The 57,822-nt window shown below is 39.4% G+C and overlaps 1 protein-coding gene across 1 annotated transcript; it reads left to right on the forward strand.

Moving 5' to 3' along the window:
• Positions 1-18,360: 18,360 nt before the first annotated feature.
• LOC137273886 (V-type proton ATPase 21 kDa proteolipid subunit c''-like) lies at positions 18,361-29,036 on the forward strand. The gene is made up of 7 exons (XM_067806785.1): positions 18,361-18,525; positions 21,078-21,126; positions 21,322-21,405; positions 23,149-23,296; positions 24,865-24,922; positions 25,623-25,813; positions 26,463-29,036. Exons 1-7 carry the CDS (start codon positions 18,423-18,425, stop codon positions 26,493-26,495), a joined length of 666 nt encoding a protein of 221 aa, XP_067662886.1. The 5' UTR covers positions 18,361-18,422; the 3' UTR covers positions 26,496-29,036.
• Positions 29,037-57,822: the final 28,786 nt, after the last annotated feature.

Raw genomic sequence — 57,822 nt, forward strand, 5'->3', positions numbered from 1 at the left:
TTTCGTGTGTCCATATAACATGAGACAATAAATGATACTTAATATCCATTTCTGCATTGCTAAGAAGGGGTAACATTTTTCAAGTCAATGTAATACCTGCACCATCAAAACAATATGTTTTCATGGTCAGTTATTATTTTATATGGAAATTTGTTTTGAAGTGTAGCTTATTAACTTTAATATAAAATTAAATTAGATGTTCTGTTTAACATTCTTCAATATTCTTGTCCCATGTTTAACCCATCCTGCGACAGGTTATGATATATTTGCATGACTGAAAACATTAACTTATTGGGATTTTATTTTGAGAGTGAAAAGTTTTTCGCCTCATCACAGCAGGGGATTAGACGACTTTCATTTACACAAGGGGGAATCAAACCTGAGGGTAAAGTGACAACGCTTTAACCACTTGGCTACCCCAAATTCTCGATATCATCAGGTAATTGGCATCTGTAACTCAGAGGCCAGTATTCCATTTATTAAATGCATGAGGTCACATGATCTACTATACACATAAAGAATGTTAATAATTATTTATTCTGCTTATTAGTAATAGCAAGTTATTCCAACAACCTTGAACCACGTTTCTTGGCTATAGTCCATAAACACCTACACGTTATTCCGAGAAATTGCGAGTCCTGCAATTCTGTGAATTATTTACTGTGAATGTGGTATTCCTTAAAAATTGATCGACATTCAGCCGTGCTGTGTAGCTTGGTTAATCTATTTCAAGTAGCTGTGACCACCAGGAAGGATTTTAGTTTCGCTCTCATTTACAATGCTGGGTGAATAGTTGCCTGTAAGTATTAAAATGGGTGTACGTATTATAAACACTGCATCGGTCGTGAAAATACCTGCGACTTTGTCAGGTGTCTGAGGAGAAGAAACTGAATATCTGAATGTATCTGCGACAGTGTATCAGTTTGATGCCAAAAAGTATCTCCACCCTTAGGCCCTAGTAAGTGACATGCTCACTCATTCTCAGTCACACACTCATTCACTCACATTCATTTGCTCTCTTTCTCTCTGCCCCATCCCTGCCTTTCCCTGTGTGTGTGTGTGTGTGTGTGTGTGTGTGTGTGTGTGTGTGTGTGTTTACAGTTAGTGTTGCTAGCGACTAGTGTTGCTATGGAAGTTTTGAGGTAATGATTAATAGCCTGAAAACATACATATTATATATATTCAGGCTATTAATCGTTACCTTAAAAACTTCCTTAGCAACACTAGTTAGTAAATGTGTTCAGAACCAGTCAGGCGGGTTCACTAAGTACGACGTGAACGAGAATAGAGATCTTATTGTCCTCTTCCACGAATGACGATGTTATCTCTTCCGAGAAAAAGGGCTTTGTGGGGAAATATGCCCTATGTCATCAAACACACCCGGTCAATGTGAGTGTGTGTGTGCGTGCGTGCACGTGCGTGCGCGTGCGTGTGCGTGTGTATGTATGTAGGGGAGGGGGTGCGTGCGTGTGGTGAGTGCATGGTGCGTGAATAGAAACGATACTGTGGTGTGAAAGTCACATTCAGATGTTAGTCCATGTGTTAAACACGTGTTCTTTTTCACTTAGAAATGTAATCTACAATTTAGAAAATTACCGAAAAGTACCTTGCACAAAGGACACAAAGCTCCTAGACTTTCATATACATTCATTCATGTTTCCAAATAAGAATTTCCTAGGATGAATTTGTTAGACAACGATGTTTGCTCTTGAGGTTATAATGCATGTCTTCGTTGACGGTATATGTGTGAAAGAGTTAACTTGAAACTGTATATACATAGAACAAGTAATATTGATGTAAAGCGTTCAAGTTTTGAGAATGAATGGTCGGTACTTCCTTCGGAGAGTGACAACGTCCGTGATTCTGTCAACACACCACACTTACAGAAGTAATGTAAAGGGAAAAGGGAAGTTTTATAAAGCCATATATTTACATCTAGTCAGAGTTGGGTCACTGTCTATAGTTCACTGTCTAGAGATACAGCAGTGATCGCAGGCTCCAGGAGCTTATGTCACGTGATACACGTCCTATGAATTCAGCCCAAGTGTCAACGCCCATGTTCTCTACAATAGGGATTATACCACCTGGTATTGCCACAATTTTGACTTCTTCGGCTGCATGGTCTTTTATACACATGTACTGTTCCAGGCTTAATGTGCCAAACAGCTGCTCATAACAAAATATTTCTTGCATCAGCTAAAGCTGAAAATATACTAGTTGGTGTTTTATTTTATCATTGCACTCTTCATTACACGTTAAACACTGGTATTGGTGGCATTCCTATTTTCACAAGTGCATACACATGTTGGGATGTTGCATAGAATTCACACATTCCAAGGTCTTTGTGGAACAGGTTTACGTTGGATTCTATAGAATCTGTTCAGTTCAGGCCGATGTTGCAGGCATGTTCTGTTATCACGGTCTGTATCGTTTTGTTCCATGCCTCCTTGGATGGAAACTGCTTAGATTTCATAAAGTGATCAACTGAAGTCCATAGTTCATATTTCTTTGCTACACTGAAAAAGATCGTGCGTTACAGATTCGCATTGGTAACTGGCTGTTTTATACTGAGCACACTTATAATAGAATAACAGAATATTTTAAAGACCCATCTGTGGTTGCTTCGGCTTAACTTTCCAAGGAACATCAGCTTCGTTTTGTTGATAGTAGCTGTCCCAGTCCACAGGGGTCGGAGATTTCTGATGAAAATTTTACACAGTTCATGAAAAATGGCACATTCTGTGTACAACACATTTCTGTCGTCACCTCTCCGTGATCTGCTTGCCACAGAAGAGGAAGAGCATACAACTCACTGTCAGAAGAATCGCGATGCCCAATCAAAGAACTAGTTGCCGCACAATAGAGTATATATCCGTGAGAAAACAAACAGGATATTACAAAATCATCCCAATATGTTTTTGTCTTAGTGTATTATGACCATACAGTATTTCTGGTATATTTTCTATGAAAGTAGATAGTGTGTGCTTTCCCTGCTCTTTTTTTGATTAATTATAACCACCCAGCCTACTCATATTTAAGGGTAAAAATGTTTATGTGTGATGAAATTTCCAATCAATAGTTTTTGAATAAAAATGAAAATAAATTGAATGTTGTATAACTTTGTTTTCCTTGTAGGAAAGTCATACTTCTAATTCACAAACATATTTCAGGGATTCACGTTCCATTTTTTGTCATCCATGGCAGACCCTGGGTTTGCTGTGTTTGAGATGAAGTGTGCGTTCTGTATGGTACCCTAGTGGTTAAAGCGTCCGCCTGTCACGCCGAAGACCGGGGTTCGATTCCCACATGGGTACAGTGTGTGAAGCCCATTTCTGGTGTCACCGCAATGATAACAGTGATATTGTTGGAATATTGCTAAAAACGGCGTAAAACCAAACTCACTCTCTGTCCAGTGTGTACACGGCAACCCCTTATCTCTCACTTCCGCCCAGCGCGTTCTGCTAAGTAAGCGTTTAAATATCCATCTAACAAAAACACTGGAGCTCCTTTTCAGTTTGAATGGAATTATCTGTTTCTGTCAAAATTCGCATTTAGAGATCATTATTCAGAGATTGTTATTCGTCTTTCGTCAGTCTGGCGAGTGAAGAATGTTTTTGAATTTTCCACCATGTACTGGCAGCCGGAAAGCGTAGCCCTGTACGTAACGATCTGAGACATAACCAGTCACCAATCGTGTCTTATTACGAAATGTTACCTTTTGCAAGGGAAATATTGGTTCGATATTGGTTTGCTCAGATTTTAACTACAGAATGAATTGTTTAGCGATGTAGATGTCAATTGTCTTAATTGGAATGGTATTTTGCTGAAAGGAATTTGATTTCCATTCAGAAACGATCATAATTAACAGTCAGTATAATATGACAGCGTTTAGAGGAAAACGCGGAGGTCTAAGGACGAGACCCATGTGGCCAGACAAGGGAGATGACTCTTATGAAACTCTAGGAGATGGGTAAAGAGTCTGCGTGTTGGTGAAGCGAAGAAATGACGATGTCACATGTTTGTCTGATTGAGTGCAACATCCTCAAGCTAGGTGACACTAGTCTGAAATGAGATCATTAATTTTATATACCTGTGATAATATTGAGGCATAACACGCTCATATCACTCACTCGCTCAAGTTCCAAAAACCATGTGACGGTGTTTTCGTCTGTTTTAATGAAGTTAAACTGACGTTTATGGAATGTACACACCTGGGTTTTGGTAACACATCTCCTTGTAAACAGCATTGTAAATAAGATAGCGTTTTGATCCTGCCTTCTCACAATTATTGTGAAAGTGTTTCCCAAATATCACAGACATCGTACTCTGTTACAACATAATTAGAAATCATTTATGTAGTTTTGGTGTATATTTTCACAGATGAATGTTATACATCACAAATACAAACAACAGAAATTATTTTCCACATGAAGTCCAATGGCGAATCAGCCTCTATCATTAAAACGTGCACAGGAATCACTTTCAAATAGTGATGATGCGAGGTGTTCACGGAGGCTGCGTGTATCCTACATGCTCGGTAGTACCTGGCACAAACATATGCATATAAGTATATTGTTTGCTCAAAAACAGTTGGTACAAGTAAAAACAAGAAAGCACTTGCAAAAACACCTTCTCATGTCTCTAGTTACAAGGGAGACTTGCGTGACTTTTTTTAGATCAATGTTCAAATTACACACCACATTTAACAAGACAGTCCTCAAATTCACCCGTCTTGTGATGATATCCTTCTTTGAGAGGCAATTCTAAATGTATAGGTGAAGAAAAAGCTTGTTATATGGAGAGTCAGCCTCTTTAGACAGTAACACCTTTATAAAGCATGTGATACAAAGAGTAGTAACAAGGATAATATATATATAGCTGCATAGTGAGTATATACAACTGACAAGGTTGATATACATTGGGTTGCTAATTAGTTATTTGAGCAGAGTAGGTTGATGTACTGCCTCTCTGTACACCAACCTACAATGTTTAATCACTAATTAGCAACCCAATGCATATCAACATTGTCAGTTGTATATACTCACTATGCAGTAATAGATATATACTATGCTTGTTACTACCTACACTAAAACGTACACAATCACATGTCACGGGATGGCAGCTTGATGTTCGAGGAAAGCAAAAATATCAATCCTTGTACAATGTCGTGAATTGATATGGTTATAACAGACCTACACACACTGTATGCTTGTATTTGGACTATCCAGTCAACAAATTTCCAAAAGACCTGCTTTTCTCTGACGTGAAGGTCGAGTTGGTCGATTTTCAGTACAAGTTAGGTTGAGCCAGGTCAACTTCAAGTCTATCCATTTCTTTTTAATTTCCTCCAGTGTTCAGTGGACCCCACTGCTGGCATTTATTCCGTATAAAAAGAATAAAAAAATCACTAGAGGCACAAAGGCTTTGGGTGTAAGTTCTTTCGATCAGTAGGAGCTAATAGCGCTTTGAAAATCTGGGTCCAAATCTCGTAGCTGTGAATGGCTGGTTGTCTGATGCTGGTCTCTCGGGTCCCTTGACCCACAAGAAACTGTAGATAGCATCTGCAAATGCCAACAAGACGATAGGGAAGAAGTTTTTGTAGTTGTAGAAGAAGGACCCGCTTTTGGGTCTCACTGAGGCAATGTGAAAATTGTCATCTTTTCTCAAAAGCACGGGCCACAGCAACCCATTTGCTTTGATCTTACTCACCTGCCAGATACTCAGCTTTGAAAGTGCCAAGGATCAGACTGATGCTTACGGCTGAGGCTCTGGCTGTTGAAGAGTGAAGACTTTCTCCACTTCATGCACCATTTCAAGCAGTTGCTTAGAAGTCTGCACCCAAAGTGTAAGCAGTCTTCTCTAATCGGGGAGCACCAGGTTTACATCAAGGTTCAACATGGTGAAGTTACTTCTTTGCAGACCTCAAATTGAATGAACACCTGGTGAACATTGCGCCAATGATTTAAATAATTTGGAAACCAAGGGTATACTCAGGAGAAGAAAAAAAATCAAATTTCCATCGAGAACCAGTCACCCTAGTCATGCACAGTTTGAGTAGAGGTTGGGTCGGTCGACTTGGGACGAGATTAACTTCAGATGTGGTCGAAATTAGGTAGATCTGCAGGTCGTGCTGGTCGAGTACAGGTCTAGCTGATCGAGTTTAGGTCATGTATACTGAGTCAAAAAAGAAACTTCACAAAATGTAATTTTTAAAAAATAATGAATATTTTTTACTTTGATGATACATCTTTGTATCCGAAATGGGATCCCTATCTTTCGACTCTAGAAAACGTTAGCAAAACCCGCTCAAACCCATCCATTTGTCGTGCAAATGACGTTAGTGCCAAATCAGGTTTTGCACGTGCAGTCGATCACGTGACCTTCGCATCTAAGTTTTCTTCATTTGCACATGATTGCATTGGCTTCAATAATTGAGAAAAACCCCACTTTTAAAAGACAGTTCTAACGGTACGTTAAATGCCACGATTGTCAATTGTGCAAACTTATTGACATCGCAAGAGCAATCGGATGCAGCCGTCCTAATATGTATGATTTCCGAGGTCGTCTACAACAAACTGGCACCAGTTCTGATCGCCCACGGTCAGGTTGTCCACGTGTGACGTCACGAGCAGAAGAACCAGGGCTGAGATGTTTAGAAGTCATCTGTCCTCACAGACCATTCGAAATCGGTTGCGGGCTGCCAGTCTCCATTCTCAACATCCATATTGTAGTCCAATATTGACGCCATTTCAACAACGTCAGCGTCTCCTGTGGGCCCAACGTCACCCCCGACGGACCCAGAGAGACTGGAATCGAGTTGTCTTTAGCGATGAATCCAGGTTTACCCTCAGGTTAGCAGGCATAAAGTCTGGAGATGTGAACGTTATGCCCAATGTTGTGTACAGGAAGTTGACAGATTCAGGGGTGGAAGTAGCAATGGGTGCTTTCTTTGGAAACAACCGTTCCCGACTTCTGGTCATCCAAGGAAACCTCAAAGCTGCTTACCACGACCAGGTGCTTACAGCTGAACTTGTTCTTTTCATGACGGCTCATGGCCCAGGTCTACAGTTCCAGCATGATAATACTTGGCCGCATACCGCGATGTTGAAAGGAAATCTCCTTCAAAACGCTGGAATCAATGTCATGGTCTGGCCATTGATGTGCCCTGACCTTAATTCAATAGAGCACGTTTGAGATGCACTTGGGATAAGGCTTTGTGGTTTTAGGATCCAACCTCAGAATTTGCAGGAACTTGGCGCTGACCTGCAAAAGAGCAATGGCGCAGAACCCACAACCATGTGTTCACAAGCATCAGGCAGTCGATGAGGAGACGGTGTTTGGCAGGGGCGCCCATACACAATATTGAACTAAGGAATTTCGATTTTTTATTCTTGTGACTTGATATTCTGTATACCCATGTTTTGGAACGGCGGGGTAGCTTAATGGAACTGATTATGGCACTGTCAGTGTAACAAGTACATCACACAGATCTCAGCAATGAAATAATAACAATTTAATCATCTTACTATCTCTTGTTCTTTTAAAGTGCCCTGAAGAAAGAATGTGAAGTTTCTTTTTTGACTCTGTATATATGTCTTCTCAACCTGGTCGGCTGGAGTCAAGACAGGTTGACTGAAGTCAGACTGAAATTGAGGTTTTTACGAGGCCGTTGTGAGGTCATTGTGATGTTGACACAGGCCGATATACCCCCTAGGTCGATATATCCCCCAGGTTGAGAGAGGTCGAGTAGCTATATAGTTTGCAAGGTCAAGCCAGTCAAACTCCTGAGATCGTCACTGGAACCACACCATGAGACATTTGACTTCCAATATAACAACTCATTAGACATTTAACTTTGCATATGGATATTGCAAATGAATTAGAGATTCGACTTTGCATGTGTATTTTGCAAATCAATTATACATTTGAATTTGAAATTAGATATATCAACAATGGCGACAGTGAAAGAACCCAAAGTGGTGGCAAGAGCTGGTGGGATATTCTTGTATGAGGAAAGCTCAGCTGTCGACTTCACTTGACATGAAATATGTCGAGTCCACTACTGTTAAAGATCTGAAAAACCAGCCGAGAGAAGACGAGCTGAAGAATTATTCTAGTATGAGGAAGCTCAAATGGAGACATTGCTGGAAGACAGTAAACTGCTTGAATTGTGACTTGTGCCAAGACACCATGATGTGGGTAAATATCTGAAGGAGTGGCATATTACCATTCAGTCTAATATCAACATCAACAGCACTACACCTGTGATCACTAACAAGATCAACAAAGAGTATGACAAAGGGATACATACTCAAAGCGGACTTGGACCATCACATAAAATATGTAATATGTAAAATATCATTTTTATTCTAAAGACATTCAAAAGCAATATGACAATTAGTGAGAGGTACTGCATACCGACACACTGATTCCGTGATGTTTTCATATGAAAACATCCATCTGTACGGCATCTAAAAAGATGAATGTGCATACGTTGGCTTAAGGCCTAAAATGTATTTGATTTTGAAAGCTGAGAGCAGTGGAATCAGAAGTCTTCTGAAAAAATATATGGTCAACAAGAAATCACGTATTCTCTTCAAACAGGCCCTGTTCAAAGGAAAGACCTTCAAACATCAGACGAATGTGCTCAGGTGTGATAAGCATAGGATATACAGAATAGGGTTAGACAAAACATTGCTGTCGTTCATGTAACCAAACAGATGATTGCTCACAATGCTGTCACGTAGTTTGCCGATGGGCATAGTTGTAGTAAAGAAAAAATATAATGAATAAACAAGGGATAAAATTTACTCCCACAGGAATACTGAAAAGGCACGGCCTCTATCCACAAGCTTGCCGAAGTCTATAAGGATACCACTAAAGCTTGGGTGAAGAAAAAAGCCTGGTGGCAAATCTACCTGCCAGCAGGTATATTTTGATGAGAAAGTTTGATATTTCAACATCGAGTCCATCAAGCCTACTTCTTCTTTCTCCCTCACAACAGGGTGAGACACATTACACACAAAGAGACCAAGCTGTCAACCAAGTGGAGTGTATCTATAATGGAGCCTTTTAATGTAGTCTACCAAATTACAAGTCATTCCTGGACTCCGTGTAGCAGCTACTAGCAAAGCGCAAGGTCGACTTCAGGCATGGCACAGCGGGAGCTCATTGCAGTGACTGTTGAGAGATTTAATCTAAGCTTTTTCTGACAACAGTACGAGTAGTATACACAATGAGGGCACGGGACCAGGACCTTTCAATTAAGGCCCTGGTTGTCTCTTATCCTGTGTCCCCATTGTGCATACTACTCACCGAGGTGCGTGCAAATTTTGAGTAAAATCGGTGGAATAATTTTCGAGATATGGACTTTAAAGCGAGCAAGGGTGTTGTTCATGGAAATGGGGTGTTGTTCATGGAAATGGGGTGTTGTTCAACGTTTTGTTGTAAATAAGTCTTAATTAATCAAATGAAGTCATTGAGAGTCTTCTCAATGCTGTTTTGCTATAGCATAACCATCTGCCAAGATACATGCAAAATTTTACGAAAATTGGTCAAATAGCTTAGGCAATAATCACTTTTTAGTGAGCATGGCGTCAGTATGGCAAAAGGCTAACAATCCAATATCTTGTTGTACTTGCTATATATTGGCAAGGCGAGAGGTGTTTTCAACAGAATGAAATGCAACAGTCAGCGTTCCCCCAGTTGCTCTGTCACTTTCTCATTGGGACGTGCTTGTAGTGATGTTAGAGCTGTCTGAAAGGTGAATGATATGCCGGTCTCAGTTGTTGTCTCTTTGCCACCGTCAGTGCACAGTCTTGGTGTTAATGATGCATAGCCACCTGTCTAGTGAGGCAATAGCTGTCTGAAGGGAGAACAGAATGAAGGTCTTGGCAGTGGTCGTCTTGTTACAGTCGCAGGAGTTGCTTTAAGCCAGTGCTGAGGGCGGATGAGTTGTAGTGTGTGTGTGTGTGTCAGCTAATCACGAATGGCTGGCTGACTAGCGATGCAATAGCTGTCTAAAGGGTGAACGAAACGCAAATCTCAGCATTGGTCGGCACCCCACGGTGTCGGGGTTGCTATGTTGTCTCTATGATGATACACAGCCGCCTGACTATCGAGGCGATAGCTGTGTGAAAGGTAAATGAAATGCAGGTCTCCACAGTGGTCAGCTCAGGATGGTCTCGGGGGTTGCTGTGAGCAAGCACTGTGTCTTTGTGTACGGCTGGCTGACTAGCAAGGCGATAGCTGTCTGCAGGGTGAATGGAATGCATGTCTCTCAGGAGTGGCCTCGGGAGTCATCTGCCAAGGGTCTGCATTTTTGCCAAGGGTCTGCCTAGTTTGATGGCTTCATCCTTCAGCATGCACATGAAATAACTGTTGATCAACAGGTGGTGCACATTATTGATGAACAGCTTTTTGTTCCTCTCTTCGATCATCAGTGCGACTTTGAGCTGACCCGATCTATCGCGTGCGACAGTAGTATGGGTTCATCACTCATGATTCACTTATAACACTATCGTATATACATTCCATATGTAGGCACCAGGAGTGGTTTACTCTAAAATCGACGTCGATCTCACACAGATTAACATTGTGGTGGACGTCGAGGACTTTTAAGTCTTTCAAGAATGAATTATGTATTTCAAAAGTATAGGCTTTTGGTCACGAACGTCAAAACGGTGCACACTTGGTTCAACAACCCGAGGCAATTCAGCTTTGCTGTGTGGTGCACAGCGAATGGTTGCGGTGTGGTGTTGAACGGTCCATGTGTTATTTTGATGAACTACCAGCTCAGAACGAAATCGGCTCACTGTTTGCCATAGGACAAGGTGTCGAATGTGGTAAACAATCCACACGATCAGCATGAGTACAAATACATTGGTGTAGACGGGGTCCCAAACACGGTTTGGGCATTCTCATACAGTGGTGGAAAAAATCCTTGAAGGAAGTCAGTGACGATTTGCTGAGACGAGGTTTACTACATCGGGACTTTGATCTATCAAGCAATGAATGGTGAGATGATCGCATGAATTGTAAAGGTGGTGTCACTTTCACCATTTCAATGGTGGAGCAGCTTGAGACGTTAAAGAAGACTGAGAAACGTTTATGTTGAACACGTCGAAAGGGTTCACTCATGCATGATCCGAAAGTACATGTGGGCACTGCTGGGTGTGGAGGTGCAAATGCGGTCCAACAACCTGGGTGAAGAGGTGGCTTACAACACACAGAAACAGTTTGTTGCCAACATTGAGGATGCCATTGCTTTTCCAGTTGATCTGCAGAGTGCCAGCATATGCTATCAAGACGTACTGGAAAACCCCCATTCGAAAGTCAGCTACAAGTTCAGCGTGGGACTGTACATGGCTCTGAGTGACATGCATCTGAGGGTGTATATATGCGCTGCATATGAACAAAAGCCACATCAAATTCAATGGGCCATTTACGTGAGAATGAGCATCCTTGACTTATCCAAAAACTTGATGTACAATTTCTACTACAATAAGATAAAAATCAGTAGGGTGACGAGTGCAAAGTGGTGCACACGGACATGGATTCCCTGTTCATAGAAATTCGCACCAAGGATGTGTCTGAAGAAATGAAAAAACACATTCACCTGTACGACACCCCAGAGACCACCCCTTGCATGACACCACCAACAAAATAGTGCTCAGCAACATAGATGATGAATGTGTGGGGACGCTGATCGACGAGTATGTCGGCTTGAGACCTATGATGAATTCATTCAAGAAAGCCGACATTGATAAAATCGGAAAGGTGAAAGGCATAAAAAAAAAATGGTGAAAAAGCACATCAAGCATGCAAAATTCAAGGAAGACCTGTTCAAGAACAAAATGGTGAAACATCAAATGAACATGCTGAGAAGCAGCGGACGCACGATATTCAGCCTGTCTCGAAAAACAAGCCATCTGGAAAGTCTTCCTCCTTGTGCCCTGGTACATCCCCAAAAGAAAATGCAACGATTTGATGCCAAATCGCTTGAGAGGGAGAGAGGGAAAGAAACGATTTGATATGGTCCTTGAAACCGTACAACATCGACAGGGTGAATCTTGCTTTTGTTTGTTCAATAGATATTATTGAAAATGTTAGACTTGTCAGTGTTATATTTTACTGGTTCTGAGGGGATTTCTTATACCTTTTCAATATTTGGCACTTTTGCAACAAGTTAATTGTGGAACCAGCAAAATGATGTTTGCACTTGAGAAGTTTGTTTTGTCCCCTGACTCTGAGACAGTCAAATCTGATTTTGGTGCAAATTTCTTCACATCTCCAACTTGATGTCAAACCTGCAATGAGGAAAGTCCTGATTTTGAGAATTGTGTTGAATCATTATATTGATGAGGGAGTTTTTTCAAACATGATGTTTTTGGAAATGGTGCAAGAAGAATGTTTGTTCAGATTGGTTGGAATTAAAGAAACCTGAAATTCAGTGAAAAATTCAAAAAGAAGAAAATAGAAAACAGGAAGAACTGAAAAGGATGGAAAAAGGGAAAGAAATGGAGATGAAAAAGTTTGAGATGGAAAGAGAATAAGAAGAAAGGGAAAGAAAAAGGGTTGAGATGGAGAAAGAAATAGAAAGAGATATAGAAAGAGACAGAGATAGAAAGGAAATAGAATTGAGAAAATTGAAAGTTGACAGAGAAATTCCATTGAAAAAGCTTGAAAACCCTTCTCCACCCTCAAACTCTTCCTCTTTTGATATTGTGAAGCATGTTAGACTGGTAATCCCTTTTAATGAGAAAGAAATAGACAAATATTTTCTACATTTTGTAAAGGTTGCTGAAAATCTCAAGTGGCCTAGGGAGTCATGGACTGTGCTACTGTAAACTGTTTTGAAGGGTAAAGCTCAGGATGCTTATTCAGCCTTGTCAATATGCAAAGCTCAGACTATGATATTGTCATGAGTACACTTTTCAAAGCTTATGAGTTAGTGCCTGAGGCTTATTGTCAAAAGTTCAGAAATGCTCACATTAGGTCATAAAGATTTTTGTATAGTTTGCTACAGAAACAGAAACATTGTTTGATAGGTGGAGTGGGTCTAAGGAAGTCACAATTTTGAGACAGTTAGTTTTGATGGACGATTTCAAACGGAGTGTTCATTCTGATCTTAAGACTTATTTGGATGAACAAAAGGTTGATGACTTACAGGCAGCAATGTTGGCAGATGATTATTGTTTGACTGACAAGAGTTCATTTTGGTCTCCAGGTAATCCAAAGTTTTCTGGTCAAAGGGCTTTTCCCTGGGTAAGACTTCAGGACATGCAGGTTACAGTGGTGATAGAACAGGTTCAAATTCTAGTGGCAAGCAGTCACATACTTTTCAGTCTAAGCCAAAGACTACCAGCGATTCTGATCCCGTTTGTTCACATTGTAAGAAGCCAGGTCATTTGATTTCTGTATGCTAAAAACTCCAGTTTAAAAATCAGATTCCCCAAATACTTTTGTGTCCATCGTACCTAAGCCTTTCTTTCATGTGGTTCTGAGGAGAGTTTTGTTTCTGAGAGTAAGTCCCCAGATTCTGTCGATCGGAAGTTTTTGCCCTTCGTTTCTAAGGGTTCTTTGTTGCTTATAGGAAATTATTCTACCCCACGGCCCGTTATTATCTTGAGAGATACTGGAGCGCTTCAATCTCTGATTTTGAAGGATATTTTGCCTTTTTGTGATGAGTTTTCAGTTAACTCAGATATTTTGCTTCAGGCTATAGGTGGCAATTCTTCTGCTCCCCTCCATTTTGTGAATTTGATTTCAGATTTGACTTCAGGTGAATCTCTTTCTCAGTTCCTGGTGTCGATTTGTTGATCAGTAATGGTCTTACCATGCCAAAGTTGGTGCCGATCCAGTTGTCAGTGTTTTGCCGGAGAGTTCCGTTAGTGCAGACAGGGTATTTTTCCCTCTTGTGCTTTGTAAGTGTGTGCGTGCTTACTTACGTATGTATGTATGTATGTATGTAAGTATGTGTGTGTGTGTGTGTGTGTGTGTGTGTGTGTGTGTGTGTGTGTGTATGTCTGTAGGTAGGTAGGTAGGTAGGTACGTAGGTAGGCTGAAGAGGTAGAAGTGGGAGAGCAGCAGCTCGTCACAAGAGGATCTTCCCTGTTCAAGACAGCGAGTCCGAGTTCTCGAATTTTTCTTCAGATGGCCTGTGTATAGTGAAAAAGCACTCCTTCAGCAGCTGGAAACACAAGCTCAGCAGCTCGAATCGCAATCCACTTGAAATTTGTCAGGGTTCAGAGGCCAGTCGGAAAGTTGCTGAACATGGATCTTAAGGTTGCTCAAAAGGCGGTGGTATGTAGCTTGACGATGGTCTGGGAGGAGGGCGAATACCAAGGGAAAGGTCGTTGTCCCTCAACTCTTGCTCGATGTGGACGGGCATTGTCATCCATGAAGATGATGTAAGGACCTGGGGCCCGTTTCACAAAACGCTCGTAGCCTAAGATCTCGTAAGTTTTCTCGTAGCCATTGTACCTGCTATACTGTAACACAGGAGCTATGGATGCTACGAGAAAAGTTACGAGATCTTAGGCTTACGAGAGTTTCGTGAAACGGGCCCCTGCTTGCTGAGCCCACGGAATGATCACAGGTGTGACAATTTCATCTTAGTACCTCACACCTGTCATGGTACCTCGTCTGATGACCACAAGATCAGTTCATCGTCCAACTTGGATTCCAGCCCAGATCATCAAACTCCCACCTCCATACTGATCATGTTCAGCAATCGTACAGATGGCGTATCGTTCGTTCGTTTCCCCCCACACGAGCCCTAACATCATTGAAGTCCAGACAGAATCTTGACTCATCTGTGAAGAGAACATTACGCCAGCGATTCATTCTCCAGTTACGTCGTTGGTTAGCCCATTTCAGTCTCTGTTGACGATGGTGTGCAGGCAGTGGGATACGTTGCACTGGTCTTCGGGACCTGGGACCCTCAGCATGGAGTCTGTTCCTCACTGTCTGTGTGGAGATTCTGTTCCCAGAAACTCTCTGGAGGTCATTCTTGAGAGATCTGGCTGCGGTGAACCTGTTCCGCCGGGCTAGGGTGGCCAAGTATCGGTCCTCTCTGGGAGTTGTCACCCTTAGACGACCTGAGCCTGGTCTCTCAGTCGTCAATCAGGTCTGTTTGGTAACGAGTGATCGCTCTGGAGATGACGCTTCGATGAACATTGAAGTGGTTGGCAACAGCACTCTGGGTCTGACCCCCCTGCACCATTCCAACAATTTGAGCAACTTCAATTGGTGTCAAGTGACGCCTAGCCAGTCCTCAAATATTACTGTCAACAATTTGTCCTTGCTGGCAGTTTTAACGCAATCAGAACGCATGTGCGACGTGTATAGCACGTTTTCCATGCATATTGCATGTGAGTTTTGAGGGTGGTTGTGTTCAGGCGGTGCTAACAATGTTCTCAGAAAAACAATATGGGAAATGCTTTAATAAGGGTTCTCCTGCATGGATTATATGCCAAGTAACTACTTCATATGCCCATGAAGAAAAAATGTGGAAGAAAATACTTGTTGCTTAACTTTTTTTTTAGGAGTGTATTTGATATCAAAGTTTGAAAATGAGAAAAGAAGTTATATCACACAAAACGTGGTGTTTATTATTGAGGTGTTTTGACCTTTCGGTATGGCCATTTTGACGAGGGCTTGTGGTCATTTTTACTAGGTTCAGTGTGGCCATTTTATCGTGTGGTCATTTTGACCTGTTCCCCATTTGAATTAATTATAGTTGCATTAGTTACTGCTACATGTTTAAAACACGTAAATCTGAGTGGTAAATTGATTCCTCTTTCAGGTGATCACGAAGTTACCATCGCAAAGTGTTTATTTTTTAAATCCATTTACCTTGAGAAGGTTAATTTCTTTATTTTTTAGAGTTATTAAGTTAACTCCACAACATTCAGTTAAATAGCTAATTCCTAATTAATTATGGTTAATCCATTCTCAGAGATAGGGGAGTGTGGCATGTTTCTTTGTTAATTACCTACTCCAGTTTCTCACAACTGGGTGTTCTCGCAAATGGGAGTAGCTTTCTACTATAAATGTTTTATAAAAAGCGATTAAAAAGAAAAATAAAACAACAACAAAACACACTGCATATTAAATCACTACCTGATAAAACCGCGCAATCTACGCCTTCGTGAATTACTTGCTGGTTACATGAACAGACACTACATCAAAACCCTGACATACCTGCAGACATGTCCCTTTGGCTTTTATTGCGTGTATTATGCTGCATACTTGTATTCTGTACATTCTTGTAAGAAAGATACAATTCAAAGAGTCAGATATGCTCTTTTCTACTTTCTTGGCTAGTATATAGTGAAACCTGAAATAACGCGTATTTTTACCCGAAAAGGATACTCATTAGGATCAGTAATTTTTGCAAACGATCATGGTACTGTACCAGTAAATGTGCATATTCTAGACTCTGTTCAGATTCTTCAATGGCACTTAGAAGTTGATGCAGTAATCCATTATCCACCTTACGATGGGGCAAGAACTAGCCCACAAACGTTGTGAAAAATAAATCAAGAAGTTCTTATCCATCAGATTTGTCTTATAGTATTGAATCTGTTCATTTGCATGTTGAAAAACCAGGCACATTTGGCACTCTTTTCTCAGGATAAAGTGACTGTTTAATTTCAATTCATGATGTCAACATACTTTCTATGTACTATGTATAGCCTATACATGACTAAAAGCCATACTGTGTTATCGTTATTGGTCTTTGTAAGGGTGGGGTGTTCACATTTGCCTGTGGTTTGTTCACAGATCCCTATTCAGTTTCGGTTGAATAAAAATGTTTATCCGTATTCCTATTTTGTCAGTCAAGAGTGTTGATGAAAACCTGGTTTTCAAATCCTCTGTCGGGTTTCGTTTATTGACGACTGTTATACGAAGAGTGAGTGGGTTTAGTTTTACGCCGCACTCAACAATTTTGCAGTTATATGGGAGAGAAAAGAATCATTTGATTCTTTAAGTTCGTACTCCGCAATAATGAACAGAGATATTCATATTTCACAGAAGCAGTTTTTGACAGTCCTCATGCCCCTCTTCTCTCTCTCTTTCTCTCTCTCTCTCTCTCTCTCTCACACACACACACACAAACACACACACGAGTCGGTATTACAGCAATACCAATCCTGAATATCAATAACGGATGGGAGATAACTGTTCCTACTTGACAGCTTATCTATTTATAGCAGTATTTCGGTACATTGCATAACAAAACATTATAGCATTTACGTAATATTAGAAAATATATTACGATATTGTCACTGGCTCATTAGTTTCATTTCCGCTAGCAAAAAGCCGACTTGGCAAAAGAATAACAACTTGTAGATCTACACGGTGAAAAAAAATCTTTTCGCATTTTTGTGTATTGTCAAAGATGCAACGTGAAAGTGGTGAATGTGAAGGATTTGTCACTGTTGCAATGTGCTCACGTTAGAGGTGAATGTTCAGTTGATGGTGCAAGGTGTGCAATAAACAGGTGTTTATTGTCTGGGATGCAAGGACACGTGGTAATAGTGCTTGTTTTGTCCAGAACACACCGTGTATATCGTGTATATCGTGTATAGCGTGTGTACTTTAAGACTCGTTAAAAGTAGATGTTTATGACATAAATGCAACAGGTGCACTTCACAAATGGCAGTTTAATGGGAAAATTGGTGTAATTAAAAACAAATCATTTTGATATTTTGTGGTGAGACATAAATGAAATTGAATAATAAATCTACACTGCGAATTAGTACTTGGAAGGTTTAGTTTCGATGCTGTATTTCAAACATTCAAGAATAAAGAAACAAACAAAACATAACAAAAAAACCCAAACAAAACAACAAACCAACAAAACTAACAAAACCAACAACCAAGAAACAAATAAAAAAACAAAACAAAACAAACTCCACGTCGAGTAATAATGATCTGGACTAATGGACTAATTATGAAACAAATTGTAGGCATTGAAATGAAAATTCAATCTTCCACAAATCAACTATTAGATGTTTAGGTTTTTACGACACTGTATAAATATGTATCCACCCAAAGCACTGCCGTCATTCAGAAACAGACAAGAAATGATAAGAGGTTTCTAGCAATTACGTATAAATAACGAGATGCACATGTCAAAATATCACATCATTCCTGTTATCAAATATGCTATAACTATTTACTGTAGTTGTATATCTTCATTTCACTACTACATGGATTTGGTCGATTAACTATGTTAACTAAATAGTACCAAAGTAAAAGAAGCAACCTTAAAATCATTTTTAATGTAGTTTTTAGTGGCTACCAAATTGATATGTTACCTCCCTTTAGAGGTCTCGTGATTTCGCGTATATTACCGAGAGCTGATCATATGAGGCTGTTATTGAATGACAGAAACATAATTGTCTGACAAGATGGAATCAACCGTTAAAGCACCCCCGAAAGCCATGGGTTTCTCGGCTAAACTTGTCTACCATAGTCTTATATGGATACTGATAGCCATTTTGATAATTATAGGTGAGTATAAGGTGTTTATGTGCCGGGGGTCGTGTCCTTCAGTTTGTCATTTGCATTACATGAATCCACACATCTGGTCCAGGATATGACGGGAGACTGTTTACAGACATAACTCTACAGCGTAGATGGTATCTTTTAAATCGTTAACCTCCCTGAATACACTCTTTATGTGATCATAACCTTTCACACTGGGTTAGGTTATCTAGATTTGTAGATATTCAGGAATCACCTGGTCAGTAGTGAAAATATGGATGAACGTTATAGGAAGTATGCTTCCATGTATTTCAGTCCTACCCTTCTAAAACCACACATACCAAGCAACCTCTGGTCTTAAAAATCTATACATTGCAACGTATAACTGACATATACTTAGTTCTAATACTGTTTTAAGTACAGATACCCCCCGACTCATATTTAGCTTATTTAGAGAATCAGTATGTAAATTACCATAAATCATTTAACATGGCTAAGAAATAACACAATATTGTTAAGTAATGCAAACTGAAAAGAAAATATGTAGATGATTTGAAATATTGATCTGAAAACTATTTCTTCTATTTCAAAAATTTGTTTTGCAGTTGATGAGATAAAATGTTGAGACAAATGACAAGAAACTTGTAGTTTAAATACTTTATAGGATGGTGTTTTCCTGTACAAGTATGTAGCAATCTAAAGTACTCTGCACAGTTGGTTGAGAAAACAGACAACAATATTGATAGGTATTCTTGAACGTGTTGAAGGCTAAAGTAAGTTTGCTGATAACTGTTCATGAGTGCAGATATAAATACAGTTTTGTAATAGTGGTGATGACCCAGTTACTGATACATTCCACTGTAGCTATGCTGGGAATTGGTTGAAGCTGAATGTGCACAGCAGTATCAGGAAGATTCATTTCACACATGCTGACTTATTTGGACCAACAGTGTCACATATATTTTAGAAATATAAATATTTGCTGAACATGTTGACGGTATTGGCAACCAGGAACACTTGGATTCATGTGATTTATGTGAATGTCTAAATATCATTGCCTAAGGACATCTCCATGATCTCTGCTTGTAATTACTGGGCAGAGAGATGAATCACTTAGTAACAAGCAAGATGTTTATGGAAATCTGGCCCATCATAAAAACATGATATTCAGTGGTTTGTCTGTTTACTATACTTCAGTGTTAATATCACCATGATCACTGGATTTGTAGTTAATACAAGCATGGTAAGTTCAAACTTTAGGTTAATATTAACATGATTAAGAATCTGACGTAATGTGGGCAATGTTGAAAAATTGCTTTTCTATTTAGCAGAATTACACCTTTCTGGTTTATGGTCTCATTTGGAAAACCATATAATAATCATATATGACGTAAGATATTATTTTGCACAAAGAAATAATATTATGGGCTATTCTACTGCACCCCATCTTCATGATCTCTGGCCCTGATTTCTCGAAACAAACTTCAGTCTGAGGTTTTGTTTAAGTTGGAGTTTTTACTGAAATTTGAGAAAATGCAAGAAAATGCATTTCCCAGAATGAACTGGAATCAATATTAAACTCAAACTAGTCGGCAGTTTGAGTTTGGTGGATAGATTACTTACGTTAATAGGCCTTTTTGTTTTAAAAATACACTTGAGTTAAAAATTCAGCTGTTTCAAATTGTCCAACTCAGTTTAAAATGTTTCAGGAAATTGGGGCCAGGTCTAAGATAATGAAGAGTAATCTGATTGTAAAAGTCAGATGTGCTTTGCTAGTTCATGATGTAGTCATGGTAATAACTGGTGTATTCATTTAGAGTGAGTGAGTGAGTGAGTTTAGTTTTACGTAGCACTTAGCAATATTCCAGCTATATGGTGACGGTCTGTAAGTAATCGAGTCTGGACCAGACAATCCAGTGATCAACAACATGAGCATCGATCTGCGCAATGGGGAACCGATGACATGTGTCAACCAAGTCAGCTAGTCTAACCACCCGATCCCGTTAGTCGCCTCTTACGACAAGCATAGTCACCTTATATGGCAAGCATGGGGTATTCATTTAGAAAAATAATTACAAGCCACACATTTTGACTTATTAAGTTATTTGTTAAATAATCCCAGAAACCTTCAGGTTCACGTATCAGGACATTTAATGTCAAATGAAGATAAACATCTCTGTTTGGTAAACAGGCAGTGGAGAAAGAAAAACAACATTTTGGGGGGTATTCATGTTCCATATTGGTTTGACAGAATGCTGCAAACATGGTCAAATTGATAGCAGAGGCAGTTGATCCAGTTGTCTACCTGGCCTTCATATTCATATACATGTTTCATGTGTAAACTGGATTTGTTATCTTTATACAACTGTGTATTCATTTTCATACAGAGCCTTGGAACATTACCATGATTACTGATCATTACTGATTGCTGGTCAATTAGTAATCAAGTTGTTTATTATTAAATGTCCAACATTGGGAGAAATGGCATGGTCCTTTAACTTGGTAGACATTTTGATCTTGGTTGTCATTCTTTGCAAGTTTCACTCTGTTTAATACAAACTATTTCATTTTTTTTCCAGGCCTATACTACAACTTGACTGGCAAGGGTCAGAGGTTTGACATTGGATGGTATGTAGAATCATCTGAAGCATGAACAGTCTCTTGTTCACTTTAAAAACAAAAGATTGATGATCAGAGATCTGTAACAGTTTCTAACCATACAAGAAACTATGGAAACCTTGATAGTCAGCCTGGTCAACATGTTTCATTAAGAGGGAAAATGTATCATGCAATGGTATTGACTTGTGTATTGATGTGTTGTAGGTTTCTCCAGTCCACTTCCCCCTACATGTGGGCCCTCATTGGGACAGGATTTGCTATTTCCCTGTCTGTAGTGGGAGCTGCTTGGTGAGTGACCAGAACAACAGACCATTATTTTATGTTTGTACTGCTCTGTAATCCGATCATGCTCTACATGATTACATTGATGTAGGTGTCATGTTATATACTACCCATCAAAAGATTAGACACTCTTTTTACTCATCTGTTCTTAACTAGATTTTGCAAAATATTCTATTCTGTTTTAGGTACTGTCTATACATGAACTGAAGAATTGTAAAAAAAAAAATGTGACATTGAAAAGATTATTTTCAGGAGTTCATTAAATGATGAAAATCATTGAAAATTTGCAAATTCTTTGCAGTACTTTCCACCACAGCTGTTCACATGCACAATATTTGCTCATGCTGTTTTAGCAATTTGATGTATGATCCTCATGCATTTCATCTGCATAAAGTTTGTAGTTGGTTTCCCTGAGTTAGTGGAGAAATTCATTTTTGGTGTTAATACACACGCACACTCAGTTACACACACATATTCAAACTCTAGGTGATGTAAGTGTTTATCATCATCTGTGGTTCAGTATGCACTAGTTTCATTGTGTTGGGTTCCTCAGAGTATGAATAATCTATGCTTGTGGTATAAATGACAAAAACTAGTGAAAACTATGGCTGCATAAGATAAGACCCATGAAGATCCAGCTTTGAATTGGTCTTGAGCAACCCTTGCTTGTCACAAGAGGCTACTAGTATGATCAGGTGGTTAGACTCACTTACTAGCATCATCATATCCCAGTATGTGTAGATTGATGTTCATGCTGTTGATCACTGGATTATCTGGTCCAAACCTGATTATTTACACACCAACTGACATACTACTGTTATGTCACTGAGTGTTGCATTTAACAACACACAAACAAATCTATATAAGAAGGAAAAGTTAAGGGTTGGATTTTAAGATGGGTTGGAATGGATACTGGAAACATTTGAGCTAAATCAGGTCTCTAGGGCAAAATAGGTGACATTGCCTTTTCTTCTCTTAATATTATACATTAGTTGTGTTCCGATAAATCGATTTTGACGATGATTGGTCCGTAGGAAATTGGTGGTAGTCAACATGATCAAAGAATTTATGGTCCCATTAGTTGCCTCTTAAGTTGCCTTTTAATATTTAAGGCAAGCATGGGTTGCTGAAGGCCTGTTCTACCCCGGGACCTTCACGGGTCTGTTTTCAATGTGAATTTCACTCACTTAGCTCTTACATCACAGCATGCGTATCCATCTGGGTCGTGTAAGTCAGTATTTCCTAATAAAGGCACACATGTCTGCATGTGACTGATAACAGCCAATGACAAGACTCGTAATTGTCTTTTATCATATTGCTTGGAAGTTAAACACTAACTTTATGATAGGTCATTTCGATAATTCAATGATCAATCATAAAAATTCAACCAATTCCCAAGACTATTACACATCATGTTGATGTGTCTTTGTACGAAACATTATACAGAAAAGGACAAATTTTACATAAAAAGTGGTTAATAAATATCATGAAATGTAAGAAGCCAAGAGACTTTCTTTATTTTGAACTGGAAATCATGCTGCATGTTCAAGACTTGCATTTGCACTTTCCATGATGTATTTTGTCAGGACTCCAAAGTTGCTAGTAATAATGAATACAGTTTGGTTTCTGTGTTTGTCTTTGAACTTATGGTGCTTTCTTAATCCCTTTAAAAATTTGCAACATGGTATAATGCTATGGAAGATGAGATGATTTGTGAAACTGTGGTTCTATTCCTATACTTGAATGTAGGGGCATCTACACAACTGGAGCTAGCATTGCTGGTGGTGGCGTGAAGGCTCCTAGAATCAAGACCAAGAACCTGATCAGTATTATTTTCTGTGAGGCTGTCGCCATTTACGGCATCATCATGGCCATTGTCATCAGCACAAACTTGGTGGTATGTATTCAGTGTCATGCAGCAGGTGCATGGTGATGGTGGGGTGCTGTTTTGACACCCAAAGTTCTTCTTTTATATCACTGATTTTCTTTGCTGCAAGCATCAGCATCAGATTCTTTGCCGCCCATATTAGACAGATGTTCACTGATTTAACTTGAAAACTGTTACTAGTGATGTTTAACACAAGTCATTCAGACATGCTCTTACATGAACAGATTGTAAAGTTTGCACAACATTAAATTTTAAAAATTGGTACTCAGTTGCCTATTTGCTTACAGCTAGTTTCAATACCGATTTATGATTAAAATGTTCTACATGTGATTTGAAAGATGACCGGAAAGAAAAATTCATGTACATATTCCAATCCTTCTGCTGTTAGTTTCATCATTCCGTTTTTAAAAGTGAATGTGACTTCCCTTCCTGAAGTGAATGGTAAAAGCTGAACACTTGATATTTAGATTTAGAAAGTAAGGAAGGCTATGGTTCTAGCAATCCCATCATTTCCATTGTACTACCATTTCCAGTGGATGTTGGGCCCATGGATATGTCAGAATTTCACTTTGAAATTCTGTATTCTGATAAGACCAGAGGTATCACTGAAACAGATTTATGTGTGCTATTCATTCTCATTTTAATGGTACCAGCCTCTGAATCAGGGCTATTCTCTAACACAAAGTGTGGTAGTTTAGTGGTTGAAGTGAAAAACAGAAGACGCAGATTTGATTTCCAATATGGATGCAATGTATGAATCCCATAGCAAGTGTCTCCTGTATGAGGATGTTCACTGCTTTGTTGTGAGTGTGTTCCTCCATTTGCCATGAATACAGTATTACTTACCTTGACCTGGTGGTGTTGTGTCTCCTTTTAAATCTATTAATTCAATGAGGCTGTGTATGAGGTTGTATCACTTCCTTTTTGCTATACACAGGAAATTAAACTCACCGGTAATGGGGGAAAGTCATGTTTCCTTGTCTGTGAAGTTTACCTGCTGCCCCACCCCCACCCCAAAGTGAACTAGACAATGCCATCCAGTCCAGACATATACATAGAAATTCAAAAACTTAAATGTGATGGCTTTGGTGTCATGTATTTTAAATTGTACCAGTAATCTAAAGGATTTCTTCCCTATTTGGGTAGAATAGGCCTTCAGCAACCCATGCTTGCCATAAAAGGCAACTCAGCTTGTCGTAAGAGGCGACTAACAGGATTGGGTGGTCAGACTCGCTGACTTGGTTGACACATGTCATCGGTTCCCAATTGTGCAGATCGATGCTTATGTTGTTGATCACTGGATTGTCTGGTCCACACTCGATTATTTACAGACTGCCGCCATATAGCTTGAATATTGCTGAGTGCGGCGTAAAACTAAACTCACTCACTCACTCTTCCCTATTTAGCTTCTGTCAACATAGTCAGTGGTTTATGGTACTTTTGAAAAGTTACCTCCCTTTTCATCAAGCTCCATGTTGTGCTGTAACGTTTTGACAGCTTGACTGTATCAGGTTCTGACAAATATGTGATATGAGATTGTCAAGCAAGAAAAGCTGAGCTAAGTTTTTTGGTTGCAGTATTTTGACATCACTAAGTTTGAGAGCACGGATAAACTCTACCAAAATTATGCAGCAGGTAAGTGTCATAAATATCTATTACTGTCTGGTGGACTTAAAATGTATGTACAATCATATCAACATGGTTTACGTTTCTGCCCAAATATAAAAATGTCTGGCTGATGTAGCCATTTAACTGTACATGTTGAAGGGGAATGCTTCAGTTAATTCAGAGTTAGTTCCCTTGGACTGTAGGACATCTTCAGTGTATGTTGACCATGTTTATTGACAAAACAGTTTTCCTTTCACTGTTTCTCAGTCATAGGCTGTTTATCACGATAATGAGAGTGACAGACGGAGTGAGTGAAAACATAAGAACACATATTGCACGCATATTGTGATCATGATAATGAGAAAATCTGTAACATGGATGAGGAATTGTTTCAAATTAATAGAAGCAAAGGTTCCAACTTTGAAAAGAAACATGAAATCATGCGATGACTGCTGTACATCTCTTGGTTTCGATCTCTTAGGAGGTAAACATACTGTGCTGGAAAGTCAGAGGTTTTCACAAAACTACATTAGCTCTAAGTTATTAATTCAGAACCTCGTACTGCATGTTCGATTTGAAATCACCATCCAGTATTTACCTGAAGTCAGGGTAGAATGTGTATTGACTCTTGTATAAACTTTAACTGTATTACATAATCATTAAAAGACATTTTATACCAAATTTAATGTTTTTATACCACATTGATCAAGCTGACACAATGTTTCAGGCTATATGATGTTCGGCGCTGGTCTGACAGTGGGAATCACCAACTTGGCATGTGGCATGTGTGTTGGCATTGTCGGATCTGGCGCTGCTCTTGCAGATGCTGCGAACTCGACTCTCTTTGTCAAAATTCTTATCATTGAAATTTTTGGCAGTGCTATTGGATTGTTTGGATTGATTGTAGCAATTTTACAGGTGAGTACATTTAGATATTGTGAATATGGTACTGTTGATGAAGACAATACTGTGGATTTTAATTGCATCATTAATGTATTGACTACAGATGTGGTGAATATGTTTAGTTGCACAAATGCAAGAACTATGGGTGTTCTATTTTGAACACCATTACTGAAGGTGATGCTGAGATGGTTTCATTGTGAACACATTTAGTGTGATTGCCCTGTTATCAATCTTGTCACATCATGTTGTTACATAACTGAGTTGAACTTCTGTATGATGGTTGTTGACCCTGCCTGGCAGCTGATGAGTGTATTATGTTGTTTACATGCATCCCAGTGGAAATCATGTCTAGAGTATATACATATGACAGCTGCTGTTAACTTAGAAGTAAAACCGCATGCTGGACATTATTTGAGTGGGTGATCAAAGGGAGATAACTCACTGCTTGCAATACTTTGGCAAGGGCATTAGTGAACTACAACGTGTGGTGATAGTGAGGAGTATCACAATGAAGAGACAGCAGTCACTGCATATATCATTGTTGTTAATCTGAATATGAATGGGACACAAATTGTTTTTGTTCTGATATTTTATTATATATTCATTCTGATATTTTGTGTCATCACTGTACATACAAGTTATGGTTGGAATTTATGTGTTTCAGACCTCCAAAGCCACCATGTACCCCAACAAGTAAATGAGATGAGGTCATGCTGCTTGAAGCCATTCCAGACAGAACAAATGCACATCTCAACTGAAACAGATCAGAAAACATTAAAGTTTACTGTCAAGGAACCTGTGAACTTTCTCACAATTCCATATAGATTGCTTGTAGTACATTGAATAACATAGGAACATGCTCAGCACGCAGTAAATTACATATCGTAAAATAGTCAAGATTATCTACTGATGGGCTGCTGTATCAAAACATGTAATCACGAGGAAACCTGTGTGGTTTGGCGATACAGCTTTCATCAGTCCTGTCCAGATAGTATTAGTACAACTAATTATATGAAAGTTTGGTGTCCAGATGAGCTGGGCACTATAGGTATGTGAGATATATATATATATATACATGTATATATATATATATATATATATAAAGCCAGCAGCCAAGTGTATTGCCACATGTTGCTAAGGAATGTCTCGCTGTGTGTTATATGAGCCTGAAAAATAGTATATAACATGAGAAAATAAGATAAAAAGTTCTGTGTGAACTTGTATGCTGCACTGACTTATCTGTGGGCATACTTGTTATTTATTATCAGTGATTATTTGAGCTGTATTGACATTTATTCCATGGAATGATATCTACAGCTTTGTTAATAAGATTATAATAAACCAGTTTTACAGACTTCTGTGCATATTCTGTCTTATGGTATTATACCATGTATACATCCATGCTATCAGCTGTCTGACAACCAGGGCAGCGATGCAGGTCTGGATACAATCTGGTTATGATCTGTGAGTAGTGTATATGATCACGATGATATGTCCTCTGTAGGTGTTTATACAGGACATTGTATGTATAGCTCATATCTTTGTTTATCATTGTTACAAAGTGTACAACAAATGTCGAATCTATCATCTTGACTCTAGTCATTGTTAGATGAAATCTGCGGAATGCCTCCATAGACCAAATTTCTGTTGTTTCACAGATTAGCTTTTGTGGAACTTTCTAAATATTTTCATTACATTGAAAGTGTCTGTTTTCATTCATCACAGAGCTATCAGAAAAGTGTATTTTGAGGAACATGTAATTCTATATGAACTTGCAGTGGAGTATTTGGAATTCTAGTTTTATTAGTCCTCTGTGATTGACTACAATTTATAGGTTTTAATACTGAAGGTTTCTGAAATAAATGGGCTCACAAAAATCTGTGAAATGAAAGAAACAGGTTCTAACATATTTGTGAAATCAAAATGTGAGTTCGTTGTTGGTATTTGACTTGATTGGATGTTCTTGTCTGGTGAAGAATGATTATTTTCAGTTTCCTCATCATGTGTCTTGGATGAAATTGTAGATTTTATCTTCTGTGTTGCGAGTTAGGCCCTCCTGTGCACTCCCATGTATGTGGAGTTCTAAATTTTGAGGAGAATGTCCTTGTTCCCACATTCCAGTGTGAAGTAGATCTTTGTTGTACTGAGGGTAATGCTACAACCATTAGAAGTTAAATCTGTATAAGGCTGTGACACTTCCTCTACACATCCTGAGAAACGGTATGTATAACATTGCTACTAACTCAAACATGATAGATGTCATACTTGACTTGATGGAGAGGGAGCAGAGAGTTGGGTTTCTAAATAAATTATCATACTTCAGATTGTTGAATAAAAATTGGAATTGTTTGAATGAAAAATCATTGTTTCAAGATGACCGTGTGTTTTTTTGTTTGTTTTTTTTTTTGAGGAATAGACAATTTAACTTAAATTTCGATTAAAAAATAATGTTTTGTAGCTGAAAAGATACATAGTCTCTAAAAGAATTCCAGATGACTTTTCCCTATATGAAATGTTGATAGTCTCAAGGATATCTGTGCATGTATTGTTACAGATGTATATTCTTGCTTCTCTTGTATGAATGGTAACCATGTAGATTGTTTATCTTTGTCTAGAATGTAAATTGGCATAATCTTCTAAATAATTCCCCTTTTAGACATGGTGTTTGGGACAATAGATAATAAACCTTTGCACATTTTCATTGCTTTCTTTACTGTTTTATGGTCAGGGAGCTGTATATCATGGAGTTAGTTGGCTGTTGAGCTTTAGGTAATGCAAGAAGTGTGTATCTGTCCTTTGGGAGAAATTCTGTTCAGGTTTTTTCAGTAAATTCATCAGTCTCCTAGTTATTTTAAGAAATTGGAAATCCATTAATGTACGTTGTTGGTATTTTGTTGCAGAAAATGTGAGCTCTGGTTGAAACTGCATTGATAACGCCCACCTTGCTCACTCACTCATGTTCATTGATCATGCTGGTCATTGTTTCCACCAATCTTTACATAGATTCCACCAATCTACGCAGTATATCATCGTATTTCCCTTGTCTATACTTGTAATGCTCTATCATAGTATAATACCTCATGTTTTATTGTGAAGTTCTTCGCATTCATCATCTTTCAGTCCTTGAGGGTCATCAGTGTAACCTAGATGTATATGTTAATGCAGGCTGTTATGCACGGATGTGTTGTGATGTACCGTCACTGATTGGAAGGATGTAATAAAATCTTATGTGGTCGGACTGAATGTGTTGTTTCTTTCAACAGTTATGGGAGCACACAGGCTGAGACTCCACAATAGATGAGTGTGAATACTGTTTGATATGTCTGTCAACAATGTTACACTATTTATCACCAAGAAAGTCCAGCTACCGAACACAGCGCCAGGTCTGAAAGTTAGAATTAGTCAGATCGCCCTGTCCATGTATTAAAGTCTTCTTGTGGCATGCTCATCACTGGGAACTAGTCCATCGTGTAACTACAGTTTGTAGACGACTTTGCACTATACCAGGGTGTGCTCGATGTAGGCCGTGACTGGAATACAAATTCACTTATATCAGTCGTGGTGCAATGAATATGAAACTCAAGGAGGCACTTGTAGATTTTAGTCGCATTTACTTGTTCATCCTCGATGAAAACTCTTTTTCTCAGTGTAGAGTTGTGTCCCTTAGTTGTGCAAAATGGAGGGCTGGATTTCTAGCTTCGCCATGATTACGTATCGTGGTTGGTGCACTTGTGCTCGTTGGGTCACCTGAAGTAAACACTTAAAGGAAGCATCACTCGAGTCTTTCCTCCACCATCATCTTGGAATATTGTTTACAACTGCTCTAAACCAAGTTCACACACTTATTAGAGCCGTCGATACCTTAATTATCAAGTACTGTTTCTTGAAATAGGATTAGCGCTAGTGACTGCTGTTCTCTGACACTGTTGCGTTCGTGTTGCAGCATTAAGTAACATTATGCTTATAAAGCCATGGTCTGTATACGCTATCAGCCAGTATTTTGATGGCATTGTGTTTACAAAACAGTTTACGAGAGTACGTGCCTTCTTAGAACACAAACCTTTACATTTAAAGACATTTCAGACTTTAAAACAAAGTTGACAGACCTTAGTTCAAACATTTTTTATCCATGTACAGACTTTGTAAATATAAAGATAGCCTTAAGAAAAATAGTCTCTCCTCAGAGACGAAAAGCAGTCACTGACCAAGACAACAAACTCCGCGCAGAACGATGTCTAGTGCGACTGTACATGAATATATCCCTTTGGTAAGTGTAACAATTCATTTAATGTGGCAAGAATCATTATGCAATTACAAGTAATATGATGCATAGGAGTTGGGGCACATTAATGGTAATGTTACATTTCATATAAGTGTAATAAAACAGTACTATTATTTTCACGGTATTTAAGGATATATGTATCTACGGTACAAGGTGCATTTGATTTGTTTTACGTTACGTATAGAAAGTGATTATTATAATATTCACCTGATATTACTGAGAATACGGTTTGTTTTGGATACTTTTATTTACTATGCACATGATTTATTCAAGGCCACACAAAGGTTCGTGCACCAGTCGGTACTTGAGAAATCTCCACAGCCAGTTAGCTGATGCATGGTTTGCTGAAGTGGACACCCACTGACACAGACGGCCAGTCTGCTCCTCAGGGCCGAAGGATTTTCTTAAAGCACTCTCTGAGGGCGACAACTATGCCATGCCCATATGACTCTAATACTGATGAATAGTTCATCATTGAAAGGACCGGCCGCTTGGCATCGGCAGTCCGTTGTTACAAGGTACTGTGACTTATGATAATTTGTTAATAACTGACAAAACAGGGACGTAAATCAAGTGGACGTAAAATGATGTATACAGTTAACATTGACGCTTTTAGGACATACCTCTGACTTACATTTCATTAGACTTCGTAAACATTCCTATTTAGTGATTATAGTTATGAGATGCTGTAAAAGGTATCAGCTCTAAAGTAGGACAGTATGTTTGTAGACACATGTCTGCTTTTTATGCCACAGTTAGCTGGTAACCTTAATATGAATACCAAGATTTGCGGTTAAATGAATAATATCTCTACCGTGTATTAATAACATTGTTTGAAGCTCACATATCATGTCTGTTTCTGAACAAACGACATCAGTGATGTAATATACCTCCACACAATTAAAGAGAAGATTCTTTAACAACACTGGTGTTTCTTTCAGCGAACGTCCGAAGGGAGGCCAGAAAAGCAGGTGACATCGTTCAAAGGAAAAGAATTTAGACAGCAACAACGAGCATCTGTCGACGCAGGGTGAACCGCCTCTGGAGAAGAGATATTTTAAAGACGCTCCGTTCAGTTGTAATTCTTGAATCAGTTAAAACCCTGAAACCTGAGTTTGTTATCTTTTCTGGAACTGTTTGTGACAAGGTACATCGATGGACCGTTATTATCAGAAATGTTTATTTGATTAAAGTCCTTTCTCGTACATGTATTGTCCACGATTTCAACGATTCATCGGGTTTGTTTTGTCGCAAATGGATTGTACTAGGTATTCTGGGTAGCTTTCTAGTCACGTGGTCGAAATGGGAGGGTGTGGTGGTGGGTGTATTTCAAAGTCTACAAGCACGTAGAACTAATCAAGACTTTTCGTACATTATCTGACTAATCTAGACAAGAGACTACTATTTGAGGTCTCAAATGGTTGAGAATATTCACGGAACTTTGTTCTAATATTTATTAATGAGGTCTTGACGATATGGAGGTGCTAGTCCTTGCGTGACCTTGAACACTAGAATCAGAATCTTGTTCTTCATCCTCTCTGCGATCTTGAGCCAGTGTAAATTCTTTACGACTGGACTGATATCCTGAGCCACTGTTTGCAAATCAGATTCAAATAGTGATACCACGTGTTTGCACAGACGTTAGCGTAACTCCCTGAAATATTTCACATGTAAGGCCAATGTTATGTTTTTGAGATTTCAAGAAAAAAGATCTTTTAAATATGAACATTTCGCAGCTGTTTTCGATAGTTTATAACCATGCTTACAACGAACTCAAGGGGCCTCTAATATTAGTTCCTAATGTTAGTAGCCGTAGTTCATTCTACGCTTTTCGATTCAAGTATACAGCAATTGGCCAGGACAACATAGGGCGAAATATCCTTCAGTTTGATCTATCCGCGCGTTCAGTATATTCGTCTATTCGATATTTCCGTCAATTCGAGATATCTTGAGTTTATTATATTCGTCAGTTATGCGCGTCGCGTTTTCATATCCGTCAGTCCGATATATCTGTCAATTCGGTATATCCACAAATTCGATATATCCGTCAGTTCCACATATCCACCAGTTCGATATATCCGTTACGATAGATCCGTTAGTTCGACATATCCGTCACGACATATCCGCATTTCGATATAGATGTGTTCGTTATAAACGTGGTTTTCTGTACATAATCCTTTGACTTTTCGAGTATAATGTTTTTTTTGTTTATCCAGCTAGAGACATCCAGATAACTTGAGCTTGGTAGTCTCGCGGTTAAAGCGTTAGCTCGTCACACTGGAGACCCCGGGTTCTATTCCCCGCTTGATTAAAATGTGTGAAGTCCATTTCTAATGTTTCCTGCCGTGATGTCGCTGGATTATTGCTTGGAAAAAAACATACTGACAGACTCACACCAAATACCTTCCATTGCAACGCGAGCAAGAGATTAGTGAGAATTTATCATGTGAGGCGAGAAAAGCGAGTACAGGCTGTGAACTTAATTGAACCAAACAATTCTGTAAACTATATATTTCCTGTTAGTTTACCTACATTTATATAATATGGAAACACCCATTTCAAGCGGTTTGTAAAGATTTCCTCGTCAGAATAACGTCGTCATTGTGTTAAACAAATAAAGCACTGCTTGATATCCGTAAAGGGAAGTTGTGTTTACACCTGACAGTGAGAAGCCCGCTTCAGTTTACACCAAACCAATCAAGTCCAATTTAAACTTTTGTGTGAAAGAAAACAATTACGGAAAAACCCGGACATTCTAAAAAATACGTCGACATGTTAAAGATAACGTGTTTATTTCATTGTCATGTGGGACTGACGTTGTTTGAGACGTCGTAGGGCGCAGAGTTGTGTCCCTTTATTGTGCAAGATTCCCCCGATCAGATTCGCGGTGATTATAATTCTTGGCTTGTATGCACCACACATGCTCCTTGATCACACAGTGAACTGACATACCATGATATCACTGGATATTGCTTGATTCACACACTAACCCCGTTTCCTTGTATACCAGCCCAGTTACTGCAGCCGTTTGAAAGAACATCCCTTGAGAAAATATCATTCTGGTGCCTTGTGCCACAACGCAATATTCTCTTTCTTTACCAATATATCATTCCGGTACATTGTATAACAGCACAGTTCTTTCTTTTCTTACCAATATATCATTCTGGTTCCCAACCTGACAAAATATCATTTTCCTTCCCAGACAAAATATGGTTCTGCTTTCTTTTGCAACAACACAGCATTGTATTTCCCTAACAACGTATCATTCTGCTTCCTTGTGTAACAACACAACATTGTATTTCCCTAACAAAGTATGATTCTGCTTCCTTGTGTAACAACACAACATTGTATTTCCCTAACAAAGTATGATTCTGCTTCCTTGTGTAACAACACATTGTATTTCCCTAACAACGTATCATTCTGCTTCCTTGTGTAACAACGCAACACTGTATTTCCCTAACAACGTATCATTCTGCTTCCACACCATTGTATTTCCCTAACAGCGTATCATTCTGCTTCCTTGTGTAACAACACATCATTGTATTTCCCTAACAACGTATCATTCTGCTTCCTTGTGCAACAACACAACACAGTTCTGTTTCACTCTGTTTTAGTATACCATAGTTATACTGTAACACTACTGGAGCTTGCTTCCTTATGTAAACTTAGTTGGTGCTGCTTCTTCCGTAACAACATCGATATTATTCCAGTTTTCTTACAACCGATGTCATTCTGCTTCTGTATAATTTTGTTTCTATATCATTTTGCCATTCTGCTTCTGTATCATATATTGTTTCTGTTTCATTTTGCCATTTTGTTTCTGTATAATTTTGTTTCTATATCATTTTGCCATTCTGCCTCTGTATAATTTTGTTTCTATATCATTTTGCCATTCTGCTTCTGTATCATATATTGTTTCTGTTTCATTTTGCCATTTTGTTTCTGTATCATTTTGCCATTTTGCTTCTGTATAATTTTGTTTCTATATCATTTTGCCATTTTGCTTCTGTATCATATATTGTTTCTGTTTCATTTTGCCCTTCTGCTTCTTTATCATTTTGCCATATTGCTTCTGTATAATTTTGTTTCTATATCATTTTGCCATTCTGCTTCTGTATAATTTTGTTTCTATATCATTTTGCCATTCTGCTTCTGTATAATTTTGTTACTATATCATTTTGCCATTCTGCTTCTGTACTGTTTTGTCATTCCGATTTCGTAACATTAAATAGCTATGTCTCGTGAGACCCATCACTGAGACATCACCTGGTTATTGCCAAGCGTCCAAACACGATATGGTGGTCAAGTGCGAGCAAGTCTTATGGTAGCTTGATATCCTGCTCCGACGGCGTGAGTTGAGGCTCTCCATATCCACTGCTAATCTGTCAGACTTCCACACTTTCAGACCATCATGTTAGGGCATAAAACACAGAAACTAGAAACTGACACATACGTACAGGACCAGTAGAACTTGCCATTGATCAATCTAGCTATATCACAGCCCTCTGTTAGGACCTACACCGATCCAAACATTATATGTGGAAGGGCAGGACATGTGCAGGCGGATGAACCGCGCGTGTGCGTGTGCCTGCGTGTGCGCGCACAATGTGTTTGCACATGACACATAGCTGTGACATTGCGGGATGTGTGACTGACATCCTACAGACCTGGTAGTATGTAAGGCGTTCGTTCGTCACACCCAAGACCAAGGTTCGATTCCCCATATGATAGTAACCTAATGAGTGTACTGTATCCCTGCTTGGAATACTTAACTCTTCCTAAAATAATCTCTCAGTTTTATAACCTTACTACTTTACATATTCGTTGCAGAAATTTCTTCAGAACATAGGGAATCTTTTACAGTAAATTACAGTAAATATGTTACAAATATCAAGTACAAATATCCAACTCACTGTCATTTTTAAAAAGTAGTGATATTTGTTCAGCTAACACGTTTTTGAACTTTCCATGACATAATGCCACCGGGGTGGATTTCGGTATTAGAGTCACATGCTTTTGTGGTCCGAGCTAAAAGACCTAAATTGTTCCTGCGACCTCCTTTAAACTGGTTAATTGCATGGAATCTCTGAGGGTGGCCCCTTTTCCAAAGGTCTTCTTAACCTTTTATAACGTATAGCAATGACACAACGATATTAATACACAAAGTAAAATTGACGACAAATTTAGATGTAGAGCATCATTTTGAAATACTATACCATGCAACTTTTCCATACATGCCCACTCTCACCAAAGAGGCTGAATCCTCGCTTGTATTGTTGGCCGGACGTTGTAAGACGTCTTGGGTCAAAGCTCAATCTTCTTCCAATGCTCATTCTGATTGGTCTGGTTGGTCCTGAGCTGGACTATAGATGGTGGAATGAAATACCATACCTTCATCACTCTTCGACATACAGTCGCCCACATGCTGTGTGCTCTTATGGTCTACCAGTACTTCAGAGTGCGTTGTCAAGCGTACACTACTCGTGAAGCAGCGTATATTTCCATAAATTTCGTTATCAGTGAAGGATACGGAAAATACATATATGGTTGGTAAGAGCTTCATTGAATGACAATATGTTTTGCGGTTCCTTAGTGAATCAAATTGTTTTTAGGGACAAGCTGTTTTCTATTACCTAATAACTCTCGTGCCACTGTCATACAATGTGTTAAGACCATAAACAGGTGCGCCAAAAGACACGTATTTGCTGGCAAGTGGCGCTAATCTTGAAGAACCTACGTAACCAAACCGTGACTTGATCCATAAAGGCTAGCAACCTTTCGTAGAAGGTCGTGTTCAACCAGGAATGTCCACGACACATGGAATACTTGTTAGACTTTGAACTGCATATACAAAAGATTATGGGGACCATGGACCTGATTCACTGAGAGGTAGAAGTAGGGTAGAACTCGGAATGCTGCTTGTTACAACTGTGAGGAAAAGGGGGAGTTCCTAAGAAATAATGAATACATAGCTGCAACCTCAATCCTTTGCTGACCTCTCTACTCTCCGTCACCAGAATCTGTGAGTATGAATGAGTAATACACTACGGGACAAAAGAAAGTTACACATGCAAATTTGATATGAAATTGATATAAACGGTAAGATACGCTACAAGGTGATGATCTGCTTTTGCTGGTTTCGTTTTCAGCCTCCATACAAAATCTGTGCATACCCGTCAACTTTATTCCATGCAGCCTCCGCTACATATGCTGCAGCTGGCCTTGATCGAGAATCAAGTGAACTCAAATCGTAATTCAGGACGGCAATATGTCGAGAACTTGGGTTGACTCCCACATAAACTCCCTATAATATGTACAGCCTTTGAAGGTTTCCTAACGCCATGGCGTAACCCTTTGACCTTCAACTCACCTAAGATGGCCATGGCTTTTGTTCCCATTCACTGCATATTTTAGGGTAGACACAGACGGTGTGGGGAGGGGACATTGCACCTGGTATGAACGAGTTGGAGCATGCGCGTGTCTCGCAGTGCGTGCGCACGTGCCGCGCCAAAAGAGGATTCTTTAGTAGTTGGCTGCTTGTCACGGTCGCCATTGTGTCTATTCCCTGTGCCATAATGGCTGATGCTCTGTTTCGCTTCAACGTGACAATCCTGCTACTGTCTGGACACACCGCTTTGTATCGACGAGCACCAAATGTAACCAAAGTCGCAGTAAATGATATAAACATTTGAGACTAAATGAGCACCGGCAGGATTTTTTTCTATCTTAATCTACCCAGTGAACGTCGGCACACGTACCGTTGAAGTATCTGTGCGGCAAAGAGATGGCTGGAGACGCCGGCACGCCAGGCACTGTTTACCATCATTTAGACTGTCGGGCTCATCCCCCGAGCTTAGACGCGCGTCCGTCTCCTACCCATCCCCTCCCACCCCCAACTCCCACCCTCAGTAGCAGACGATAATCCGATATACGGGTATCAAGGCTAGACCTCGTCTGGATGGTTCTGCCGATATTGATCCTCTCGTCGAATTAACATTGAGAAACGTCAACAAAACATTGTACCAGAAGTAAATGAGTGTAGGGAACCTTTATGTCGTTGTAATGTGGAGATGTGCGCTTGTTTATTTATTTTCTATAACCAGATAGTGTCTTCAATAGTTTGAAAGGAGTTCTCTTGGTTAATAACGTTCTGAACAGAATGGCGTGTAATACGTACCAGTGACCGTGATGAGTGGCCAGAGTCTGTTGAATGGTGTCGTGTTGATTCCTCACAAAAGTCACAGACACACTCTGCACTTTTCATATCATTCATTGTACGATAAACGTCAACGTTGTAGACAGTAGCTGCTTAGATTATGTGTGCGGTAGATACTTTGATTGCTGATTGATCCAGTGCTCACTTCTGTTCAGCACATTGATCAAACAGACATTTCCATGAGCTCATCAGTTCAAGCTGTATGATTGTCAGAGCTATTATCATACCTTCGTAAAAACTAATTCTTACTTACATTCGCAGGGAGACACGTTTCTGTTCTGTAGTGACTTAGTCACATATACAACTTTAGTCACTGACATCAATAATGCATGGACAATCCGTATATGATTTTAACATCGTTACAAACGTATTTTCATCAGTTTTGTTAAGGGAATGTCCGCTAAAATTACAAATATCCTAATCTAAATAATACCCAAACTCGTACAGTTCCGTATCCCATGGCCTATTAGAACAGAGGCAGCACTGGACAAACATCAAAACATTTTGCTCAAACTTGTACCCTAGTTCAGGCTTACTTTTATTAGCGTCTGTATTTTGATTATACGTGTGTTCTCAAATAAACTGGAAGAAGAAAATTCAGTAGCTTAAATAAAACCTCAAAGGAAAGATATTACAAACTTCAAAAAATGAAATTCATGGTAATGGTATGCTTTTATCCAAGTGTCGCAACCTCACCATTGCCAGTGTTAAATACATATGTTAGTCAGCGCTGTAATTTTTGTACTAGAGAATATATGTAAATGATTTAGTTTCATATTCTAACCTAAAAACTCAGCTGGACCCTGACCTCCCTCCCCCATCATCAGCTTGATGGTGTTTAAAACTCCGCCCATTTGAATAGCCCCGAACCAAACACCTCGAGCACTGGGGGTTTAATGGCCTAATATCAACAAAGCAGGAAAACAATTAGATAGATAAGCTGAATTGTAGAGAGCTGCCCACAGAGGGTAACAATGACTTTCCCATCTTTCTTTAATTATACACTTTCCTCTCGCGAACAACGCTATCGAAGAACATCATGATCTTTCGATTGTTTTTCATTAGGGATATCGGGGTTTCAGTGAAAACAGGAATTATACAAATTTAATCATTCGTCTGGATCGCCTGTGTGAATTACACGCCTCCAGGGGTAGGAGAGTTCTGGCTTCCGGGAATGGTTTCCGGTCGGAAGGGGCTAATTAGGAGCTATCAGTCCCTCTCTGCTAGGTCTTACGCTATGGACTGTTTGTCTTATTAAGTGGTTCGTAATGAAACCGTTTCCGAAATCATGACGAAAAATATTTGCTTCGTAATAATCGATTTGAACATCAGATGAATTAAATGCAAGTCAGAGAGGGTAGCGGGGGAAACTACCTAAACTGTGGCCCATTCTCTCCCAGGAACCAGTTTTTGTAAGATGAGCAAACATTCGGACGACCGCAGGCATTCATTATCGGGTCTTGTGGTCGAGACTCTTTGACTTGGAACACGAATTAAAGAGTGACTTTTGAAAAGAATTTTGCCAACACACGTATACGACTGTCGAGTTGATATAATTACATTCTTGGCGGATTCTTTGTCGACTCATTTTACATAGAGGCTCATGCTTTGTCACTCTGCTGCGACGTCGATGGTAATTTTGACATCTTTTATGCCGGGAAAGGCGCCGGCGTCTAGAGCAAGAGGGTACGTGATGAAACCAGTCACAATATTCAAAGTAACTTCCTAATAATTTTCGCGATTTATTCATCCAGACTTTTTTTCATCGATATTGTTTCATGACCGATTGGCGCCATCGCTACAACTAACGACTACTGTTGGCTAAATTTTATGAGCTTTGAATTGCAAGGCCTGAGTCATGTATTGGTCAATTTCCTTGTAACTGTTAGGTATGTCAACTCTGTCGGTGAAATCAACCTGTTATATCTATTAAATCAATGTGCTGTTAATGCAGAATATTGTGTCGTTTTGTGTACATTGCTGTCAAGTAAAGCCATTGATATTGGCATGAAAGATTTACATTTCAACATGCGGGATAGGATTTTGTTGTTGATCGAAAACAATATTTAGCACATTTGTAGAAATTGTGTCATGTTCTCTCTTTTGATAATTATCATTGAGTGTGGCTAAACGTGACACATGAAAAGGTAATATTCTCAGTTCCACTCAAAGAGAAAGTATCAGTTAAATAGGGAAGTTGGGAGTCGGGCACATTACGTGCCTGGTTCGTTTTTTCCAAGCAGTAACTTAACAGATTTATTTAGCGAATACACGTCAGAGCAGATTTTCCCTATTTATTACGGTATAGCAACACCACAACACACAGTGTATCGGTAACAGTTAAGCTGCAATATCCCCTGAATGTAAGGTGTATAAAATGGAATTTAACAAAGAAACGGATCGTGCGTGTTTTCATTTTAGAATTACAGCCAATCGGGATGTAATGAGCTCAAAGGGACATTTAAAATCGGTTCGTTTTATCCGAAGTTTTCACACTGTTAATAACAGATACGGGATGTTCTTAGTCTCATTATAATTATTATTATTATTCTGATCCAAACACGTTTTATGCGGAACTGTTGGGGAGTCACTATATTTCGTCCATGCGTAGAGTCATTATATTTCGTCCCTGCGTGGAGTCACTATGTTTCGTCCCTGCGTGGAGTCACTATATTTCATCCTTGCTTGTTACTGTATTGGTGTGAAATGTGTTATTATACAAAGCGCATCGAGCATGTCTTCTTACGTCATTGCTTGTTGTCTGATCACCTTACAGCTATCTCATAATTATTCAATTATTGTACGAATTAATTATTATTTCTTAACTTTACTGTCCTAACACTACCTGTCGAGGACCCATGAAGGTACGGGGTAAAATAGGCCTTTAGCAACCCATGTTTGCCATGAAAGGTCGATTACACTTGTCGTAAGAGGCGATCAGCGGAATCGGGTGGTCAGGCTCGCTGACATGGTTGACACATGTCATCGGTTCGCAATTGCGCATTTCAATGTTCTCGCTGTTGATCATTGGATTGTCTGGTCTAGACTCGACTGTTTACTGACCGCTGTCATATAGCTGGAATATTGCTGAATGAATCTGGACTCAATCACCCACTTACTACCAAACGAAATGTATAATGTGAAATGTGTTTTCATCTTTGGATAACGTACTGTAATAAATACGTGGGACAATCGATCCTTGAGACGCTCAGTAATGCTTTGTGGGGACATGGGGACTTTAGACTGACGATGGTTATAATTTGACACAGATGCTTAATGATCTCAGCCTATAATAGACGGAGATTTGAATGCTTGTTTGAACAAAACCAACCGATACACGCTAAACCTTCAGTGTATTTCTTACCAGAATATGTACAGTTTATTAGTTATACGAATCAAAACAATTCCCAACAATGCTCGGTCGTTATATCTAACGTTGATAACGGTAATTTTCATACCAGCAAACGGGAAAGACTTGCAGTAGTTTCCTTTCGACATATCCATTTCCAAACAAACGTTTGATAAGGAACTGTGCTTTGATTCGTATCTTTTAATTAATTACATGTGTGACACTAAGACTTTGCCTTTTCCTGATTAACATTATTAAACATTACCGTCTAGACTGAAATGTGACTTTGCACATAGAATGGAATGACAAGGCTTGAACACGACTGATGACAGGCCAAGATCAAGTATCCTTTCACTACCGCAGTTACGGACATAGTCCATCTGTCAGCACTTCGAGACATCCGGAGTACATTAATCTTCATGTTGGGAAAGCACCTGCTATGTTGCTACTGTAGTACTCGCGGGGCGTAGATAATACCGAAAGGTAAGTGACTATTGGTCAGCTTACGTGATTTCGATGAAATATATACATTTTGAAGTTAGAATACGAAACACAGTTTTTAGACGAACCTTAATTGCACCTGAGAATTAATTACCAGTAGCTGAAACAAAGGTGTTCGCAGCATTATGACAAAAACATTCTCCTCGTCACACTTGGTATGTTGTAAGTCTTAAACTTCAGCAGCTGAGATTAAACAGTCTCAGTAATCTGTCAAAATTAAGACAAGAGTTGTTGAAAATGAAATGAACTGATCATTAAAGACAATGAATGCCACTCGATAACACTGAAAAGAATAGCCATGTTTTGGCGTGTACGTAGTACAACGGTCACAAACTTTGCACAAGAGAGACATCACCCCTCCACAAGCATAAGAAACATGTTCACAGGCACACAATAAACTACCATGTTGCTATTTCCAGTGCCGAATGTGCCAGTACCATTATGGAGTAAAAGTTTATTAAAACATACAGGTCTTTCAAATGTACATCACCGGCACAGATAACTGGTGGCAGAATCAGCGTTATAGGCACGGAAGAAGGATATTTTTACTGTCGTCGCTCCGTAATCCCTGTAAGATTCAATCAAGTCGTTTTTCATTTTTCCAATTACCTTAAATATTGAAATAAAAATTTATGAAAACATGACAAATCTCTCTGGTAAGCTCCGGCGCCTAGTGGCGAGAGATTCGATCCGCCGTTTGTTTGGTTTCGTTTAAGAACGTTGTTTTAAACATATGGGGAATTGTACTGTCGGATTGAGGAGAAAATTCAATAAAGAAAGCAAATTTCTTAGGGTTACCATGTTTACTGACACTCGTATCAATAAGAGAAGAGTAATTACCCGCTTCGTTGATACAAAGGGGTACAGTTTCGGCGAATAATCTCGCCTTGGAACGCGAAACCCTCTGGGGAGCGAGTTACTTTCTCCATTACATTTGCGCGTGGGATCAGGCAAGGTTGTCGGTTCTTTCCCTGATTGATCGAACGGTAATAGCGCTGTTTGTCCAATCTGTTTTGTGCACAAAGTAACGACATAACAGAAATTTGGTCTGCTTTGTTTCTTGGCTTAGCTGAGCAGGAAGGGAATTCTACCTTTCCTCCCGATCGATGACAAATCCCAAGCGACCCTGGCCGTAGATTCAAATGTCGAGGTCAAATAGTTAAGGAGGTTTTTGGTGGTCGTTTTCAGACTGTTCGAAAATTATCCTTTTGGGGTATGACGGTTCCGGGGTCAACGGGATGAGTTTCAAATACAAATTTAACACGACGTTGTTTTAATGTAATGTCTGAAAGCATTGATGACATGACTGTGTTAACACGGAACCAGGAGAGTTCTCCCGCTGACACAAAGGACATCTGATTGGAGGAAGGTCGTGACGAAGCGGATGGCCCCCTCTACCGCAGAGCATTTTCACTGCAGCCTCTGCGACTATGGCCATCTACTAGGGCTACCACATCTGTGACCTCTTTTGGTATTACATTTCCGCTACTACTACTACTACTACTACTACTACTACCACCACCACCACCACCACCACTACTACTACTACTACTACTACTACTACCTCTTGAATATAGCTGATGTGATTGATGCATATTAACAGGTCCATGATGCGCACCGTCATGTTCATGCTGTTGATCACCTGTTTGGTCCGAACTCCATTTTTCACATACCGTCTTCATATAGCAGGAATATTACTGAGTGCCATGTTAAAAACAAAGAAACATAGAAAAAACAAACAAACAAACAAGCAACAACAACAACAACAACTACTACTACTACTACTACTACTGCAGTTGTGTACCTGATGCCTATCACGGTATTGTCTGGTCTCTGATAATGTTAGTCTAGACATGTTTCATGACTTGACACGAGGCAGTAACATTCTTCACCCATCATCTACTACGGTGCTCTGCATTGTGCTGTTACGCTGATCCAAGCAACGTTGAGCAGACCTTCACATCTGCGCTCTTATACCCACTGACGTTACAAATCTCGTGCTAAAACGCGCTCTCTGAGATTCTATGCCATTGTTTAACATGGATGTCCCATTCAGACACACTATTGTGATTGTGCAGAGACCCGTATACTGTTGCAAAACGCCAGGCAGGGCAACAGCAAGTACAGTTGTATAACGTCATTTGGTATAACTCTGAGATCAAACTACCGAACTGCTGCTCTCCAGGAAGCGGTCTGTAGACGCCGTCTACGACTGAACCAACACACAAATGTACTGAAAGATTTGAATTAATTTTAATTTAATCAACTTTGATACAAACCTCCCTTACCTCCAGCATGTTTATCAGATCCAAGTGGCTAGTACGTTCACCCAGTAAAACTGAGATTAACATAATGAATATACGATCATTATCTCTGTTCAACGACATTAAAAAGGTGCAAGGGTTCGAACCACCACATGCAGTACAAATGAATGTTCAGGCATGTATCTCACGTGATCTAAATATTCATCTGGACGCTATGTTTATCCTAACAATACTCCCACAAGTGGAAACCCTTAAGGAACAATTTACATTTTCGTTCCTACACTAAACCTATTCCCCATTTACAAAATATACCAAAGGACGCACAAATAATTCAGTAAGATTACACTCCATCTAAAAGCGACCATATTTGTAAAGGTTCCTCAAACTCCAAACATTGTACCGAACTCGGCATCCCGCGATCTTATCCGAGTTTGAGAACAAGTGCCAATGTTTCCTTAACATATATACTTTCTGTGAGCACAGGGCTTGGTGGCAGATTTGATTAAAGGGATAATGTATACGACATGTAATTGTGTTTACATTGAATTAATACTAAGTGGATAGACCGTGGTTATTTACTTTTGCTATAATTGTAATAGCGCCACAAAGATTAAATAAACGAGGAGACTTGCCGCAGTAACTGAAGCGCCACTAAAAGCTGAGCACATATTTTGCGAATTTCAAAGCCTCCGTTTTTCTTTTCTTTCATATTGTTCTCATTAAAAATATTATTTAAAACGCTCAATGACTTTAATATTTCTTTTTTTCCAGTCTTATTTTTCCAATCTTATTCAAATATCAGAATTAAGATTTCGCGTTATTGATCGTTTTCGAAATAAAGTTGACTTTTTAATGTAGCATTTTTTTTCTCTGTTGATATTTGTATAACACTTCAAATGAGCTGTTGTCGACCTTTTTTAATAGATGAATGATATTCTTTCTAATAGTAATTTGAGACCTGCCCATTTGTCTCTTGTTACCCTCTCCTTCCTGTTATATATTCGGCATCTGTAAACGTTAATTTGAGTTAATTTAGTCTTTGAAGTTGAATGACTTTTCATATATAATTCCCAAATAAGATAATGAACTAAAACCTTTACAGAAATATTATGAAAATATCATCTTATTGAAAATATTAATTTTCAGACAATTTGGATGACAGCGCACAAATCCCAACAAACCTTCGGACGTTTCGTTAACTCGGTAATCAGATCACAATCGGGTATAACTTTAACGTCTTGTTTCTCACACTTCAGTCGCAACATTGCAGGACAACCTATCTAATAATAATTTTCCGGTAGAGATAAATTTTCCCACACGCACCAAACTCTCGAGCAACCTTCTTCTTCATCTCATGGAATATGGCGTGAGACAGGGTTATACTCTTCCCTCTTCCCCTCTGCCAGTCTCCGCCAGTGAGAGGTGTTTCAAAGGTTGCGCATATGTCTCCTTTCCGACGCCGCACTGTTGTGAACTGCTTGCAGGAATCTGTCAAACTTGATAGATACTGTATCTGGAAATTCCAATCGAATAAGATACATGTTCTCCCCATCTGGAATAATAGGTGGCGAAAAGGCCGACTCTGCGGTGACATCTTGGGAGGTTCGCCTCAACCATCCGTTCTTGGAGTCGACCAATGGAACAATAACTCCCCTGTGAATTCCAATGCGACCTAGCATCTGATATGAATATTCCGCTATTTACACCCAACACATCTGGACTCTTTAGATGCGCCTATCTACATTAGCTTCGGTGGATATAAAAACACAAATATCCATTCTCTAAATGTGACTAACGCGCGGATATTTAGACAAATCTGGACGTTTTCCCTTCTCCCCATGTCGGGATCCCGGACCGGCTAAGTATTTCTAAATAAACCCACCGACTGGTTATTGCGCTTCTACAATGGAAGGGCGAGTATGCCTGATGGAAATTCATAAGCGGCCTGCCAGTGTGTGGAATATGGTTCTGAGAGGGAGCCGGTCGGTGGTAGTTTGATATTTTGCGGGTGTCTACAGGAACATAAATACCAAGCTGTCATAGAGGTTTCGCCCCACAGATTGACTGAGTATCAGCCGAGTGGAGTCCCTCGTTGTGCACTTGATGTAACATTTCATGTAAACTTTCTGTCAGATCACGATCGGAAGCGGCTTCTTGTCAGATAACATTGTTTCTGGATGCCCGGATCCACACTGAGATTTACAGTCCGGAAGAAAAACGTTTCGAGTTATCAAATAATCTATTCTTGAACGAAAACAGCATTTTCAAGAGGAAATGCACATTTGAATGGTGCACGAAGAAGTCTCTGGAGTTTCTCGGGCAGAGACGTCGGGAGGAATTTGAAATGTGATTTGAATTTGAGAACATTTCAGTATTCAGGTAGTGAAGACACTTATTTGAAACCACATTACTTTTTTGGGAACGTTTGCAGCTTCTGGGTTATTGAAGTTCATATTCTATGTTTAGTTGCATTTTCAGTGAAATGTTTAGTGTAAAATACCACAGAGAGAGAAAAAAAACAAAGACACGCGCGCGCGCGCGCACACACACACACACACACACATGTAGTTGGTTGGGGGTTCTAGTGGCTGGTAGGCCCGTGTTCTTTTCCCCACTTGGCTACAATGTGTCAAAACCGATTCCTGAGTACCCACTGTGATATTGGAAAACGCGACGTAAAAAGACAATACTACCTCTTTATACCAATGACGAAGTAATAACAAATACATGTTGCAGAAATACGAGCCGAACATGTATTCACGTGTATTTTGGTTATAACGTCTTCTACATAAATATTTATGAAATATGTGCTCCTACTTCATAGCGATTGAAAGGATATGTTGAAGTTTCTGTCACTGATTGGCAGTCTGTTTTGTTTTTTTCACGAAGAACTAATGAAGACACGTTTACTTATATATTTACATAAGGTACAATGCTGGGATAACATGAGGGAAATACATTTAGAATCTGGCAGAATCCAGTCACAGCGAAACAAACACGATCTTGTTTGGATGCTCGCCTTCTTTCTGCATACTAATACTAAAACCCTCTGCTTTATAATAAAGTGTTTCCCAGCCAGTTTTGAACTTTTAAATATAGTAAATACTGGAAATTTGACCTTTTCCAGCCCATTGAAATATGTTACTGTCTCTGGGGCGGTAGGGTAGCCCAGTGGTTTAATTGTCCGCTCGTCCGACAAGGGTTCCATTCTCCACAACATAATATGTGAAGCCCATTTCTGGTGATACTGATAGAATATTGCTAACAGCAGCTAAACTCACTCACTCATTGTTACTGTCTGTACTGCAGTTTGCATGACATATAGCCAAATTGCTTTGTATTTCTTTTGTGTGTAAATAAGTAACTCAGAACGCCGATTTTTGAAGTGAAGTAATTGTAAATGGACTGTTAGACCATGTACAGTTCGTTTTAGCCTAATGGATTGTCTCCCTTAAAATGACATCTTTTCAATATGCTGCTCGGTATTTTCGCGATATCTTATCAAATACGTAGAATAGTTCCATCAGAGAACAAATTCATGGACGGTTGTTATGAGGTTAACTCGCTAGAGTATACACTTCTCCTTATCCTGTCAGCCGCTGTTGAAACGTTTAAGTGACATATTTAGATAATAGACATGTCGATGGACAGACGACACATCATCAGACCAGAAACCGTCCCTTCAAAGAAGCACGCCGGGAACGTGTCACATGGATCGAACCTTTGACCTTGACCTCAGTACAACATTTTCAGGTTGTTCTGTTCGCCGATCTTAGCTGAGTAGACGACGGGCCTTTCGTACTGTTAAGGACTCTCCCGCCAAAATGCAGCTGCGGTTTCGACGCCATTTTATATGTAACTGGTCGTCTGCTGAACAGGGTTCCCAGGTACCCGGATGATGGCTCCGGAATTCAATGAGTGACTTTCGATTAGCGAATTGTTTCTTCCAATAGCGAACAGATTGATAAAGGAGGAATTTCAAGCTCGTGTGCCTCTGTCCCCTCCTTACCCCTTTCGGGCAGGAGGGTCGGTGCTAATCACGACGAATAAACACCAGCCACAGTTGGAGCAGACGTAAGAGGGACACTAATTCCCTACCATAATCTATAATCCTCCCGCCATCCAAGACGGCGAGGGTAACAGGTGACAGTCTTTGGGAACAATCTTCTTCGGGTCCAGTGGGCTAAATTGACGTCATGGTTCGTCCGACGTTGATGGATGAGTAGACGCGAGTGCGGAAAATTGTATAGAATTGACAAACGGGTGTGTGGATTGTATACAAGTGTGGTTTAAGGGTGTCTGAGGCAAGTCAAGGGCCTGAGGAGTATCAATGCACGGGTGGTTTGTGTTTTTTGTCACGTAGCGTCTGCTAATGCTGGACTTATCGTCTGCTATTGATTGGCATTCTTTGGCTTTGGTCTGGTTGATCTCGATGTGATATGGCTTTGATATTATGTGTTTGATTGCTTGGAAAAAGTAACAAAGATAAAAAAGATTCGTTTTTGCTTGTGCCGCAGACGTGCGGCATGGTGCAATGTTTTGTTGATACGTAACCGTATTTGTTTGGAATACAATGTGGAGGTTCATGCAGTAGACTTTCGCTCAGAAATAAGATGGTGGTCATAGATTCCATACCGATGATAACGTATCAGTTTCTAAAACAGAACAGAAAAAACAAACAAAAACAAATGAAAGGCATAGAAACAGTATGTGCGACATGGATACGTAGAATAGCATCCACTCTCGGAAAGGAACATATTTTATAGAAAAGAACTCTTCCTAAATCATCTTGAAAGACATAACAGAATGAAGTCTAGAGACTTCCTTCATTTGCAGAGAGAGAGAGAGAGAGACAGAGAGAGAGAGAGAGAGAGAGAGAGAGAGAGAGAGAGAGAGAGAGAGAGAGAGAGAGAGACTTGCATGGCTGTATTCTGTGCATTTCATTCAGTGTCAGACGATATGTACATCATTTATGTATCGTTGTTATCCACCCTGATAACGTGACAAGCACTTCCTGCATGGATGACTGTGCCTTTCCGATGTTCCCAGGTGTTATCACGTGCATCCTTACGTCACATGACGTAACTGTACACCTAGTAGCGACCGTGATATATGTTAAAGAAGACGTTAGACTCTTGGATAGCGGCGTATTTTCATCGTATGAAGTTTGACTTAGGCTGTATTGTATATAGCCACGGCCTGTCTTTGCTCATGCTTCCTACCATATTTATTTTTTTACGTAATGATATATAATATTCTTGCCATTGTTCTTGTCATAATCATTATTCGTATATTTTTCTGAATATAAAATGTTTACACTAGTCGGACTGAAACGTCTCAATGTGATTATTCTATAATAATGAATGTTGTTCCGGGAATATTTCATTCTTCATTTCTGTGAACACGAAATGTTTGTTCTAGTTAGACAAGAACGTTTCCAAGTAATTGTCTTCTAAACCAACCAACCAACCAACCAGTCAACCAACCAGCCAACGGATCCATCGACCATCACGAAAGTCAAGTATCCTGCAAATCGTTGTCTAACGTACTCATTTATGCCAGGATTGTCGTGACCACAACAGTATAATCATCATGAGTAGATTACGTCTGGCAGCAGGTGGCTATTAAGCCCATGTTGTTATATTTTCATACAGTATTAAGTAATCTCGCGATGAAGATAATCGGTAATGAGGTTCACGTGAGTCAGGGGGTAAACATCGCTCAGACCATGTGCACCACGACATGTGTGACCGATACACGGTTTATATCACAGACGACACGCTGGCCACCACAGCTGGGGCCCCTCAGTGTGAACAGGTGACAGCAACTTGGAGACTATGCTTGATGACGCATGATGTGATGGAGTACAACTTTAACGTGGAGAGCAACCAATCCATCCCATCTTCATCATTGGTTAGGACACATGTCAATAGAGATGTCTTATTGGTGATATTTTTTCGTTGTGGAGTTACTATTTACACGTATTCTTTGCTAAGTCTCAGTGTGGTTCGTTGCTGTGATAAACACTGCATTATCAGTGAACGTTGTCTAAAGTGTTCTCCAATGTATGATCCGTAGTGTGAAAGAAAGAAATATAACGTCTGTTTCTTGGAATTTTATCAACGGTAGTTTTCATTGGCTGAAAATAATAACCTTCTGTTCATACAGTTCAGTTGTTATTACGAGCAATGCACATCTTGTTGGGATATTTTAATGTTTTGCAACATATGTATCGTGATTTTACATTGACTAGTTATGTCAGATGCACCAGCCATCGGGGCCACGATGAAACACTTTTATAAAATTGTATTTCCTCGTAGGGCTCCAATAAATAATGAACATACTTCCTGGTATTGCTGGTTTGTTTTTGGATTATAGGTTATACAAGCATGAATTGTTATCGAATAAATTTTAACTCTGCGGATACTTCTTTGTATATTTCAAGACATTCATTCATGTCTAGTCGGTCTCAGAGTCCCTGAACCACATTATTTTTAATACTTCAATAGTGAGTGAGTGAGATTTAGTTTTACGCCGCTTTTAGCAATATTCCAGTAATATCACGACACCAGACACCAGAAAATGGGCTTCACGCATTGTACCCATATGGGGAATCGAATCTGGGTCTTCAGGGTGACGAGCGAACGCTTTAACCACTAAGCTACCCCGCAGCCTCCAATACTGCCAAGCCCTCTGTGCAATGCTAAAGCCGTATATGAATGAAGCAAGTCTGGATTCCCTCAGGTTCTGAATATCTAGCCCCCCTGTGCTCCTTTTCAGTTTATATGGGTTAGTTTGTTACTATCAAAATTATCGATATCCAGGGACTAAGCATTAATCTACTTTTTATGTGACCCGTGTAATTATCTGGTCATGTATATGTATGCTCACTCAACTCGGCTTTCTGATGACACGCATTGCTCCGAACTGTGCATGGCTGGCCATAATACTGGGTGCCAAATTGACTTTTTCAAAAAAGTCAGATGCACTTTTCCAACAAATTTCAACAAAGATAAACCATTTCTGATCTAATGAACATCGTCATTGTTGACCAGTTTAGAAATGAAACTTCATATTCATATTCTTCCAAAACGGCGACTTATCACACACAGTGCCTATGTCAACATGTCTCCATCTGCCCAGAAACAACGAATGAGCCATTTGAACTTGTAGGCATATCTCCCAAACCCATGACGTCACATGACGTCATACACACATTTGTCAGAATCAGCACGCCTCCTACCGACCAGTTTATACAACCTTCGCCCTTGCCCGTGTCACCTATTGTCACGCGATACTCATGGGAAATGGCTTGTTTTGAAAAACAACGAAATCATCCGGTGTTGGTAGTCGTGGATGGACACAATGTCACCGATCTTGGTCAAATTGGTTGTGTGAGTTGCGGAAATTGTTTGTAACTTTTTACCGGACGCGCAATTCATATTTGTTTTCTTTTCAGTTTGTCGGTGTCCCAGAGATGAATACCTGGTTATTAACATAAAATGAGAGGATAGGTCAGGACTTTGAAATTCAATTCTAATGCGTTTTAGCGAATTAAATTGGATGAAGATTTGATGGTCGCTTCATAGTTTTGTAAATAACATTTGTGCGTCAGAAATTGACACGCTATTGCACTGCAATGAAAGCACAAAAAGCATTAAACTGCGAATTGTTGTGTAAGCTGTCATGGAAAGGATTACACATGTTCTTGGAAATACTGAATGGGCGACGCAACCGTCGTGAGAGAAAGCCTAATGATTTCGTCATACATGTGTTTGGTGTTCAAAGGATTAGCATCCTTAGTAGTAAAAGGAAATTGAATCACAGACCATATACGATTATGACTGCTGTTTAACTAATGGATAGAAAGGAAATTGTGTCCATCCACAAATTGTTGTATAGTTTTGTGACTTTAGAAGCCTCCAAGTATTTTAATAAGTGTTTCAATTCTGTTAAAGGTGTGTGAAATTAATTGTAAATTCTATATTGCACTTGAAAAAATATGTTCATCTTTACTGGTTTTACCCCAATTCTTTCAAACTGCACCTACAATAACTAGCCTGCACGAACATTCTCCCTGAAGACCTCAGTTTACATCAACACACATTTGAGAACTTACGCAAACTCGGAAACGAATTCTACGACACATCAAACACTGGGCAAATTAAATCCTGCGAGCGCTTCGAGACGTTTGTAGAAGCCTGTTTTGAAGAAACACATGTTTTGTTTAGGTTACATTATTTTAAAGAGGGGGATTTTCAAATAAAAGATACAAGATTAGAAACACACGTTAAACAACAGGAAACACAATCCCGCCCCCTATTGGGATTGTTAGCTGATGACGTATAATGGTGGGTAGCCCCAGGCGACTCGCACGAACTGTGTGACCATATGGGTATGGGTTATCTCCCTTGCATAACCGTATCCTGAAGTACGAAATTTAGCGAATAGATCCAGAAAATTCATTGAAATTATTTATTGTTACGGCCGTCATGTACTAATGACAAACTACGTCATTGAATAGTTAAATATTTCGTCTAGTTTCAGAAAAATGGTTCGGAGGGATTTTTTATTAATATTTTTTTGCGTTGATGTCTGTGTTGGAGTCTGTGTACCCATACGGGGAATCGAACCCGAACGCTTTAATCACTGGGCCACCCCACAACCCCGTTTAGGTGTGTTGACAAACTGTCCATGTGTGGATATACACATAAACAAAATTCACAACCAACTCATAGCTAAGAGACACACAATCGCTCTCGTACAAAGAAAGCTTCTCGGGGACTCCTTTCCCAAATATATTAAAGTGTATACAACTTTAGATATTTCTCACAAAGGTTGCAGATAAAAGCATAATCCTAAAGGTCATCACGTGGCGTTCTCATACGCCGTGCACGTGCGATAATAGCCATTTAAAAAGACGGCCTCCTCTTATCTCTTTACTGTATGCTGGACTAACGATACACCCAGAGAACCAGCGGAATCAGAGCGATTACAACACAACGATAAAAACAAACATTTGGCCAAATCTCCTTTGGACGTTGATGTTTTTGGAAGAAACAGAAAACCCGAGCTGTTTGCTCCATCGTTTGCAGGATGAACACGTGTTGGGTCCGGTCTATCGCAAACATATTGTACAGGCCACAGCTCTTGGAGGAAACGGATTTTTTGTTTCTGGAACATGAGCCCTCCGACAAATATCTAGCATGTTACATCTTCTTTGTTTCTGCAGTGCTGTCTGCCCCGGAGTCAAGGGGGGAGGAAGATAGAGAGAGATTCTCTTTATTGAAAGAACACTCTGTTATCTCCAGATACATGCCAATATCCTGCAGACGACATCATTCTCCCGCGCTTTTTCCTTCTCGTCTGCTTCAGCAGATGCGGTGTCTGTTTCCGACAAGAACGTATCTTTGTTTTCTATCGGCCTATTTCTAGGGGCTCACACATCCCCTGCTGGTTCAAGGTCTCCGACGGCTCTGTACTATTCCTCGAATGACCGCCCACCCCCGGGCAGGATTCACTTACGATGGGGAAGGGGGAGGGAGAACTGCGGGTAGTACATCTGACACTTACAACACAAGGAGGGTGGAAACTTTCTGTATGAACAGACTGGAGATAATATAAAAACAATATTTTTAGTCATGGATATTCTGTTTCCTGGATAATGACATCGATCCAAGAAACCTGTCTCGGAACCTGCACGAAAATCGGGGTCTTAGGTTCTAAAATATGTTCTAAGGGTATTTCTTCACATGATATAACTTTCACTTTTTGAACTACAATATGTGACTCTTTTCAAAGTAACTAAAGTTCTTTTGAAATATTTAACTGCCCCATGTTCAAAATATTAAATTAATATAATCTGCTTTTTAAGATTATTGATAAGAGTCCTGAAGTTTTCCTAAAAGCAGCCATTTCATTATTTTATAAGAGCGTTTAAGGACCAACTCAGCTTAAGTGTTCGCAGTGGCAATTTAAGGACCAAAGAAGTTATTCCTAGATGAACCTACAAGGAGTACAGGAGTTATTTTTGAGACAGTATTTGAGGACCACTTAAGCTGTTCTTGCAATAGCGATTCATAGAGCCAGCCCAGTTAGGCTTATAATATACAAACAGATGGGATCTTGGTCTTGAAACTATCCACATGTCGATCGCGAGGATATCTTCAGTTCCTCCAAAGAGATCAGATGAGACATAAACCGCCTCCCCTCACCCTGTTCTCATAACATCTTCTCGCAAACCCACCCCGTATGGAAGGAAGGGGATGGGGTCAGGGCGGAGACAGAATGGCACCGGAAGTCAACGGTTCCTGGTAGACCACACCGGAAGTGAATCGAATGACGATACTTTGGAAAATGATGTTATTTTAGTTTATGAGAATAGCAATTTGGTAATGAAAGGAGGAAGGTGATATACGAATGTTGTTCTGTTTGAAAAGTGAGCATCTGGCAGATTCTGTGAATGTGTGAATGCTGATTCATTACATTGTTTGACATTCAAAGGGCCAATGTGTGAACTATTCGAAATATCACAGTCTCGAAAATGTACTTCATCAAGAAGTACAATAACATACTAACGATTAGAATTTACATTAAATATGCGGCAATACAATAATCATTTTCAGAATCTCTAAAGTAACTAATGGAATTTCAGAAAGATCAATATTTATATTTGACGTTTTAACATTGGTGTTTATCGTTTCCATAAATGTTGCCACATCATCTATATGGTAACATAGTCCAGTAAATTCCCCGGGGATATGGACACGTTGTAGTTTACCCCGCGAAACGCAGTAGGGGCCAAGGGGAGGTAACCCAATACCGTCTGTACGACCTTCAGAAAGCGCCGTAGTTGCAAGATATAAACAATTTGTTCAACGGAATCAAGCTTCGATTGTCTGAGATAGGTGAATGGAAGGGGGAGAAATATGTCTGCGACGGGGCATTCTCTGTTGATAGAAGCGGAATAGCTGCCAGGAACTGCAATCAGATATCTTGGATAGGCTTTCCTTCTCATGCGTGTGGTATTCGCGTATGGTTGTCGATACACATATACAAATAACACATGCCCTGGATCGGTGTTTTCACTTCAACCGCGATACCTTTTCTTTCCTAAATGTACATTACGGACCGGTATATGTGTTAGGATCGCTGGAGGTGTTCAAAATAAGACTGTTTGACAGAAGAGTGGAGAAGGCAATGGAAACAAGGTGGGACATTCTTCAGCAAGTATTGCATCTGGGGTCGGGCATCTTTGAGGGTGTCCGCAATGGATGCAGCCGTTTTCAGCTTATTGATTCAGGGTGTTGGTGGGGAACCTGATCCGCCACCAACGAGCTGCAAGCCGTGTGCTGGTGAGGGGCCATTAGGGACTGAAGGGTTTGCTATTTGGGAAGGTATGCAGTGCTGGATGGGACGGGTGTTGAACCTACATCGACATTAAAACTATTCTAGACGGCAACTGTTTTAGTTTTCGTTATCAATTACACTGCATTCCATCTTCGTGAGACTGTTGTATGTGGCCCATTGATCTGTTTACACAATAACTCAAGATTGGCGATTACCTGCTATCCCGAAATCTCGTTTGGAGTAACTGACAGGTAAATCGGGTAATTTCATGACTCTAAGTGTCCATTGGATGGATATGAACGAATTTATGTGATTTAATGCATGACCGAAACCATGCATTTTTGTATCATATTTACCGTTGCCGTTATGTCCCTATCGAACCAATGATCCCAACTGTCCTACACAAAAGGAGTATCGAACGTCTGCTTCTTTGACAATTTCTATGGTTCATTTGTAATATCCTGGCGGGCATTTACATTGTCAAATATGATTCCGTTGGGATTCGGAATTAAAGCATGTCCCATTAACATATGTCGTTTCGCTCGCGGGAGGTAATACCGTAAAACATACAAAAAAACGACAACATTACCAGTACAGACCAAAATCCCCTCTTCCTCCCCCCCCCCCCCCTCAAACATCCAACAAATAATAATAATAATAACATAAATAAATAAATAAATAAATAAATAAATAAATAAATAAATAAATAAATAAATAAATAAATAAATAGAAAGACTTAAATATTGATAAATATTTAAATATTAATAACAAATGCCAAAAATATATGGACAAAGATAGAATACAATACTAAGAATTTGAATTGTTAATTTTAAAAAAAAGCCATGATAAAATATGCGAAATACTGTAATTGAATAAAAACAATTCGTTTAAAGAAGAAATTAAGATCATATAAATGCAAACAAAAACAATATTATCGTATGTATTTTATTAACCATATATTTATTCAACGTGTTCACAGGAAAAGGAGAATTGGGGTAAGCCTACGTTCTACCATCCGGCAGACATCTTTTAGCTGCAATCTTTGTATTACATAGTATTCTGTAATGGGCATATATCTTTATCAAGTTTCATTTTCGGAGAAGCTAATAATAAATACATCAAAATGGCGTTCTTATTCGTGGGTAGGGCGGTAGGATACTCTAGTGCTTAAAGTGTTTGCTCGTCACGTCGAACACACACCAGCACTACGGACACTGCTTCAATCAGTATTATGGGTTTCTTAGAAAATATGCAACGTCCCAATGGAATGGAATCCTGTGAAATTGGAATCGCAGCGTAATAAACATATATTCCATATCCTGAAATTAATTTCAAGCGTTCATGGGAAACAAGGGTGTTTCTTTGTGGCCTGATGAGTACAGACTTCTCAGTATTTCAAAACAGCAAAGCAGCATAGGGCCTGTGTTTGCAACAATATAGTACATGTATTAGTAAAATATTTATTAAAGTGTCACGCCCACAACATTAAAATACAGAATCGGATAAAACATTCAAAAGGGAATGCGTCCAGCCATACCTGGGCTTGCACTATAAATACACGATAACTAGATTAATGGTACACACTTGATAGAATATAATATGGGAGATAGAAATATTAGCAACAAAAGAGAAAGAACTATTATAAGTGGCGATGATTCATGAAATCAGAATCTAAGTGCAACCTGCAACCTTAATCACTTAACACTTATTCCATATTCGAAAGTTTTGGAACTGACTGAAATAGGGAAGAAAAACGCAGATTTAAATACTCTCTTTCCATAAAATACGTATCTTAATACTAGAAAAAATTATGTTATATCAGCGAGCGTTTGACAGAGTGTGGGCGGGTGAGTGAGTGAGTTATGCCCGTACGAGAAATCGAGCCAGGGTTCTCGGCGTGACGAACGAACGCTTTTAGCAGCATATTACATTATTTGTAAATTGTTTATGACACTTCAGGATTTATTTTGATAACCACGTTATCACACATTGATCAATTCATATTTTATTGTGAAGCATATGTACATACACGCAGTGAACTTCCTTACGATATCAATTAGGCTACATTAGAGATTCCGACAGACTGTACAACGCAAATGTGTTGATTTTACTGAATATGAACTTTTCTCTGTCAACATATGGATGAAATTTAAATTCAGTTATCTATTGTTATGTTCTGTGATAAACGGTCTTTTACACAAAGGGAAGTGTTTATCCGTCATTATAAGTAAGATGGTTTCATATCCAAAACAGTTAATTGATTATATACTGTGTCCTTTCGTGCATCGTGTGTACTCACACGGAGTGATCCGTACAGTCGATCGGGCAAAGAGAATTATGTTAATATGGAAAGAAAGATAGCAAATATCAGTTAATGGCAATGCATAGTTCATAACCCAAGATGTTCTCCGCATAAATCGATAGGTAGGCTGTATCTTCAAAGATGCACTCAGCACGCGAAACTGGGAATTTGACACTTCGTAAATATTTCAAATGCCGAAATAGCCATGGCAAGGCTTTTAAAGAGTATAAATTGATATTTTAACAGCATGTATCGTGTTTTAGCTGTTTAAGCAGAGAAAATGAAATTTAATGCTCTACAAATGTTTCCTATAACTTTAAATTCGCTTCCTCATTATCTGAACGATAAGTAAAATCAACCAAACTCTGCGTTCTTAGGACTTGGGGGGTATTTAATCACCTGTCGACAGGGAACGGGAAATCGTCAAAGAATGTGTCATTATTTCCACAAAAACAAACTTCCCCGAAACTCTCTTGCCACTTGAGGTGGTATGTTTATTCACATGGCACTCTCTCGATACATAAGCTAAGGTATACACGTCGGAAATTGCGCTACATAACTCGCTAAGTTTCCCTTACCCGGCGCTGAAATCGACAAGTTCGGGCCACGTGGCAGCTTGAAATTGACAAGGTTATCAAATCAAGTCTGAAGCAGTTTGAGACGTGGAAGAAACCCAGCACTGATAATTAACATTCTGCCATTTGTGATACATGTCTGCCACGTCACCTGTTCCTGTCGATCTGACGTCATCGAAACGTGCT

Source organism: Haliotis asinina, chromosome 2, assembly GCF_037392515.1.
Source record: "Haliotis asinina isolate JCU_RB_2024 chromosome 2, JCU_Hal_asi_v2, whole genome shotgun sequence".
NCBI classification, from domain to species: Eukaryota; Metazoa; Mollusca; class Gastropoda; order Lepetellida; family Haliotidae; genus Haliotis; species Haliotis asinina.

Excerpts from the sequence above, each read along its gene's own strand:
- LOC137273886 (XM_067806785.1), top strand. The coding sequence starts at position 18,423 with ATGGAATCAACCGTTAAAGCACCCCCGAAAGCCATGGGTTTCTCGGCT. Across the intron at positions 24,923-25,622 it reads CTACCAAAATTATGCAGCAG|GCTATATGATGTTCGGCGCT; the intron begins GTAAGTGTCATA and ends ACAATGTTTCAG. Across the intron at positions 25,814-26,462 it reads TGATTGTAGCAATTTTACAG|ACCTCCAAAGCCACCATGTA; the intron begins GTGAGTACATTT and ends TATGTGTTTCAG.